The sequence below is a fragment of the Euprymna scolopes genome, chromosome 27 (assembly GCF_053919585.1).
Source record: "Euprymna scolopes isolate OS-2025 chromosome 27, ASM5391958v1, whole genome shotgun sequence".
Taxonomy (NCBI): Eukaryota; Metazoa; Mollusca; class Cephalopoda; order Sepiida; family Sepiolidae; genus Euprymna; species Euprymna scolopes.
The window spans coordinates 69,428,181-69,500,269 of NC_136508.1; the positions used below are offsets into that span (position 1 = coordinate 69,428,181).

Below are 72,089 nucleotides of genomic sequence, written 5' to 3' on the forward strand. Positions count from 1 at the left end.
CTGCATTCATTAAAATAATATAAATTAAAGTGTATTTTACGACCGGACAACACCGGGCGGCCTGCTAGTATTATCTATTTGACAAAGCTCCACGGCACTTCCTGAAGCCAGAGTCATGCTGACTGATTGGTGGTTTGCGATCGGTCTCATGCCTTACAGTTCTTTCGAATGCAGGCGAAACTATTACGGCAGATAAATACTGTTAACAAATGGATGAAATGCATCAGAAACTTCGACAACAGCACCCAGCACTAGTTAACAGAGAAAGCTCAATTATCCTCCATGAAAATGTCAGACATCACGTTGCTAAACCGATCCTGCAGATGTTGAACAAATTCAGCTACGGAACTCTGCCTTATCTGCCATACCCTCCAGACCTCTCACCTACCGACTATTACTTTTCCAAGCATCTCAACAACTTTCTACGTAGAAATGCTTTAAAGACATAGGCGATATCAAAAACGATTTCAGCGACTACATCGCCACCAGAGCGCAAGCTTTTTACGTTACTGGCATAAATAAACTTGTTTTGCGTTGGCAAAAGTGTCTTGATTCTGATACTGATTATTTCGATCAATATTTTTTTGTTTGAGCTGAGATGTGCTCATCTGAATTTAAAAGTTAAAGAATTTTCTTGTTAACCTGATAGATACCGAATTATATCTGCAGCTAGGTAATTTCTGGAGCGGTAGAGTGATCCAACCATTTTTATGAGGCCTTAGCAACAGGTTGGATATTCGTCATTCCTTGGTCGGTCTTTTAAGTGTTTCTGGCTCATTGGTTTACGACACGGACTGAAGTTTGAATACAGTTCGTTCCATAGAAACACTTTCACTCATGATGTTGGCAACTTTCATGTGGTTCCTCCCGTAAGTAACCAATGTCTTTCTAGAATGAATTCAAACTAAAAAGATATCAGGGAAACGAATGCCAACAATAGAATCATCTGATTCACAAGAAAAAAATGAATATAAGATTTGAAGTGAAAGGGTAGTCTTAATAGCTTATGAAACCAAAATTTTCTTCAAAAAGGAAGGACGTTGATTTCGACTGGGGCAAAACATAGATTATTCGTGGAAGTCACATATGAAGAGGCAATGAAAACTTGTAAACTCACATACTATAGAAATTTATCGTTACAAATTAATGAACGCGTACAAAATCTATAATGTATCATATTTCCAAACTTCGTAGACGATTCGCACGTAAACAATTTGCGTAAACATTATCTATAATAAACGTGTTCATGTATATACTTTTTTGCGGACTGTTATCCTCATCTTCATAGTTATTGTTGTCTCACTACGTTTCGGCTAACTAATCCTTTGGCCTTCTTCATGTAATTAACGGCGACGGAATAGGAATTTTGACTCTTGTAACTGTATCGCCAATAATTACCGCCTTCCATGGTTGTTATTCTCCCAACTAATCCCTGCCCTGCTTTGGGTTGAATTGAAATCGCTATCTTTAAACAATGCTTACCTGGAACCGTAGACACTCAACGCTTCTAGCCATTGCGCCACCAAGCAAAAACAACCATGAAGATGAGGATAATAGTCTGAAAAAAAATTGATACACAAATTGATTAATCTTTGACGCATCTTCAAACCATCATGTGTCAGCTTATCTATATTGGCGCAGTGGATAGAGGCGTTGAGTATATATGGTTCCAGGTGAGCATTGTCTGAAGACAGCAGTTTCAATTCTATCCAAAGCAGGCCGGATGATTAGTTAGTCAAAACGTGGTGAGATAATAACTATGGAAGGTAGTAATTACTGGGGATACAATCACAAAACTCAGCATTCCTATCCCGTCGCGGTTAATCAACTGAAAAAGGGCAGAGGATAATTTGGTCGAAACGTGGTGAAACAACAATAACTATAAAAATAAGGATAACAGTCCGCAAAAAAAAAAAAAAAAATGAATACACAAATTATAAAGCTTCATCTCAAATGATTCCAAAAAATACACATAATAAAATAATAAATAAAACATGTACATGTATGTGTGTCTCCCTATAGCTTGAAAAAACCGTCCATTTTTTAAATGAGAGATGATTGTTTGCATTACTTAGAATTACCGACTAACGGTCTCATCTTGACTGTTATTTGCCCGCTGTTTCGGTCGGTGTAACCTCCGACCTTTTTCAGGTGTATAAGTCGCCGCGTTTAGTAAAGGAAAACGACCAAAACATGGTAACTTATAAACCTGAAGAATGTCGAAAGTGTTGGAATTTTTTTTGTACCCATAATGGTGCATCCCCCCTGTTTACATTTATTATTGTTTATCTGGTTCTTATATATGATTTTTTGTGTTTTATATCCATTATGCTTTTTAGTTTCGTATATTTTCGGTTTGTACGAAACTCCCTTCAATTTGGAGAAAAGAGAAATGCTAGCTCTGTGATGACGTCACGAGCTCCGCGCGTATTTCGCCCTCTTTTGAAATTCTGCTGTCGAGGAGAGAGACCGTGTTCTTTGCCCGGCGCTGAAGATGGAATTTTGAAGAGCCCTCCTTGAAAGAAGTAAACCCGGCTGTGACGAGACAGGCTTCTGGAAATTAACTACGTGGCTGCGGTCCTGCACGTATTTATTTTATTATTTTACAAGGAGTGGAATTTAAAGAAAATACCTTTTACGTGACAAGGTATTATGGAATTTCCTATCCGGACAAGCGACGAGGTCTTGCTCCTGTAATACATGTGTGTCTACGGTTTTCACGCAGGAAAGGAAAATTCTAAAAGAACTTTAAACAAAAAAAAAGGGGAAAAAGGCCACTTGCCTGACAGGCTTTCAATTGTGAGTACGCTCCTGAAATTAACTTCATATGCGAGTGTGAATGGGAGATAGTACTATTTTGTATATTCTTGTTGTATTCGTAATGGATACGCACAACTTCTTTGTAAGAACCAGCAGTGTCGTTATTTTTTCTTTACATGTTACTTTTTCATTTTAAGTTACATTGGCGTTTTAAGTTTAATGCCCGCAAAGGGAAAAATTTGCAACTTATTGTAAATAAAGTTTCTTCTTCGTTTTAAAAGCAAGACATTTATATTTCATTCTTTACCCCCCCTCCTTTGTTTCATGCTTTTTTTTTCAGCTTAGTTACTTTAGCGTCGAATTTATCTGGAAGCAAGATAAATTCCGACAAAAGTTACACCGACCGAAACGTTGTGCAAATAACACTAAAGATCAGAACATTAATTTGATTAATCCAAATAATACAAGCAGTCACATATACAGTTAGTATTTGGCCTAACCTGGAAAAAGTATCTCAAATTTAGAAAAACAAACTAACAAAATTCATTTATTGGGAGGGGGATCATGTCGGCATTTATATAATTTAATATTATCAAGATGCAAACAAGATTATTTATGTTGTGCAGATGTTATGATAATTTTTCAGAGTTGTTTATTTGACGCTGACTCGAGATTTGTGTAAATGTTCAAGGAGAAGAATAGGTTGGACAAAGAAAAAATTGGAGAGAGGAGGGAAGAGTCAAAGAGCGGGGGGGGGGATAAATATTATGTTATACTTTTGTCCCGGGCAATGCCGAATAGCCCTGTTTGTTTATTATGAATACATGAACAAGTTGCATATGTGTGACATTTCTCAAAACGCTCTCAAATTCGTTTCGCGCATGCTCAATCATACATAATTGGTTGTACATGATATGGACGTGCCAAAAATATATAATAAATAAATAAATAACAAGCGAGCAAGCAAAAAAAAAAAAAAGTTGCATATGTGTGGCAACTGTGGCATTTCTCAAAACGCTCTCAAATTCGTTTCGCGCATGCTCAATCATACATAATTGGTTGTATATGATATGGACGTGCCAAAAATATATAATAAATAAATAACAAGCAAGCAAGCGAAAAAAAAAAAAAAAACTACCGGTGAGTACTATACTCGTTTCAAAGCCATCGGGCATTGAAAAAATGCCGGTCATTCTCAAGAATAATTACGTCATCGTCACGTTCGTGCGCGGCTCTTTCCGTTGGTCAATGCTCACCAACACTTCTTATATAAAACAATACTTTCTGCTGAACAGTCGCTGTTCATTTCTAGAATTGCCAAGTGACAGATGTGCATGATAAAAGACTGACGACGAGACGGAGACACGCACGCACGCAAAAACAAAGAATATTTTTCACGGGTATAGTCGCTTAAATTGAATCCAACTTGCATAACGGTTAATTATATCGTTATTTATGGTTGAATATTCGAAAAAGAAAAGATAATCGTTTCTAATTGATTCCGCCCACAAGTAAGTCTCTCTTCATGTTTTCCTGTTTTGTTCTTTCATAAGATGATTGGAAATTCATTCCCTATTTTGAAAATCTTTTAATTTATTCATGAATTATATTTTTTACACACACACACACACACACACACACACACACACACACACACACACACACACACACACACACACACACACACACAAAAAGCAAGTTATATATGGATAAAGAACAACATACACAATATGAGTTTTGATTTAAAATTTCATATGCTCACCATCATTCGACTTGATTTCTTCAAATCTATCGAGAATCGCATCAATTTATTTTCCTAAAATGGCAGTATTCATTCAGCCATTCGTGGGAGATGGTTAGGTTGACGTGGTTCACTTGAATGGCGACGTTGCCTGGGATCGAATGAAGAGCAACAAAACCATATTTTATTGTCATCCAAAACGGGTGAAATTGCCCATTTTTCAGTCAAATCGATTGATTGTCTGCTGTAGTCGCACCAGGAGGAAACTTGCATGCTTGCTCGCAGTGACTTAATAATACATTGTCGGTTACATTGCACTGTATAGAATCTACTTTTAATGGCTTGAATTAAAGTTTAAAGTGTAAAATTCAATTGGGTTCCAAACAGAAAAATTCATTTCGAACGCGCCCCTGACCTATCAAAGAACTTTCTTTTATATGACGGGCCTTTCCGCTTGTGTGGGGGATAAAACTTCTCAGATGTACTTGTGATGTTAGGCTTCATAATTTAATTCGTCCGCAATTTTTTTTCTGACATCAACTGCATCGGCTTCGAAAACATTTAATCGTTGTTTTACCATGTTTTGGCCAACTCATCCTCTAGCCTTCTTCAGGAAGATGAGAATAGCACTCCAAAAAAAAAAAGATAAATAAATAAATAAAAAAATACAACGAAATACACAAATTACTCATCTCAAAGGATTCCAATATATAAAAAATAATCTTCTCTTCTTCTTTTAAGCATTAACTTCCTTTAAATACGTGATTAAAATCACTGTTTTCTTTTACGGACGCTTGAAAATAAATCCCATCGAAAAAAATAATAGTTCGTTTGAGGATTAGGATTAGAAAACTGAAGAGAAAGTAAAGCAAGTTTTAAGAGTAGTAATCTATGCAATACTCACCAGAATAGCAAGCGTCCACGTATTTGTGCATTGTGTGGATGTTCGTGCGAGCGGTGGCGTGACGGAGGAGGGATGGACTTGCCGCAGGGAAGTGTTGGGTGAGAAAAGAGAAAAAAGATAGCTGGCGTTTTATAAACTGTGGTCTCGCGAGATCACAAGATCACGAGGAAACAGAGGGCATGCAAGCAAATGAGACAGGGTGAAAAACTCCATAAAAAGCAAGCTTGAGTGAGAGGAAGAGACAGTGTCGTTTACAGTCACGAGGTTATTGTGTTACTATTGTGAGTGTTGGTGACGATTGAAGGTGAATTCGATAGAAGCTATTTCCGGCTATTGCTGTGAAAAATGAACTGAAACTGATTCCAGAGTTTGATGGGTCCACATCTGTCGTTGACTGGGTTGAGAGGGTCGAGTTGACCTGCAATCTCTGTGAGGTAAAGAGAGTGCACACTGTGATTCCCCTGAGATTGGCTGGGGGCGCTCTGAGTGTGTATCAGCAACTTAGTGTCACCAGGAAGGCTGATGTGACCGCTATAAAAAATACGCTGTGCAAGGCATTTGCAATGATGCTTGCACAGCTTATGAAAGATTCACCTCCAGGAAGCTCATGCTGGGAGAAACCGTGGATGTGTGAAGAAACTTGCTGTGCTGTTTGGCAATGGAGTGTCGGAGAGGACATTGGCATATGCATTTGTGGCCAGCCTTCCCACCCGTGTTAAGCAATTGTTGAGAGCCTCTATCAGTGTGTCCGCAATGCCTATGGAGCACAATGGAATGCTCCTGGGCGATCATCAGAGATGAGGAGGACCTGGGGGAATCAGTTGTGATGGCGACAAAGGCAGCCCAGAACGAGGCCGGGGAGATTCCCAGTCTGAGCCCCGCGACAAATGGAAGATGTTACCGCTGTGGTTGGCGAGCTCATTTTGCGAGAAGCTGCACTGACAAAAGGTGGGGGCAACTGCGATGTTTCCAATGTGATGGCATTGGACACCTAGCTCAAAACTGTGTGAGAAACGTGTCAGGGGGCAGGATGGCAGCGCCGCCCTGCTCCCTAGACAAGATACGTGACGCACAATCTATGATAACTGTGTACGTGAACCGAGTGCCTTGCTCAGCTCTTCTCGACTCCGGCTGCTCACATACCATCATGAGTGCCAGATTGTGTCGGACCTGGACTAAAAGGAACATTAAAGTCACCACAATAGGCTGTGAGACACAAGCATGCTGTGAAGCTGGAACCGTGAAGGTCCACACGGACTCTGGTGTGGCCGTGGAAATTAATGTGTTGGTGACGCGAGGGGATTTGCTGGGGTTCGACGTACTGCTGGCCTACGATGCTATCAAGGCACTGGGGGGAGTGATCATCGAAAGAGATGGAGCATGCGCTTTTTAAAAAACCCGGTGTGTGCTGCAATCCACATCGATCGCCCTGACTTTAAGGTGGGTTATGACTATAACCAGCAGGCCTGGACTGCGTCATGGAAGTGGACTGAGGGAAGGGCACCAACCGAATTAAAGAATCGTGTCGCAGAATACCCTATATCTGACGAGGCTCATGATGAGTACGAGCAAGAGTTTGAGGTGTGGATCCGAGATGGATGGCTGATCCCTACCCTGAGAAGCTTGGTCCACCCAAGTGTCTGATACCTTAATGGCGGTTATCCAGCATAACAAGTCAAAAGTAAGACCAGTGCTGGATTCTCGTGAGCTCAACCAGTACATTGAGGCTTACACTGCCGCTGCTGATAAGTGCACCAGCAAACTGAGGGAATGGCATCAGAAGGGCTCCAATGTATCAATATTAGACCTGCGGAAGGCCTATTTGCAGGTGCGAGTAGATGAGACGCTGTGACTGTTCAAGACAGTGTGGTTTCGGGGTCAAACGTACTACCTAACACGACCCGGCTTTGGTCTGAATAGCACCGCAGATCATGAAAACCATTATGTATGCGGTGTTGTCCCCAAAAAAGACAATTGAGGACGCAACATCATCCTACATTGACGATGTGTACATCAATGAGGACATAAAATCTGCATCGTGTGTCAGGGAAAAATTGGCTCAGTTTGATCTGCAGTGCAAGAATCCTGAACGTCTGAGGGATGGAGTGCACATATTGGGATTAGACGTCTGTGAGGAAGATGACACCCTATGATGGAGGCGTGGCAGTGGGATACCAGGCATCCCTGACGTTGTTACGAGACGGACCGTTTTTTCCTGGTGTGGGAAACTTGTTGGACACTTACCAGCCTGTGGCTGGCTCCGTGTAGCTGTGGGTGTCATCAAAAGCAGAGCGAATTTGGTAACAGGTTGGGACGATGTACTTGACGATGCTCTTCTAACTCTGATGGTAACTGACACCCTGGAGAGAGTCAACAAGGAGGACCCTGCCCGTAAAAAATGGTGTGTTGATGCAGACCACATAAATATGTGGGTCGACGCTAGTTCATTGGCATTGAGAGTCGCATTAGAGCAAGGAGGGGATGTGTTTGAACACGCATGTTGGCTGCGATCCGTAAGTGATGCTCAGCACATCAACTTAGCAGAGCTGGACGCTGTTGTAAAAGGGAACAAATCTCGCACTGCAATGGCAACTGCACCTTTACACAGATTTTCTTTGCATCTACCACTGAGTGTCTGACACGCTTTCAGAACAGACAAGAATCCACACTAAGGCAGCCAGCGAGATGTTGCTCCGGCAAAGGCTAGACATGCTGAAGAGTTTGGTCTCTGAGTATGGACTATCAGTGGGGGTAACGCTGGTAACATCACATTGTAATCGTGCCGACCAACTAACCCGTGTACCTCACAGATAGTATGGAGCCGTGAAGATGGGTGTGGAGCACACTGCTCGATCTCACAATTCCATTTTGTGTCATTCACACACTCTTCTATACAAACCAGCCTTCTTCCACCGTTATTCCTTTTACCGTAGAGTCAGTCGGTATCATCCTTTGGGTATAGAGCATTTTACATGGTCACGTTTCTTGATCTTCTAGTGAAGATGCATTAATTCTTATTTGGTCCACCCTATAAACGCCCATGTGTTTATAACTGTGTACTATTTAGTTTTGTTTAAACGAGTTTTCTTTTGAGGTATTTCTTTCCGATTTTCTCTTCTATTTTCGTTGCTTTGATGAACTTGCAAATATTTGTACTCTCATCTTCGCTTTGTTTGGTAGTTCCATACCTTCAGTTTTCTCCTATTTTCTTCATCCCATAACTAGTCTGCTTCGTGGATACATCTTTTCATGTTTTGAATTAGTGTTTCCTGTAGCGTCGTAGATTTTTGAATCAGTATGTGTATATTCCGTTGTTACCTGACGTTGTGACTTTTTTTAAAAAAAGTTTGTTGATATCTGTTTTCAGTCTAAATTCCCCAGACTTTGTCGGTCTATTTTTTTAAAACAGTTGCAATTTTTCATAGGGTTGTTTTGATGGTTTCATTGTTGACTTTATTTGCAGTTGCAATTGGCGCGATTAGCCCATGTCAAATATAGAAGATTCATGCACAGAGCAGACAAGAGAACAGTATATTTTGCGAGGCGTGTGGATCCAGCAGTGAGAAAAGCAGATGTTAGGCAGATTGTCAGGCACTGTGAGGCGTGTCAGTCTATTGATCCTGCACCAGAGCAATGGCGAAAAGGACGATTGGACGTCAAGAAGGTGTGGCAGTGGGTGGCGATGGACATTACCCATTACAATGGTAAACCCTTTCTAACTCTTATCAATTGTGGACCCACATGTTTTGCGGTATGACAACACATGATTAGACAGGACTCGGCAAGTGTAAGTGTTGTTCACATCTTGTCATCCATCTTTTTTGAGCAGGGTGTGCCGGAAGAGATCTTGATGGATAACGATGCTGCTTTTTGCAGCCAACAAGTTCGGCAGCTGTTACGAAGACCAGGTATTGGTATAACATCACGCCAAAGGATGGGAAATTACCTACAACAGCGCCGGCCAATGCCATATACACATATTGTGTTAGAATAAAGGGAATTGATGCTGCACAGCCAGTCAACCAGAAAAGACATGCCAAATATGAGGTAGGGGATCCAGTTTGGGTGAGACCACCTGAAAACCGGTGCACCACCAAATTCAAGCGAGGACGAATCTCCTAGTGTGTGTTTATTATTTATTTATTTATTATTACTAATTAAACGTTTTATTCTAACGTTTACTTTTACGGGTCTGTGTGTTTATCAATGTTTTTACATATACGTGTGGGTGTGTGTGTTCTTACATATAAATGTGTGTCCCTATGTGCAGTTCACTGTTATATATATGTGTGTGTGTGTGGGTGGGTGTGTTTGCTATTCTTCTACAGTTTCCGAGATGTGTATGTGCAACCAATATAATTTGAACATACCTGATTTGCCTTGGCCAGCGGATGATGCCTTTTTGGTCGCTGGTCTTCCATCTTGCTGGGGAGTGGATGCTGCAGACAGATTCATCAATGAACAACAAGATGGAATTGAATCTTCAATCTTTTTTATTCAACGCAAGCCTAACATCTTGGACCCTGGTTGTCGGGAGAGACCCGGAATCTCCCATCTGCATTCCTCTGCTGCTAAGACCAACTCTACCCATATGGTCGTCAACCGGAAGGCCTACGACCACAATTCTCGTGTCACCCCTTAATTTCTGGTACATTCTATCTAGGTCATTCAAGGTGACCTGTGTTTGATGCCTGTCAAACCTAACCTTTCTGACCCTGCTAAATCGCTGATGGGAAATCAAAATATGCTTATATAATTTTCTATTTCTAAAGCTACCTATATAGCAATTAAACTGGGATTCCCAATACTACACTAGTTGACAGAACCCCGCACCATGTGCACAATCTTCGCCCGGCTTCTGAGGTACATCATACAACTACAGATGAGAGCAATAAATCCTCAAGGCATGCGCTACTGATGAACGAAATCAACAAACCAGAGAGTGATGATTATAGTTCATCTGACGCGGTGGAAACAGAATCAGAATCAGAACCAGACCCGAAACCAGAACCAGACCCGATACCAGAGCCAGAATCTTAATCAGAACCAGAATATGAATCAGAACCTGAACCTGAATCTGAATCAGAACCAGAACCAGAGCAAGAACAAGAACCAGAACCAGAACCAGAACCAGAACCTGTGAATGTGCCCCTTCGCAAAAGTAAGCAGACTAGGAGACCAATCCTGCAGTGCACTCTGTGTGATCATTAGATCAGGGAGGAGTGTAATACTCACCAGAGTAGCAAGTGTCCGCGTATTTGTGCATTGTGTGACTGTGCATGCAAGTGGTGGCGTGACGGAGGAGGGGTGAATTTGCTGCAGGGAAGTGTTGGGTGAGAAAAGAGAAAAAAAGATGGCGCCTGGTGTTTTATAAACTGTGGTCTCCCAAGATCGCAAAAGAAACAGAGGACACACATGCAAATGAGACAGGGTGAAAAACTGCATAAAAATGAATGAGAGGAAGAGACAGTGCCGTTTACAGTCATGAGGTTATTGTGTTACTGGAACAACAACGTAAAATGGTTACAACTGAAAAGAGCAGTAAACGTCACCAAGCAGGCGAGGGTCTCTCTGGTGTTTAATCCTGGGATCAAAAGGTCTATGGTTTATATAATGGATAGAACAGTCCATTTGGAGGGTGATTACCCCACAACACCGCCTCCCGAGCTGATTTCCGCGGTTGTGAAAATCAGTATTTCTTCCTTTTGGGGCAGACCACCAAGGGGTCTGTGCGCTTCTTCTTTCTGTCGGGGCGTCTTGGTTCTGACATCCCTTTTGTAGGGTCTATATCAAAACAGTCATACACAGTTTCAATCGCCTCGCTACCGTCCTGTGGTTGTTCTTCTTGATCCTTGCAGAAGCGTTTCCTGATTTGGTTCAGGTGCCTCTGATGTTGGAACTTTAGGCCCTGAATGATGTATATAACATGGCCAATTCTTCATAAGATCGTGCCCTGATCCCAAAAAGAAACATTATTTCTAAAATGCCTAAAATACACGTTATCTCCGCTGTTAAACCGTTTCATTGGCATTGTAGAGGTTCTGTTGTGTACTATGTGTTTGGGTAGCAGTTTATCAAATACGGATTTTATTTTCCGTCCAAAACATGATTTCTGCTGGGGATCCTGCATCTGGTTTGTTTGGATTTCCTGTGATTCTGTAAACCTGCAGAAATTGCTGAATGGCCATTTCTGTCGGTGTACCGGACGCCTTTTTTAATGCCCTTTTAAGCATATCAACGAAGCGTTTGGCCTGGCTGTTGCTTCTGGCATGGTACTGGGTTGTTGTAATATGCTTGACTTGATACATCTCGCAGAATTCTCTGAACTCTGTCGAGGTGAACTGTGTAGCGTTGTCACTAACCAGACAGTCTACAACCCCAAACCGAGCAAACAATTCCAATAAAAAATTTGTCGTTGTTGTCGTGGTCGGTTTTTTGCATCTTAGTACCTCTGACCATTTAAAGTAAAAGTCAACTACTATCAGGTAGTAAAAATCCTCCACAGGCCCCGCATAATCGATGTGGATCCATGACCATGGTTGTTCAGCCTTAGGCCAAGGTTTATATATTATCGGTGGTGCTTTAGCAGCCAAAGCACAGCCTTTGTATCTGTTCACTATGTCGGTAATATCTGGGTTCATAGCTGGCCAATAAACAAAACTTCTCATTAGGCTTTTCATTCTGTTTATTCTTGGATGCATGTGAAATCCCTGAGAATTCTTTTTTGAAACAAGTTATAAGTTTCTCGGTTTCTGCTGGGCGGGTATCTATTTTCTAGCAGAATGTGCATATAGGAAGATCTCAGAGACGAAACTCCTCCATGCTGTCAGAACCGAACAGGTTCTCTCTATCTTTTAGCACATACAATCTTAGTTTTTTTGTTTTCCCTCGTAAAGTGACGTTTGTAATTAATTCACCTTCAAAATGAATTTTTGTACAATTAACGGCCGTCGCTGTTCTGTTAGTTTTTAACATAGTCCGCTTTCATAATATTTTCCACGTTTTGAGATTTATTATTGAAAGATCCGATCCACTGTCTAATTGGAATTTAATAGCCTTGCCGAAAATGTTAACTGTTACATATTTGCGGAGATTTTCATCTACGACGTCCTTAGTTCTGGTTTGACGTACATGGCTCCTATTATGAGTTTTCCTACAATGCGAACTTTTATGACCGATCTTATTGCATAAATACCATCTTTTTGTTAAAAATGGGCAATCCTTTACCCAATGTATTCCACCACATCTGAAACAAGCGCTCGGTGCTTTTAGTTTTTCTGAGTTTCGGTGGTTAGTGTCTGTGTGCCATTTCGACGGGTTTTTCTTAGTTACTTTTTTATATTCGCGATGCCTGCTTCGATATTTCTTGCATCTTTTTTTTATAATTTCTACTTTTTGACAATCCTCAGTCAATTTTTGAAGTGTTAAGTTCGGTTCATTTTCTAATTTTGTAAGGACTCTGCGCCTGATTTCTGCATCTTTTCCCGAGGTTAACCCTTGTGCAAACACAAGACATTTAAAAAAGTCTACTATTCGTTCAGACAACTTAAAGTCATCACAATGTTTTTTCACTACAGCTGCGTAGGTGGCAAAATCATCATTATCGTCTTTTACCACATTCAAACATGTCCAACGCTTATGGAAAAGAGACGTTTTTGGCGAGAAAAGTTGTTAACAAATTTCCCGTCTCACTGAAAGATAAATCTGCTGTTTTCCAAGGCAAGATGTAATCCACGAATTTATCCTGCTCAGCCGTTTCCAATTTTCGTAGGAGAAGTCTGGTTTTCTTTTGATCAGACCAGTTGCTGCAGTCAATATTAAAAAAAAATTTCATAACGCCGAAAGTATGCTGCGGATGATTTTTCCTCTTCCTTGTATTTAAAATTGTCTATAGCAGTCCATATTGTATTCTGAGAAAATGCTGAATTGCTTTCCGCGTTCGTATTATTTTTAACAATTTCTGTAAGTAACTCCTCTGTTCGTAATTGACGTTCAGCTAACTGTTTTTGAACTGGGCTGGATGATGTTAGATATTGGTCGGATAATTTAAGATATTGGTCGAATTATGTTTGATCTTGGTCGGATGATGTTTGATATTGGTCGGATGATGTTAGATATCGGTCGGATAATGTTAGATATCGGTCGGATAATGTTAGATATTCAGCGGATAATGTAAGATTATTGTTGGATAATTTTAGATATTGATTGGATCATGTAAGATATTGGTCGGATAATGTAAGATATTTGTCGGATAATACTAGATATTGGTCGGATATTGTTAGATATTTGTCGGATAATGTTAGATATTAGTTGGATGATGTTAGGTATTGGTTGGATGATGTAAGATATTGGTTGGATGATGTAAGATATTGTTCGGATAATGTAAGACTTTGGTCGAATAATGTAAGATAATTGTTGGATAATGTTATATATTGATCGGATTACGTAAGATATTCGTCGGATAATACTAGATATTCGTCGGATATTGTTAGATATTTGTCGGATAATGTGAGATATTGGTTGGATGATGTTAGACATCGGTCGGATTATGTAAGATATTTGTCAGATAATGTAAGATATTGGTCGGATGATGTAAGATATTGGTCGGATAATACTAGATATTGATCGGATAATGTGAGATATTGGTTGGATGGTGTTAGACATCAGTCGGATTATGTAAGATATTTGTCAGATAATGTAAGATATTGGTCGGATGATGTTAGATATTGGTCGGATGATGTAAGATATTGATCGGATGATGTAAGATGTTGGTCGGTTTATGTAAGATATATGTCGGATAATATAAGATATTTGTCGAATGATGTTAGATCTTGGTCGGATTATGTAAGATATTGGTCGGATAATACTAGATATTGGTCGGATATTATTAGATATTCGTCGGATAATGTGAGATATTGGTCGGATAATGTAAGAAATTGGTCGGATGGTGGTTGATATTGGTCGGATAATGTAAGATATTGGTCGGATCATGTAAGATATTGGTCGGATGACGTAAGATATTTGTCAGATAATGTTAGATATTAGTCGGATAGTATAAGATATTGGTCGGATAATGTAATTATGATGATGTTAGATGTTGGTCGGATGATGTAACATATTTGTCAGATAATGTTACATATTGGTTGGATATTGTTAGATATTGGTTGGATAATGTTAGATATCGGTCGGATTATGTCATTTATCAGATGATGTTAGATATTGGTCGGTGATGTAAGATATTGGTTGGATGATGTTGCATATTAGACGGATTATGTGAGGTATTCATCGGATAATGTTAGGTATTGGTGGGATATTGTAAGATATTGGTTGGATAATGTTAGATATTAGTCGGATGATGTTAGATATTGGTCGGATGAGGTAAGATATTCGCCGGATTATCTTAGATATTAGTAAGATAATGTTAGATGTATCTTGGATGATGTTAGAAATTGGTCGGATACTGTTAGATATTGGTCGGATTATGTTAGATATTTGTCGGAGGATATAAGATATTTGTTGTATAATGTTGGATATTGGTCGGATAATTTTGCATATTGGTCGGATTATGTAAGATATTGGTTGGATAATTTTAGACATGTGTCAGATGATTTCAGTTATTGGTTGGATAATGTAAGATATTGGTCGGATTATTTAAGATATTTGTCGGATAATGTTAGATATTTGTAGCATAATGTAAGATATTGGTCGGATAATGTAAGTTATTGGTCGGATAATGTTAGATATTAGTCAGATGATGTTAGGCATTGGTTTGATGATGTAAGATATTGGTCAGATGATGTTAGATATTGGTCAGGTGATGTAAGATATTCTTCGAATAATGTTAGATATTTGTTGGATGATGTTAGATATTCGTTGGATAATGTTAGATATTGGTCGGATAATGTTTGATATTGGTTGGATGATGGTAGATATTGGTCGGATTGTTATGTAATGGTTGTATTTTTGGAAGGGTACCAACTATGTGCGTATGTTACGTGAGTTCTTATTTAGTGTTCTTGTTTGTTAGACGACTTACATATTTGTTGTTTTTCATGTTTGTAGATAGAGTCTTAAACATGTATATATAATGAGAGAGACAGTTCTGTATATATATAATAGACGGTGTACATCTTACTACACAATGAGAGGAGATTTGATACATATATAGATAGACTGAGAGTTTGTGCGTTTAGCATTTATACGTTTGACAGTTCTATATGGACAGGAGTATTTCTATAAATATTTATACATATATTTCTTACCTATTTTTGAGATGATGATTTTCACAAAGTTCTTATAATATAAATGGACAATACCTTTTCTGTTGAATCACAACACGAAGACGCAGATACACAAAAATGATGACGTCCTTTATTTCATGACCGGTCCATGATTTCGCTCAAGGAATTCAAAGTTTCTTTACATGGCTTTTTCTTCTCTAACCTTTTGCTTCCAAGGTTTGATGTCAGCAGCCGCCTCTAACCTCTCTCTCTCTCGGCTCCCTCTCCCTGACTCTTCTCCCCTTCTCCCAGACTGCATCTAAAACTCTACCTATATTGAGAACTCATCACGTCATCGCATGATTAAATGTGCTCATAAAGCACGTTGGATGATATGCATCACACTGACATGACCCAACAAGTTCAGTAACCTATTTTTCAAATAACCTCTTTTCAAATTATGTTTACAATTTCAATTGACGATTAAATTCCTTATTTTAATTTTCGTTTTTATAACAGAAACAAATTTCATCTTTACATTCCTTTTCCAACAAACAGGCATCCAACTATTTTGTGTGAGCTAAGCAATTGCGATTCCACATTTTTTGTTTTCAATAATATTCTGTATTTATTTTAACCTATGATTGGAATTTTCAATTCCAAATATAGCTTCGCAAGTTCGAATCCTTGACCATCCTATTTCATATATACTCACTTACAAGAACAGGCTCTGTTATTGTAACAGGATAATGTAAGATATTGGTCGGATAATGTTAGATATTTGTCGGATAATGTTAGATATTGGTCGGATAATGTTAGATATTGGTCGGATAATGTCAGATATTGGTCGGATGATGTCAGATATGTGTCGGATGATGTCAGATATGTGTCGGATGATGTTAGATATTGATCGGATGATTTTAGATATTGGTCGGATGATGTTGGATATTGATTGGATGATGTTAGATATTTGTCGGATGATGAAAGATACTGTTTGGATAATGCCGAAAGGGGTGCTAGTCGACGATTATTATGATTATTCAAGCTAAAATATTTATCAGCTAAAATATTTTTTCGAATAATCAAAATATTTAAAGAAAATATTTCTTTACATTAATTTAGAAATATAACTTAAAAATGTTATCATAACAATTTAGTTGACAACTTAGAAAACATGACATGTAAAAACATCAGGTGATTATCTTAGTGATGTATACGAATGACGTCATTTAGAAGGGGGAGATAGAATTTTTGAGATACGTGAAAATTTTTGGAGTCAGTTAGAGTCGAGAGATGGACAGAGACGGTCTTCAGATCGTGATGGCTCCAAGTAGAGTGAGTCAGAAATCGCGACAGTCAACATCAGCATTTCATCTTTCCAAAAGGGGGAAAACACTGTGGAATAAAAAGTTGCCGAAAATAAAACCCGAGGCTCTGTTATTTCTTGGGAAGAATTTTCATTCCACCTTTCGATCAAACAAGACCAAAGATGGATCAAATATATTCCCGATTGATTAAATATTGAAACCCCAAATAAGTGTTATTTGTCCTTTGTGTTCTAAAGTTATTGTACATACACACACAGCGAACTCTAGATTAGACGATCCAACGCTATATGGTCATAGACAAACACACGCATATATACACGTCATGTAGATGCCTATGACACGTATATACACTCATACAATCTAACCACTAGAAGACATACGTATGCATAATATATAACCCCGACAATATTACATAGCTATAACCACTGTGAATAATTTACATTCCTCTCTATCTGTATTTTAAATTAAACGAAAATTCCACGAGCAAAGTTTCTTTCCTAGAATCACCTGTTTATTGAACACAATACCGCAAGGCTGCTTCATACCTATATATAATTTGGTCGTTTTCAAATGTAACGCAAAGTTTTTATTGAGCAACCCACTTAAATAATCAAACCACATCAGCCACCTGACATCTATTAACCTTTAGTGGCTTTTTAGTAGTTTTCGGACGATAAATCGGAATCAGAATCAAAATTGGAAATCGGAAAAATCGACAAATTCGGGGTATCGAAATCGGTATCGGAAACGAAAAAAATGGTGCCTATTTTCCAATGCCAAACGGATTCTTTTAATTGTGTTTTTTTTATTTGATTTTGTTTAAAGCAAAATCTTTCATTGCTGGTAATAATTGCAGAATAATAAATATTTATTGATTTTAAACTACCAGTGAAGCTAAAATCTATAGATCATCCTCCAAAAATCTAATTTTACGTTTAGGAAAATATCTGCATATTTAACATGTGTTTATTATAGAAATCGGGAAAAATAAAAAGTCTATAGTAAAATATTTAGAGATTTATAAAGAATCGGAATCGGAATCGGTAATTGTATCGGAATCGGGAACTTAGTACGGAATCAGTAATCGTATCGGAATCGGGAAAAATATAGGAATCGTCCAATCACTACTTTTTGATAAGTGGTAACCCTCCTCTAAAAAATTACAATATATACTTTAGCAAACTCAATAATTAAACAGTATGAGCCCGTAGTAAATTATCTATTAATATAAAATAATTATTTACTTAATATACGGGTTAAATTATACAATTAAACATACATTATAATAAATACTTATTAGGCATAGCAGATATTACTTAAAACAATTAGAAGAATTCATTTCTAGAATGTATAGTCACTTGATTAATTTTCCTAATACAAGGGAAATAACTGATTTCTAAGGAAATGATAGTTATTTCCCTTTATTCTTAATAATTTCGAATAATGAAAGCAAGAAAATATGATAAACGGCTTTAATTATTGAAACGTTCTAATAAATAAAACTATAGATCAACACATGGTTTTTAAAAATTATTTAAACGATGTAATTTTCTGCTCATAGCAACGTGAAAATGGAGGGAGATGCTACTCTATCGCCCAATTCTATGTTTTCTGTTTAAATTTCATTCAGAAAAAAAGTTAATTTTCAGAGTAGAAATTTATTGTTGGAATAAAGAATACAGTTCAGATTTTTTTCCATAACTCATGGATTTTAGATGTAGGCTCATCTCCTCAGAGAAAAAGTCATTAGCATATATTAGCTCTAATTTGAAATAATATTGCTAGTAAGCATATACAATAAAAATATATTTTAAAAAATAATTTCATTTTTTAGGAGGCATAGATAAAGATAATAGGTGAAATAATTCATTGAAAGGATATGAATTTATGGTATCCGAATGTTGTGGTAATCCTTGTATAGAGTGGTACATACTCAACCAATCATCACGAAGGATCAAATATCTTATATTAAATTGGAATCTACCTACAATGTGCATTTATTCAACAAACTCTGACTCTGACCACAATATACCACTCTATACCAGGATTACGACGACACTCGGATACCATAAATTCATATCCTTTCAATGCATCTACTCTTATTTCACCTATTTTCTTTATCTATGCCCCCTAACATATCTATAGTACCATAATTATCTAATAACCTCATAGACAACCGTCTCTCTCCACTATCTAATATATTCAACCCATACAAAATCCCCAGATATACTTATTGCTAGACATCGCATCGTTATCTTGTCATCTAACAACTTCCTTTATCTTCGGGTGTAAACCGTTAGGCTTCGAAATGCCTGGCATATAGAGCGTCTGTAACTCCTACACACTGTATTGTATTCCTTTGTTTTAAATGGGATAATAAAACTATACCATTCAAACACTACCGTGTTTGAATATATGGTTAAGTGGCAGTTTCAGTCATTTAGAACAGATCAAAGCTCCCCGCTCACTTATTTTTCGACCAAATTTCAAACGATTATTGCACTTTATAGATCACCTTCTCAGCTATATTGTGAAAAAAGTTTTTCAATTTTCGTTCAGTAAAACAAAAGTTAAAATGAATTTACTGGTGTTCAAAATCGTAAAAAAATCGTAAGGAGATGAGCAACGTTTTTTTTTATGACTGGTGTGTACATTTCTCGACTAAATTACTCTGTCAATTTTCAGTTTAAAGACTCAAGATTTGACATAAGGAGTATTGAAATTTTGAAAAATCTTTTTAATCGGTTTTCGGCCAAAAATTTGGCTGTCAAAGGGTCAAAGTTCAACGATTTGGCCTTTGAAAACTCTACCGAACTCCTCCGCCAATTTTGGGTCTAAACACTTAAAATTTTAGATGTAAGTTCCTTGGACATGGATCAAACTTTTAATTTGATTTGACCCCAAAACAATAAATGTTAAAGGGTCAAAATTCGGGTCAAAGTTAAAAAAATTAACCTCTCATCCAATTTTTGGTCTAAACATTTGAAATTTTACATAAAGTGTGTTCAGACATGCAGCAAGCTTTTTAATAAGTTTTTGGCCGAAAATTTGGCTGCCAAGTATTCAAAGTTGAAAGAGTTGACCTCTGCAGACTCTACCAAACTTCTCCGCCAATTTTGAGTCTAAACACTTGAAATTTTGGATGTAGAGTTCCTGGACATGAATCAAACTTTTTAATATATATATATGCATATGCACATAAAGTTATGAACAACACATAGGGCCCGAGAAAAGCCGAGCAGTACTGCTAGTATATATATATATATATATATATATATATATATATATATATATATATATATATATATATATATATATATATAAAGTAGAATATTCCATTTCTCACGCTACTCGTGTTTCATCCAAAGCAAATATTTAACATCTCAAGTAGGCGTAATTAGACAAACACATTTCATAAACGGAGGTGTAAATTACTTTATAATTAGAATTTACACACGCACATACACACATACACGCATGCACACATAAACATATACACACATAAACACATACACACATACACGCATATACTGATGATAAAAATCTTGCTCTATAATTAAAAAAAAAATCTTGTTCTATAGTTTTTTAAAAAACTTTTGTTTATTATTTTTGATCCATGAGAAGAAATTCAACACACACCGTAAACAAAGTTAATATTTAACATCTCAAGTAGTCGTAATTAGACAAACACATCTCATAAACGAAGGTGTATATTACTTTATAATTATAATTTACGCACACACATACACACATAAACACATACACACACACGCATATCCTGATGATAAAAATCTTGCTCTATAATTAAAAAATTTTTTTTTATTATTTTTCCTCCATGAGAAAGAAATTAAACACAAATCGTAAACAAAACTAATTCTATTTAATAACTACTTACATTCTTGCTTTAATGGAATATTAAAATTAATTAAACTTATTTCTTGTAATTAATTAATCACTAACTCAATTAAAAATTGACCAATTTATTTTCAGCAATTGTTGATTTGCTTTCACAATATTTCGAATGATGAACTCTCTGGTCTTCTGTAGTCAAGTGTTATTGCTTAAAGTATTCTTAAGTTTCAGACGCATTTGATTGTTATATTTACAACGTTTCGACCGCTGTATCCTCCGTTTTCCGGTGTTTCAGTATCACCTCACACTCAGTAAGCTTTATCCTCAAGCGACCTTCGGGTTTTTATAAGTGATGATTTCCTTGTAAAAATGTTCATAACATCTTTATTAGAAAATATTCACAGCATTTCGACCGACGTACTTTTAAATCGAGCATGAAAAAAAGAAATGTATTAATATCTACTTAAAATAAAAAATCTAACTTTTTGACCATCCCAATATTTTTAAATATTATATTATTTTTATTATTTCAGAATAAGGAAACATGCTAAGATTAATTTTACCTCTGTTGTTCCTGGCGATACAATCCGCCCTGGTGATCAGTCGAGATGAGGGTAAGTTATGTTTTTTTTTTTATTAATTAAACTAATGTGCAATCAAGAAAAATATCTACACTCTGGCAATAGTCACAACATCAATGATGTCCTTCGTATCAACTTCAGCCGTCTATCGCAACACATGCTACATGAATTTCGATGAAACAGAAATAACCGCCTATATAAAACCAATAACTTCGAGTGTGCTTTAATAGGCTTACATGTATGGTAATATATGCATTGTATGCATTTGTGAAAACGATGGTGTGCATTCTTCTCTCTGTAGTAGTTTGAACCTATCGAAGTATGGGGACGACGAAAACAATAATCAAAAACAATAATTTTTATATTAAAATCTTCATCTGGTTAAAAAATGGATAACATGCGAGTAACCATACTGAAACCAGCAACTTCTTAAGTTTCATAAATATGATGTTTCTAAGAACTTACAAAACGTTGATGGATTTAATTGAAAATTTAACCATAATAAGTTAAAAATTATACCCCTTGGGTTTCCTGATAATTAATCTAATCGAAAAAAAAAACCTGAACTCTATTCTCAGCAACATTCTCCACTCTAACCAGGTTCCATCCGGTTCTCGAGAACTCAACGGCTCGACTCTCTCAAACATCTTAACTCCCGGCCTTATATTATCTCATTTATGCTGTTGATTCATCGCCTTCTCGTCTCCCATCGCTCGGGTTTCGAGTTCGCACATGCAGCCCACCTCCGTAACGGGAGTCATATTCAATTTTCACTACAATTATCTTTATAATTCATCTAAACTTCTTCCAACGAGATGCAAAAATTCCAAACCTGCTAAAACATGGCGATTTTCACATCTGCCGAAGGTCGGGGGTTGCATTGATTGAAACGTTGTGCAGATAAAACTCGAGATGTGGTTAATTGTCAGATTAATCTAAATAATATAAAATTCATACCTCATCTAAAAAAAAGTTCACAACTGTTAAAATATTTACTTTATTGATTGGGGTATCTAATTCATTAAATACGAGTTTATTTTGGAGGGATAGTTTGGTATGAGCGCCTCTATCTAGAAGAACCGTAAGTGTATCTCTGTTAACACTGATACTTTAACTGACTCTATCTTAAAATCTATCACTTATCTGATGATAAAGTAATGAAAAATTTATACCCTTACGAAGATTTAAATCAAGATTTTATATTATAAATATAGAACAACAAACATTGCATCAGTATTTTAAAGTATACAAACCAACGTTGAATCAGTATTTTAAAATATTCACACCTAAGACTATATAGGTTATTACATATTAAAAAAAAAAACCTAAGCCGGGAATGGGGCAACGGACTTATACTAAGTAGACATTAATAAGTCCTTCTGACCTTTTTTTATTTTATTTTATTTTATTTATTTACTTATTTATTTATTTTTTTTCCCAATGGAGTGTAGATAATGCATGTGGATGTGTTATCAGCAACTCCAGTAACTCTCGCTTCTCCTTTTTTGTCCTTCAGTCCTCATTTCCAATGAATGATTTTTCTGACAAAGGGTGAAGAAAAAGCTGCTTTCCAGGTCAGTAGTACTTTGTAAAGAGTAGCCTGAGATGTCGGAAAATTTCTGTTTCTATGTCTATCCTTGTGGTCATGTCACTAGTAAGGGTGCTGGAGGTAAACGTTTCATCTGGGTAGACGTTACCCGCCTGATAGTCAGGGACTCGAACCTTGGTTTAATCACTAAGGAGGCTGTCCTATCAGCAGGTGCAAAGTACCGGGGCTGCTGTATTGCCATTTGGTGAATGGATTCTAGACCATACAGTAGTTTCTGGTAGGGCCTCTCGATGCCATATTAGTGGGTAATTGTTACGGCTTTACCTTATCATGTGCCACAAAAAAAAAAAAAAAAAATTTCTTGTCTTTTTCTCTCTTATTTTCCCTCTCTGTCCTGCTCCAACCAAAACCTCCCCAATCATAACAAATCTCCAAAAAAGAAACATGAATAAACCTAGAACCCCATCCTCTAACGTAGACCCCTACTACCAGGTCTCCTTCTCCAACATCAGGGGTCTACGTTCCAACCTTCCAGAGGTTGAAACATAATAAATACACCCGGTCAATATGCAAGCCTTCTAGACCTTTTCCTCACAACTTCCCCTGAGCTGTGTTCATGTTCCGTTCTATCTCCTCTGGGATCCTCTGACCACTCCATTGTATCAGTTAAGATAAAAATGAAATGTAATAAGTCTTCAGACGTACCTCTCCATTGTACTGTATATCGATACTCTATGGCTGACTGGGATAACTTCCATACATTCATATCTGACCTACCTCTGCATTCCATGTTTAAAAAGGATGTGTCCTCTATAGTATCAGACCTGACCGAATGGTTAATTGTAGGCATAGACTGATTCATACCATCCAAAAAATTCCAACAAAAACCTAACAGCAAGCCATGGTTCTCCCCTGAATGTGATGCTGCCATCGCACACAGAAATCACTTTTTCCATAGCTACCAACGTAATAGATGTACTGAGACTAAAGCTACTTTCAGGACCGCCAACGACCACTGTAAAAGAGTAATAAAGCATGCAAGAGAGCTATATGCTCAGTCTGTTAAATCCAAAGTAGCTGAGCAGCGGCTTGGTTCCCACCAGTTCTGGCAAATAGCAAACAAGATCTTGAACAGAAGCGTGCGTTCTATCCCAACTATCATCAATGGACCTGAGGTCATCTCGTCAGCATCAGACAAGGCCAGACTATTTGCCAAGAATTTTGCAGCTAATTCTACCCCATGCAACAATGAACATCAACTCCCTGTATTTCCTCCTATAACAGACAACACACTATGCAACATACAAATATCTGTATGTGAGGTCGTCAAGCTAATCAAGAACCTTGATTCCAGTAAAGCAACTGGCCCTAACGGCATTCCAGTTATAGTGCTGAAAAAGCTCCAACCAGAACTTGCCCCCATACTTACAAAACTGTTTAAGCGTTGCCTTAAGGAGAAGTGCTTTCCAACACCCTGGAAAACCTCATCAGTATGCCCTGTATTTAAGAATTCAGGTGAAAAGTCATCTCCCTCTCAGTACAGACCAATAAGTCTCCTGTGTGCCATGAGTAAGTTGTTGGAATCCATATTAAATAAAGAAGTAGTCAACCACCTCAACAGAAACAACCTTCTTAGTGACATGCAATATGGTTTCCTATCTGCAAGATCTACAGCAGATGTGCTAATGGTTATATCACATAGGATTAGTGAATCTCTTGACAAAGGTTTCCTTTCCAGGGCAATTGCTCTTGACATATCGAAGGCCTTCAATAAGGTATGGCATAAGGGCCTACTTCACAAGATTTCCAGCTACGCTATTATTGGAAATGTTTTCTCAATCATAAATCATTTCTCTCTGATAGGCTCATAAGAGTAGTGGTTGATGGGCAGAAATCAGAGGCCCTCAGTATTAATGCTGGAGTTCCCCAGGGGTCCATCCTGGGCCGAACTCTTTTCCTGATCTACATCAATGATCTCCCAAAACACATACTTAAATCATTCGTTGACATCTATGCTGATGACACGGCCATCTATGGCAACACATCAAAGGCCGTGAATGACAAAGTTCTCTCTAATTCTCTCTCCTCTGATCTTGAGTACGTGGTACAATGGGGGAAGAGGTGGCTGGTCACTTTTAATGCATCCAAAACCAAGCTTCTATCTTTACATTATAAACGCTCTGATCCCCATCTGGCATCAATTGAAATGGATGGCTCTCGTCTTGGGGAGGCTCCATGTTTTGACAAGCTTCTTGGCTTGACCTTTACTCCTGATCTGAAATGAAACACGTACATCAAATCTGTTGCCAGGGACGCTGGGAAAATGGTGGAATCCTTCTACCGCTCCAGAAGATATCTCACTACTGATGCAATTCTCTATCTGTATAAAAGCCAAGTACGTCTAAGGATGGAGTACTGCTGCCACATCTGGGCAGGAGCTGCTAAAAACAGCCTATCCTGCCTTGACAGAGTACAAGATAGACTTCGTGGTTTAGTGGGGGATGCCCTTTTCTCTTCCCTGCAGCCTCTCTCCCACAGAAGAGACGTTGCGAGCCTGTCTTTGTTTTATCGTTATTTCCATGGCAGTGTTGTATTAGGAGTCCCAGCTTAAATGCTATCTAGGTAGTTTTTAGAAATAAAGAAAATAAGAATGTTTATTTTCTCATTAGCTTAGAAATAAAGAAAATAAGAATGTTTATTTCCTCATTAAATAGTTTAGCAGGGTTAGTTTTGACAGCTGTCAAACTCAGTCACCTTGAGTGGCCCAGATGGAGTGCACCGGAAATTGGAAGGTGACACTGAATTCTGGGTAACTTCCGGTGATGACGAGACGGTTGAGAGAGGGTCTAGGCGGCAGATTAAGTGGACGGGAATTTGGGTGCCTCCCGAAAACAACCAGGATCCGAGATGTAGAATTTGCCTTGAATAAAGATTGAAATTTCAAGTCCATCTTGTTTGTTCATCAATGAATCTGTCTGCAGTGACCCGACTCCCAGCAAGATGGAGAACCAGCGAAGGAGAGAATATCATCGCTGGCCAAGGCAAATTCAGGTATGGTCGCATTGCATTTGTTGGCGCATACACGTCATCGGAAACATCCCTAGGCAAGGCAAAAATACATTAGAAGAATCACCCACACACCCACATAAAAAGAACATTGATAAGAACACACCCTCACATGTATATATATATATATATATATATATATAAGGACCTTTAGGCATAATACGCAAAGACACACACTAATGAATGTACTTCTAACAGATCCCTTCTAATATAACCAATATGCAACAGCAGGTGCTCGTCTGAACTCCAATCTCTGGTCCCCCCTCGCCAATCTTTCACGAAAAACACCCGTCTGGCTGAAACTACTGTCAATAATTTTCCCCACTCTCTATCTGTGCCTAAATCCAAAGTAGATTCCATGAGCAAAGCTTCTTTCTTAGAACTGCACGCCAGTGGAACTCTGTTCCAGTTACCTGTTTCCCACCTGACTACAACTTGGACGTCTTCAAGTCCAACATAAACAAACTCCTGACAAACTGCCCCCTTAAATAAGACACTCTATCAAAACCCCCAATACTAATGATTACTACAATACTATCTCATTGATTACTGTACATGCAATAACCCTTATCCCTGAGTGGCCTTCGGGCCTTGATAAGTGGTGATCCCCATGTAAAAAAAAAAAATATAGAATTATACACATGAATTACTAATGGAACTTATAAAAATGTATTAATATAACTAATTATTTAGTTGATTTTCGCCAGCTGAAAGTTGTTGAATGTAACAACTAGCAAAATACTGACCCAGAATCTGAGGTAACTACAAAACCTTAGTTAAAGAATGCGCATTCCAATTTTGATCAACATCTATTGCATAATATTAATTGTAGAATTTTTCTTTTTAAATTTAAAGCTTAACATTAAGTGGACTTCAGAAGAAATTAAATTTAAATAGAATCTTGTTTAATTGGCATCTAATGACTGTGGATCAAATTTATTGCAAGTATTGAATGGTTGTATCTTAAACTAAAAATAAAAATGGTGTCTATGTTATGCCATAATATCCGCTTAAATAATCATAAGAAACTAAGATGTAGTGAATATTTATTAATTTATGTCTAGTATGTATTGCTGAAATTTTATAACAATTGGAAGCACTAGGCCTAGGGACAAACAAATCCCTTGAGGCTTGCATTCACTAACATCCGTGGGCTTAGAACTAATTTAGCTGATGTTGAAGCATTTCTCCTAACAAATACCCCGGATATCTTATCACTAAGCGAGACTAACCTACACTCCTCCATCCCCTCTAACTACTTTAACATGCCTGGCTATCTCCCACTCTGCCATAAGGATTCTGACAGACATATGCACGGACCTGGAGTCTACATTCGTAACACCCTCCCCCTCACCAGAGAAACAAACCTAGAAACGGACGATCAAGCCTTTATGTGTTTTAGACTAAACATACAACACAACATTAGATACTTTTATTTTCTCTACCGCTCTCCCTCGACCCAGGATTTCACCATAATAAACAAAGTCTCTGAGAGCATAGACACATCACTCTCCCTCGACACTAGTGCACAAGTACATGTATTTGGTGACTTTAATGTTCACCACAAAAACTGGCTTGGATTCTCTACTCACACAGATGCAGCGGGCAGCTCAACACATAGCTTCTCTATATCTCACTCCTTATCACAAATGGTTACGTTGCCAACCCGTTTCCCTGACCAGCAAGAACAACATGCATCACTTCTAGATCTGTTTCTGACATCAGTTCCCGAGTATAACAAATGCTGACAGCCCACTCGGGAATGCTGATCATGCAGTGATAATGGTCGAAATCTCCCTAAACTCTAGACCCAAAACTGAAGAGCCAGTTCTCAAAACAACGAGATATTATAAAAAGGCTGACTGGGAAGCCATCAGAGATCTTATCAGAGATGCCCCATGTTGAAATATTTTTTCTCTTCCTACTGAACAGTGCACAAATGAGACCACTGAATGGTTCAAAACAGCAATTGAAGCACATGTTCCCTAACTAATAGCACCAATATACGCCTGTTTCCGAGAATTTATAGCAAGCCCCACTCTCCCCAATGGTTTACTTCTACTTGCGCAACTGCCATTGCTCAAAGGCAGCATACATACCGCAGATTTAACCGACATAAGTCCAGTTCAAACAGACAGAAGTATATAGAAGCTAGAAGTAACGTTAAGAAAGAAATAGCGACAGCTAAGAGAGAATTTACTGAAACCACTAAAAAATGCATCGAAGCACAAAAATTAGGAACTCATGACTTCTGGAAAATCTACAACAGTGTAGTAAATAATGGGCAATCAACAATTCCCCCACTAACCAACAATCACGAGGTTGTTTGCTCAGCAACCGACAAGGCTAACATGCTTGTTAGCCGGTTTGCCTCAAACTCCACACTGGACCCTTCCAACCACCCCCTACCTGACTTTCCTTTGCAGACAGACGCCATGCTAGCCGATCTAAAAATCACTTCTGCTCAGGTGCATGCTATCATAAAAAACCTTGACACTTCAAAAGCGTGTGGACCCGATCTCATCCCAGCTGTGCTATTAAAAAAGTGCTCAACCGAAGTAGCTCCAGTTCTCTCCAAACTTTACAACAAATGCCTTAATGAATCATGCTTTCCGGGCTGTTGGAAAACTGCTTCTGTGGTACCAGTATTCAAGAATTCTGGCGAAAGAACTGACCCATCAAATTATCGCCCCATTAGCCTCCTCCCACTTTTCGCCAAAATATTTGAGACCATAATTAACCATGCTCTAGTCCGTCACCTTACAGATGCTAAACTTCTGACTGACAAACAATATGGATTTAGACAAGCCCGTTCCACAGCAAACATCCTCACTGTAATCTCTGAACGTATAAACCATTCACTGGACAAAGCGGGGGAGGGCAGAGCGGTAGCTCTAGATATATCTAAGGCTTTTGACAGGGTATGGCATGAGGGTCTCCTCAGGAAAATTAGATCATACGGTATCACTGGTAGAATACTTAACATAATTAAATCCTTCTTAGATAAGAGAAAAATCCAGGTTGTCCTCGACGGTCGTACATCTAAAAAATATGATATAAATGCGGGAGTGCCTCAGGGGTCTATCCTTGGACCGCTATTGTTCCTAATATTTATTAATGACCTCCCCGACAAAACTGCCTCTGAGATGGGTATATATGCTGGACACCACACTCTATAACAGGCATGACAGGAAAACAAATGAATACATAACTAAAGAAATGGCAAAAGCACTAGAGGATGACCTCCAATCTGTAGTGGAATGGGGATAAAAATGGATGGTCACATTCAATGCTGCCAAGACTAAACTGGTTTCCTTTAATAATTACAAGAAACTTTCTCTGCCACCAATAGCAATGGCCAGTGACTCCCTATCTGAGAGTACATCTTTCAAACTGCTTGGCCTAACGTTCACAGGAAACATGAGTTGGAATAGATACATTGAGAGCATTGCCAGGGCCGCTGCAAAGAAGGTAGGCTCACTCTACCGTGCTAGAAAACTACTGACACCTGAAAGTATCCTGTACCTCTATAAGGCCACTATTCGCCCATGTATGGAGTATTGCTGTCACATTTGGGCTGGTGTATTTGCTGCTAGTCTCTCGCTCCTTGGCAAGATTCAAAAGAGAGTCGCCAATCTGATAGGCCCTGAACTGGCATCTAAGCTTCAGCCTCTGTCCCATCGACGAAACGTTGCATCCCTCTGCCTGTTCTACAAGTATTTTAAAGGTGAATGCTCTTATGAACTGCAGACACTTGTGCCCCCACGATATAGACACCCTCGACAAACCCGACAGGCAGCTACATCCCACCCCCACGCAGTAGAGATCCCGAGATGTAAAAGATATTTCTACTCCAGTAGTTTCTTCTCCAGAACCGCTAGACTCTGGAATTCCATTCCAGGTTCCTACTTCCCCAACTGTAGTGACATGCAGAAGTTCAAGTGTAATGTGAACCGATATCTTGCTGCCCAAATCCCAACATAGTGCCTCAGTAGTTGCTGCCCCTGATAGTAGCCCCCTACATCAAAGTGGCAATGTGCCTTGTTTGGGGTGAAAATGTAATTAAAAAAAAAAAAAAAAAAATATATATATATATATATATATATATATATATATATATATATATATATATATATAAGCAGTTCAGCCAGCTTTGCTTGGGCCCTATGTATTGTTCATAACTTGCCCTAAGGGTGAATGCACTTTATGTAAGATTTCAAATGTTTAGACCAAAATTTGTCTGAGTAATTTCGTAGAGACTGCAGAGGTATTTCTTTTTCAACTTTGACTATAATTTTGACTCCTTAACATTTATTATTTTGGTCTCAAATCAAAACCCATGTCCAAGTTACCTACATCTAAATTTTCAAGTTTTTAGTCCCAAAGTTGGCAGTGGAATTTAGTAGAATCTGCAAAGGTCAACTCTTTCAAGTTTGACCTTTTGGCAGAAAACTTTTCGCCCCAAAACTGATTAAAATGGTTGCCGCATGTCTGAATGCCTGTTATGTATAAATTTCAAATGTTTAAACCCAAAATTGGCTGAGTGGTTTGCTAGACACCGCACAGGTAAAATCTTTTGAACGTTGACCCCTTCGCAACTCAAATTTTAGACCAAAACCGATTAAAAAGCTTGCCCTAACTCTGAATACCCTTTGTGTAAAATTTCAAATGTTTACACCAGAAATTGGCTGAGTAATTTAGTGGAAGTCAAAATTTTTAAAATTTTGACTTCAATTTTGACCCCTTAGCATTTATTGTTTTGAGCTCAAATCAAAATAAAAGTTTGATCCATGTCCAAGCAATCTACATTTAAAATTTCAAGTTTTTAGACCCCAAATTGGCGGAGGAGTTTGGTAGTAGAATTTTCAAGGGTAAAATCGTTGAACGTTGACCTCTTGACAGACAAATTTCTGGCCGAAAACCTTTAAAAAATTTTTTTTCAAATCTCAATACCTCTTATGTCAAATCTCGAGTTTCTTGACCGAAAATTGACAGAGTTATTTGGTAGGGAAATGTACAGACACGCACACACACGGATACGTAGTACATATATATATATATATATATATATATATATATATATATATATATATATATATATATATATATACTAGCATGGGGGTGTTTTTGCTCGGTCGTAAAATATGATATTTTAATTTGTCCATATTTCGTATATATTATTATAGAGTCGTAGTATCAAAAGTAAAAAGGCGTATATTGGTGCTATTAGTTAGAATCGAAATCGAAACTGTAGCATTCAAAGATGGTGACGTTACCACTATACTAACGTGATACTCATGCGAACTGATTAAAAATTTAAAATAAACTAAGATGAATGTACAAAATGTATTACGGTTTTTTCAATTTTGACCAATTTTTGACCACTTAAAACTATTTTAACCTGCTAAAGACCTATAAAAGGACGGTCCGTAAAACATCCAATCATTTGAGGTTCCTAGCACCGCTGTGCGACTTTTAGTTTCGGAGGAGATAAAGTTTGAATATATGGAAATAGACAAACAGACAGACGTAGTTTTTATATCATATATATATATATATATATATATATATATCATAACTGTTAAAAAAATACTGTTTTTTTTGTATCTCTGGTAAAAAGAAAGACGGAGGGAAAACTTTTAATAGAGGTTGAAAAAAAAAATAATAATAAATAAGGATGTAGAGTCAGTCGACCGGGTTTCGCCCTCACTTTTCAAAGCTGAATAGAGTTTTTTTTTCTATAGCAAAACGAATTTAAACGGGCGAACGACTAAAATAAAATCCAACTATCGGAAAGAAAAAAAAGAAAGAAAAGAAAAAACATATGGCAAACGACTAAAATAAATTTATCGTTATGATAATTATACAATGGAGACGAATTACTATATATATATATATATATATATATATATATATATATATATATATATATATGTATGTATGTATGTATGTATGTATGTATGTGTGTGTGTGTGTGTGTGTGTGTTTATGTGTGTGTGTGAGTGTTAAGTAATTATACAACACGTAATATCTCTGTTTAATTATTCTTTTCTTTTAGTTTTTTCTGCTTTTCTCATAACCGTTCTTGTGTTTTTGTTAAACATATTCTTATGTGTCGGTTTGTTCCATTTTTTTCGAGTACTTTCGACTGAATTATCCCAGTCGTTAACGAGCGTTATTTTTTTTTTTTTTAAATGTCTGTTGAGTTAAACTGAGTGGCTATGTAGTCATCTGTGTTTATTTTTAATTATCAAATTTATTTTCCCCAAGTAAACATTTCTGTGAACTATTTTAAGTTAAATATTTTCTTAACTTAAAATACCCTTTTCGCTTCGATTACATATTTCTGTTATCGAAATTTCTAGTAACATACATATCGATAATCGGCCATGAATTGGTTCCTCGGGATTTTCTGCAAGCTAATAACATAACATATATAAAGATAAAGATTAAAGCCGACCCATATCCTAATCTTTATATAGAAAGGTATTAAAAATATCTTTTTCTTTTCTTTTAACAGACATTTGCAGCCAAGAAATTGCCACGGGACGTTGCATGGCTTATATCGAAAGGTAGGTTTGTTATCTCTTATACACCTCCAGTAAGTGAAGAATATGCACGGAGTCAGTTTAAAGTGGGAACACAGAAATCCTCGAGGACAAAGCCTGGCTGCTAAAATAACACACATCGGTTACAATGATCTTCGTAAAACTGGTCTTCACCTGTTTGCTAACAGTTATCTTACTTTCCATTTTCTTTAAAATCTGGAAAGCACAGTGACAAGTAATAAGTAATTTATTGTGTTGACATTAATGTTTAAACTAATGTTCGTTTAGATTTTACTCAAGATCTTAGAATCCTCTGCAAAATCTAATCTAATCTAAGAATCCTCTATAAAAATCTAATCTAAGCTTAGAATCCTCTCTAAAATCTAATCTAATCTAAATTCTTGTTTTAATGAGTTTTTCAACCACTCTGAAGAGCTGTGATACATCGAAACAGTCTGTGAGTGAATCGCTATAAATACTCCCTATCATGGGTTGAGCATATTGGTGAGTGAAATAACAAACTGCCGCTTTCGTATAAAGCAATGCTCTTTGTGGAAACAAATACAGCTTATGCGTTTAGACAATGTTTAAACATTGTAATTTCGCATACATCTCTTAGCATCGTTTTGAAGGTCGACCCTTCAGACGACAAATACCGAAACATTTACTAAAAACATTAATTTCTTCACCTTTAACTGGACACTTTTCTACAGAGAGGGGTCGCTTTTTTCACGAATATTTTCGAAAATCATCCCCTCTTTTTGATTGTCTCGCCTTAATTTAAACCTACGTCACTTTCGGTTTGGCGGTGGTCGTAACAGCAAAGGTGTCACTTTTTCCCGTTCTTTTTCTTCTTCGCGATACGGGTTCGAGCCTGCCTACCTACTACTACTTTTATATTTTGCTCAACACACATCTCCAAACACCCGAGCAACGCCGGGCACCCATGCTAGTATCTCTCTCTCTCTCTCTCTCTCTCTCTCTCTCTCTCTCTATATATATATATATATATATATATATATATATATATATATATATATATATATATAAAAAATCAAACAAAAATATTATACAGTAGTACTATCTCTGTTTAATTATTCTTTTCTTTTAGTTTTTTTTCTGCTCTTCTTATGATCGGTCTTGTGTTTTTGTTAAACGGATGTATACAGTATCCCTATGTGCGTTTTTGTTCAATTTTTTTTTGCGAGTACATTTGACTGCATTCTCCCAGTCGGCATCGAGTTATTTTTTAAATGTCTGCTGAGTTTAAACTAAGTGGAATTTATAGTTTAATTTCAGTCGAAAGTACTTGCAAAACATGGAGCAATGTTTTTCGGCCCTCATAGTATAATATGCAAGAGGGATGCTGGATGATTGATGCTGATGGTTTGTTTCAAATAAAGCGGGTTTGCACAGAGGCAGCCTCACTATCGTCCCAAACAACCTGATCCAGCGGCAGGACAAGATCGAGACAGCTGGAGGCCAGGTGGGATGCAGGAGCCGCCAAAAGTACCAATGTCCTCCTACATACAGCGCCTAGTATTCCCAGGTTCTACATCGCTTAAACTCGGTGATCCAACGAGAATCGATGTATCAACGCGAGTATCCCAAAAACTCCTCAACTCATTCATCGATTAATAATGTTTTGGATTCACAATGTTGTGATGATCTTTCGTATTGTTAACATTGTCAGATATGAGTTACGGATGCCTAATAATTAGTTTAAAGCAAATTCGAAAAAAAAATATTTCAATTTTTATCTTAAAATTGGCCCAAATTATTCTATGTTACATATGATCTGCATATAAATGTTATTAAAACCAAAGCTGTGTTCATTCAGCTTATTCCAAAGGAAGAAGTTTCACCAGAATATCAAAGCGGTCCTCAGTTAGCATGTATATCCCGGTCAGATGAGATGACCAGATTAATTTCTTGCAGGCAGATGCCGACGTCCCCCTACATACAGTGCTTGGTATTCCCCAAATGGTCACCTATCTGGCGCTGGTTAGGTCGAGCCATGCTATCATACTTCAGTTTATACCCGCCAAGAGACGACATTAATTTTTATCAGTTCTTACAAGCAGGTGTCGACATCCTCGTACATAAAGCGCCTAGTATTCTCAAATTATCACCCATCTGGTATTAACATGACTCAATGTTGCTTAACTTCAATACCAAATAATACTTCAGTATATATCCGTCAGGACGGTTGACGACATTAAGTTTTTCAGTTCTTCCAGGTAGGTGTCGATATCCTCCTACATAAAGCGCTCCTCCTCCTCCTCCTCCTCCTCCTCCTCCTCCTCATCATCATCATCATCATCATCAGTTTCTTGCCCGGACTAATGTGACTCTTCCTCTCCAGAATTTCCTGCCTTCCATCAGCTGCCTCAGATCTTCAGGTTCATAGTTGGCGTCGTGTACTATCTTCTGGATGTATGTGGATCTAGGTCGTCCTTTGCTTGTGCGTTTTTGAGGGTTAAATAAATTTAAACATGCCGTCGAGATGTAAAGTTTCAAAATGCCGAGGTAACTATGAAAATGGACCAAAAGTTACCGTGTTTTCATTTCCCCCCCAAAAGGAAATAATTTACCAGTGGATTAATGCAATAAAAAGATAGAATTTTACTCCATCTAAATATAGCAGAGTAAGTGTTAAAATGTTTGAGATATTAAAAAAGCAACAAAAAAAAAACCAAAAAAACGCGCCCTTTTCATTTTTATTTATTTATTTTTTATAACATATTTTAAAATAAAAATGAAAGTATGTATATAAAAATTAATTTTAAATGTAATTTAAGTTATGTGCTTAAATAATAAATTATTATTTAGAAACTTATTTAAAATGGGAAGTATGGTGAAAATATGTACTTTCACCTAACAATTTAATAAAAGCGATATCGTAAATCATTTATCTTTTTAGTTCAACTTTTTTACTGTGCAATATTTATATCAGCGTGAAATAGATTAAACTTTTTAAAAAAGTTTATGGCCGTTTTTGTTATCCCAAAAGCTTATTAATAATTATTTGTGGTAAATGTCGTGACCATGTAGGTGTCAGAACTTTGGAGAATATACTTCCAAAATAAACTACTAAAATTGTTAAAAAAATAATAGAAATATTACTTTTATTTAAAAAAAGTGTTTACAAAATGCCGGCAATTAAAAAAAAATAATATTTCTATTATTTTTTAAACAATTTTGATAGTTTATTTTGGAAGTATATTCCATAAAGAAAATAAACAACCCACTTTAAACGGAGAAATTACGAGTTTTGTATGTTATTTGCAGTTTTGTGTTAGGGTTGTCAAGAATTCCCCCAAAATTCTGATACTGCTAGTGGCTTTGTAAACGAAAATAACGTTTAAAATTACGGCAAACGAGTAGTTTCCAAGATATGAAGAAATGTTTGTTTTAAAAAATGGGGGATCACTTTTCTATAAAAATTTAACATAAAATGAACACCCACTTTATGGCCATCGTTTTTTTAGGGCGCTTTCTTTTTTACAAATAAAAGCGAAGAAAAATGAGTATGGCCACCTTTATGTTGGCGGTTGGGAGTCAACGTACAATGAACACAGTTTAACGTAAAATGAGCACCCCCTTTCAAAAAGCGTAAACAGAATTTTTGTCGGGGAGAAGGGGTCAACTGTAGGTGCTCATTTTACGTTTAGTTGTGTTCATTCCTACATCAAAGAGGCACTTCGCCTTGTTTGAGGGGAAAATGTAATTTAAAAAAAAATTGCTCGTTGCTCATGTAAAAAAAAAAAAATTGGCCAGAAAGTGGGTGGTCGTTTTAGGTTAAATTATCCCCCCTTTTTTAAACTAATATCTCTTTATATATTGGAAACTACTAGATTGCCGTAATTTTAAACGTTATTTTCGTTTTCAGCACCCCCGAAAACCTTTAAAAGGATTTTTCGAGGGTGGACTAATTCTGCACATTTACCTTATTGTTTTATTTTATCGTTTTTTGTCATGTAATTTTTTTTTTTATAAAGCCAAACATGGTACGATTTTCTTTTCAATTATTTCTTTAGGTATGTGAACTTCATTTTCGACCTTTCATGAAAGTACTGGAAAGACAATTAGTGTTAAATTAAAAAAATCCCTATCTGAAGGATTGTGCTATTCCTCGAATATTACCAAACTGTCCCGCCTATTTATCGTCATCAACCACTTTTAGAGAGTCTCCTACCACAAAGAAAATGCGTTTAGAAAATTCTGCTCTTAAGCGTGCATTATGTGAAAGTGTTGCTGACGAGTTAGAGTTACGGAAACGTAAAACTTTCCATAATATTGATAATTTAGAAAAAAAATTAACGTTTATAGATAAAAATTATTGGACTTCTATTAAGCAAGACAATACCATATAAAGAGATGGCTATGTCCAAAAATAAAAAAATGTCTATGGTGATTGAACCGGACTTGGCCGTTAGAGTATTCTGTAGTGATGTGGAAATGAGTGCTATAGGGGAGTATAGAATTCCTAAACATGTAACAAAGGAAAATACTCTGCAGATTTTGATGAAAACATGAAAAAAATGGACATCGAAGAACAGGAAATGAAAACTTCTAATATAAGTTCTTTATTAAAATTAATCCTATCATTTTTGCTATTAGTGCAAGATAAATCATTTAAATATTTTAATGCCATTAAGTTCATATATAAACAAATTAATATAATGACAATGAATAAGGTTAGTTATGCGAGTGAAATGATGGTTTTTTCTTCCTTATTATATAACTGCTACCCATAGAGGGTACAGACTGTTAAGAGACATTAAAAATGTAATTTTACCATGCTATTCAACCATTCGAAGATTAACCTTATCAACTTCTATGAAACCTTTCATTGAGAAACACGATAACAATTTACTCATGTATATTAAAAGTAAGTTCAAGTTACTAATGCAGAATGACACCACAGTATCTTTACTTGTTAATGAAATACATCTCAAATCTTATCTTTATTATAAAGGTGGTAATATTGTTGGTTTAGCTAACAACAGCAATGAACCTGCCACAAGTGCATTTGCTTTTATGCTTAGCAGTGTATTCTCACAACATAAGGATGTTGTGCATGTTATGCCAACTAAATGTCTTCTAGCTGAGAACTTATTTGACATAATTAAACGTATAATAATAGGCTAAGAAGATATAGGGTTTAAGTTATTATCCGTTATAACAGATAATAATGCAATAAATAAAAACCTGTCTTTCTTTTGTAGCCCATCAAAGCTTTCAATTGTATATCCCCATCCAGTTAGAACGTCTAGCCCTCTTTTCTTCTTATTTGACTCAGTGCATATATTAAAATGTATCAGAAACAATTGGCTTGGCCAAAAAGATGAACTTAAATGCATGATGTTCCCAAAGTTTTGTTATAATGGAAATCATGAATTAGATAACATCCAAAGTGCTCCATTTTCTAGTTTACATAAACTTTATGTCCAAGAATCTCAATCACTTGTGAAATATTGCTATAAGTTGACTTCAAAAGCTCTTTCTCCGACTACTTTTGAAAGGCAAAATGTTAATTTGGTTTTGCAAATTTTCAACGAATATACTATTCAAGGTTTGCTAACCTTAGGAAAACAGGAATGCTTACCAAATTATGCAGAAATCGCAGAATACATTCAAATATTTTATATTTAGTGGACAATACTGAATGTGAAAACACCATATAAAGGTTGTCGACTTCGTAATAAATATGCTAATCCACTTATATTAAATAGTGATAATTATAGTTTCCTAAATGTGTTCTGTGACTGGTTAGAAACTTGGAATAGCATTCCTGGAAGAACTGGTACGTTAACAAAGGAAACATATACTGCTTTGCACCATACAACTTCCCCAATTTTATAATTGACTAAATATTGTATAAACGTACTGAACATGGTGTATATATTACCAGGAAAGTTTCAGACAGATAACCTTGAAGCAAGGTTTGGCCAGCATCGACAAGTTAGTGGAGATCAGTATAATATATCGATACGTGAGGTGTATGGATGTAAAAATAAACCTCAGAATGTTGTCAGTTTTAAAATTGAGCTTACCAATTAATAATAGAACTATCGAATTGAAAAATTTAAAAGAAACTAACTGGAATGAAATGACAAGGGAGCAAGAGTTACATGTTTATAAATTTAACATAGATGTAACAGAAGATGATGTTAATCAATGCAAGGAAGTACTTCCTGTTATATTATACTTAGCAGGTTATTGCTGTCATGCAGTTTAAAAAAAAACTGAAATGCAATACCTGCAGAAATTTAATATCCGGGAGAGAGGCTGTTGAAGAAATAGCTGAATTAAACAGCTACTTTCAGGGTATTAACAGAGGTTCTCTGCTATACCCAAATGATATAACTAATAATTTTGTCTTATACAATTATATAGTTATAAACAAACTTACAAAATGCGATTCTTTTTTACATTCATCAGAGAAAATTAGCCATGTACATAACTTTAAATATTTTGGCTGATCAAAATCGATCATTTCATGTTGACTCTTGTGATGAGGGTCACACTTTTCTGCAAATTGAAAAAATGCTGATATGGAGCTCATCGAATTCCCTTATAAACAATTTTTGTCGCAATATTAGTAAAAAAAATATCAGAAAAAGAAAAATTCAAACTTTTAATTAAATTCTACAACAGATTTTTGAAAAGTTTTAATATTCAATGTTTGAAATATTTCTGCCTTAGTAACTTTGTTTATACTAACATTTGTTTGAATTTAATTTTTAACTTATTGTTTGTTATTCAGTTAAACTGATTGTTCGTTTTTCAGTTAAACTGATTTTATGTTCGTTATTCAGTTAAACTAATTTTATGTTCGTTATTCAGTTAAACCCATTTATTGTTCGTTTTTCAGTTAAACTAATTTATTGTTCGTATTTCAGTTAAACTAATTTATCATTTGTTTTTCAGTTTTGATTTTTAAAATATTGTTTTTTGATTTAAAAAATATTTATTGTTCATTTTTATTTATTTCTATTGAATAAACTTCAGTTTCAAACAAATTAAATCGCATTCCTTTTCTTTTTAAACTTTTTAACAACGTTTCTCCATTTCAATTCGTTTTTTATTATTAATATTTTTATTATTAATATTGGATGAGTTTCGGTACAAAGTATCATGTTTATCTTTTTTAATTCAATTTTGAAGTTTTCTAACGCTTTCTGTAAAAAAAATGTCTGCTCATTATCGACAGTCTGTGTTCCACATCTTGCTTACTAGGACCTATGGCGATGACGTCATTTTTCAGCTGACAGGCCATCTATGACGATGGTCACGGTCGTGGACCCCATAGCAATACATCACTCACCAATTCATGCTTGATCCTCAAAGAGTGACCGGCAAGTTGTAGGCGTCTGTCCCTGATAGCATTAGATATGGCAGGTAGGTTGCTATAAAGTTGCTGCTTCGTGGAATGCCCTTCACACACATTGGTTCTGTAAACAAATATCACGAAAAAAACAAAACAAAAACAAACTCCCAAAAAACAAATAACAAAGAAACATCTTTTTAACCAAACTTTGTATTGTTATATATTTTTTAAATAATAATAAAAACGAGTTCATATATATATATATATATATATATATATATATATATATATATATATATATATTATTTTATTACATTTTCACCCCAAACAAGGCACATTGCCACTTTGATGTAGGGGGCTACTATTAGGAACACAGGCTACAGGGGTACTAGGTGGGGAGTTGGGCAGCAAGATGTCGGTTCACGTTACACTTGTACTTCTGCATGTCAGTACAGTTGGGGAAGCAGGAACCCGGCAGGGAGTTCCAAAGTCTAGCGGTTCTGGGGAAAAAAATACTGGAGTAGAAGGCTCTCTTACATCTAGGGATCTCTACTGTGAAGGAGTGGAATTGTACTGCTTGTCGGGTTTGCCGGGAGTATTTACTTAGAGGGGGTACAAGTGTTTGTAGCTCGTCAGAACATTTACCGTTAAAGTACTTGTAGAACAGGCGGAAGGATGCTACATTGCGTCGATGAGACAGAGGCTGAAGCTTGAATGATAGTTCAGGACCTATTAGATTGGCGACTCTCTTTTGAACCTTGTCTAGGAGTGGGAGACTAGTAGCAGATGCACCGGCCCAAATATGACAACAATACTCCATACATGGGGGAATGGTGGCCTTATAGAGGTACAGGATACTTTTAGGCGTCAGTAGCTTTCTAGCACGGTAAAGAGAACCTACCTTTCTTGCAGCGGTCCTGCCAATGCTCTCAATGTATCTGTTCCAACTCATGTTTCCTGTGAGCGTTAGGCCGAGGAGTTTAAAAGATGTATTTTCAGATAAAGAGTCTTTTGGTTATTGCTATTGGTGGTATAGAAGGTTTCTTGTAGTTAATGAAGGAAACAAGTTTAGTCTTGGCAGCATTGAATGTAACCATCCATTTTTGTCCCCATTTCACTACAGATTGGAGGTCATTCTCTAGTGTTTCTGCCATTTCTTTAGATATGTGTTCATTTGTTTTCCCCTCGTGTCTGTTATAGAGCGGGGTGTCATCAGCATATATACCCATCTCACAGACAATTTTGTCAGTGAGGTCATTTATGAATATTAGGAATAATAGAAGTCCAAGGATAGACCCCTGAGGCACTCCCGCATTTATATCATATTGTTTAGATGGTCGGCCATCGAGGATAACCTGGATTTTTCTCTTATCTAAGAAGGATTTAATTATGTTAAGTATTTTTCCTGAGAAGACCTTCGTGCCATACCCTGTCAAAAGATTTAGATATATCTAGAGCTACCACTCTACCCTCTCCCCCTTTGTTAAGTGAATAGTATATATGCTCGGAGATTACAGTTAGAATGTCTGCTGTGGAACGGGCTTGTCTAAATCCATATTGTTGGTCGGTAAGAAGTTTAGCATCAGTAAGGTAATGGACTAGAGCTAGGTTAACTATGGACTTGAATATTTTGGCAAAAAGTGGGAAGAGGCTAATGGGGTGGTAATTTGCTGAGTCAGTTCTTTCGCCAGAATTCTGGAAAACTTGTACCACAGAAGCAGGTTTCCAGCAGGCAGGAAAGCAAGATTCATTAAGGCATTTGTTATAAAGTTTGGAGAGGATTGGAGCTACTTCGGCGGAGCATTTTTTTAATAGCACAGCCGGAATGAGATCAGGTTCACATGCTTTTGCAGTGTCAAGATTTTTTATAATAACATGCACCTGAGAAGGAGTGATTTTCAGATCGTCTAGCATGGCGTCTGTCCGCAAAGGAAAGTCTGGGAGAGGGTGGTTAGCAGGGTCCAGTGTGGAGTTGAAGGCAAACCGACTGGCAATCATGTTAGCCTTTTCGGTTGCTGCGCAAACAACTTCATGATTGTTGGATAGTGGAGGAATTGTTGATTGCCCATTATTTACTGCACCGTTGTAGATTTTTCAGAAGTTACGGGTTCCTAATTTCTGAGCTTCGAAGCGTTTTTTAGTGGTTTCCGTAAATTCTCTCTTAGCTATCACTGTTTCTTTCTTACAGTTACTTCTGGCTTCTATATACTCTGTCTGTTTGAACTGGACTTATGTCGGTTAAATCTGTAGTACGCGTTCTGTCTTTGCGCGATGGCAGCTGCACATGTTGAAGTAAACCATTGGAGAGAGTGGAGCTTGCTATAAAATTTCCGTGTGGGGACATGTGCTTCAATTGCTGTTTTGAACCATTCAGTGGTCTCATTTGCGCACTGTTCAACAGGGAGTGAGAAGACATTTCTCCATGGGGCGTCTCTAATGAGATCCTTGATGGCTTCCCAGTCAGCCTTTTTATAATATCTTGTTGTTTTGAGCAATGACTCTTTCATTTTTGCTCTAGAGTTTAGGATGATTTCAACTTTTATCACTACATGATCAGCATTCCAAAGTGGGCCGTGAGTGTTCGTAACACAATCATCAGGAACTGTGGCCAGAAACACATCTAAAAGTGATGTGTGTTGTTCTTGCTGGTCAGGGAAACGGGTTGAAAACGTAACCGTCTGTGATAGGGAATGAGATATAGAGAAGCTATGTGTTGTGGTACCAGCTGCGTGTGTGTAATTAGAGAATCCAAGCCAGTTACTGTGGTGGACATTGAAGTCACCAAATACATGAACTTGTGCACTAGTGTCGAGGGAAAGTGCTGTATCTATGCTGTCAGAGACTTTGTTTATTAGGGTACAGTCCTGGGTCGACGAAGAGCAGTAGAGAAAATAAAAGTAACTAATGTTGTGTTGCATGTTACATGAAGGCTTGATCGTCAGATCCTAGGTTTGTTTCTCTAGTCAGAGGGAGAGTGTTTCGAATATATACTCCAAGCCCGTGCATATGTCTGTCAGTTCTTACGGCAGAGTTGGAGATATCCGGGCAGTTAAAGTAGTTAGAGGAGATGGAAGAGTGTAGGTTAGTCTCACTTAGTGCTAAGATATCCTAGGTGTTTGTCAGGAGAAATGCTTCAACATCATTTAAATTAGTTCTAAGCCCACGGATGTAAGTAAATATAAGCCTCACGGGAGGAGGCAATTTGATTTTCTTTGAGTTTTGTCCTGGTTTAAGCGTAATTTTAGATTGTACTGTCATTTTTTTAAAGTTTCAGTTTAGGTAAGGGATGCTAAACAAGTGGTTATGCAGAACACCAGACATGCAACACAAGTAGACCATCAGCTGACCTTCCATCTACTAGGACTGTGGCCTCAGGAGAACCCACCGGGGATAAGTAAGTGCAGGGTCCTTTTCCATGCGTGACATGGCACTACAAACATCTCGATATTATTCAACTGTTGATGGAGCAGCCGCTCTAAGCACTACCAAAGAGTTAAGGTTCCTGTACTACCAGTGGGGAACAGCAACGAGGAACTGTCAATCCGGTACCCTCAACCCATTAGACGATGGTCAACCCAAACTACTTGTACTGGCATTATGATGTTCAAGCACTCCCAACTGCTCAGTTTAAAGGGGGATGGGATGTGTCGGGAGAGGGGAAATCGGCGTTTATTGCCCTAGTCAGGAAACAAGATCAACCACTGAGTGTTTCTGTCGAATCCCTGTGCTTCGACCTCTATGCCTGGCTAATAGGCAAAGAAGGGGTATAGAAGCCGGGCGATAGACAGTGCCTATCTACTCCTTAAGCAGTTTAGGTTTGCAGACCGGTAATTTGTTTGAGTCACCAGCTCTAGGAAGGATGTTTAGCTTCAGAGTGTTCCTTCTCCTAGACGGATGACCTGGGAAGATCTACGAGTCCATCAGCGCCGAGAGAGTTTACCCCGCGCCTGGGTCCTAATCCAGGTATTTCTGTGACCTCGCGTGGGTAGTTAATGTTACTGGGTTAGTATGTAAATGTTATGTCTACTGAGAAATTACACTCCTCAAAGTGATTAAGGAACATTGCTATTTCATAGTTACTGGAGGAGGGGACGAGTAAAAGTTCATGCAGTGGAAGCAACTATATTTGCAGCAGATTAGTTGGAAAGAGTTAAGATATGGTTTAATATTTTTCCTTTAAATTTAGAAATTAAAATTTTTTTAAAAAATTTATTTATATGTTGGCTTAGGAATAGGATAACGCGTTACAGAATGACTTTATTAAGCGTGTGTATTGTATGAGTGTTAGTAGTAGCCTGGGGATTAGAGTAGAATACAGTAGAATTAATTTTTAGAATTTATAGTCAAGTAAAATTTAGTTATAGAGAAAAAAAATTCATTTTTTTTCTTTTTTATTTATTTAACATGTAAATCAGACAATGGCAATCGTCTTGGAGGAAATGAATATATTGGGTATACGTAGCACCCAAGAGAGGGGTGTTTCTACCGTAATAAGACTATGTGGTGCATCGGAATTCGTAGTTAACGACAGTCAATTAGGTCAGGCACAAAGCATTGTGTATCTATCCATAAAGTCATAGTGACGTATCTAAGATCACTGTATATTTCAGGTACATATATAATTGAAAGTAAGGCAGACTATATTCCGTCGTTTGTTATAGATAGCAAGGAAGCCACATATTCAATACAAGCGAGTTTATAGTGATTGTAGATATTAAGTATATTACTTTAAAGTCGTATCTTCTAGTCTGGAAAAAAAAAAAAGTCCAGGTTTCTGAAATTTCTGGGATTTGATTTACAAAGGCTTTTTTTTTTCGCTAGTTTACTTGGAATATAAGAGTGAAACAGTATTTTGCCTATAAGGAGGGGGTAACGAATTCGAGCTTTAGTCAAGATAAGGTTAGCAAAAAAAAAAAAAAAAAAAGAAAAAAAAAGACAAACAAAGACGATAAAAAAACACAAATAAAACAAAACCAAAGAAAAACAAATAAACGAGCATATATACAGTTCTTAGAAGCAGGATTAATTTTAAAAATAATATATATATATATATATATATATATATATATATATATATATATATATATATATATATATTCCCTACTTAGTCCATATAAAATAAGGTTATTTATTATTAATCTATGATATAAATCTCACCTGTCTGTTTTAATATATGTATGTTTTATGTCTGTCTAATACTTTCGACTTTTCCTGATATCGGAATCGTTTTGAAGCTCGACCCTTCATACGACAAAATTGGCTAAAAACCCTCAACTGGCCACTTTTCTACAAGAATGGGTCACTTTTTTCGCCGATATTTTAGAAAGTCATCCCCTCTTTTTGATTGAATAGCCTTAATTTAAACCTTCGCCACTTTGAATCAATAAGACAAGAAACCTACTTACTGATCTGCATTATATTTGTTCCTGTCTATATTAAGTAGGCAAATAAAAAAAATATTCAAAAATATGAAATAATGTAAAATTGAACGCCATTTTGAATTTATGCGCTATGTAGAATAACAAGCCAAGTCGGCACAAATCTGGAAATGCTTGGTTGTTAACAAGTAGTCGATGTAGTTAATCATTATCGCTGGGTTTTGAGTGGAGTGCTATTCTGGTAATGAAAAAAAAAAAAAAAAACGATACAAAAATGGATAGCAAAGAAAAAACTTCTACCATAGGGAAAAGAATATTATCCAATTGCGAATATTAAATGTCTTTGATACAAACGAAATTCAGCAGTATCAATCTAGTTAGAAAAAACTTTGAATTGTAAAGAATTTCAGGTAAAGAATGGTAGTATTAAACCGATCAGTGTCAGTAGTTGTCCTCTTATCGCGTCAAGACGAGACGAGCTATGTTACAAAAATTCAAAGAAACAAAGTATATTTTATATAGTGATTCAGTCACTTGATTGACTCGTTCTTATCACACCTGGCTATAAATATAATCATCTAAATCGTTGTGATCATACCCAATTATGCCAAAAATATGGCAAAACCGGTTATGCAAATGAGTCTAGTCATTAATTCTCATGTTCCTCATGGCGGTTATTTCAGTTAGTCCTATTATTCGCCCCTCCATCTTGCAAAGTGTTTTTTTTATCCTGATAAGGGCTCTTCTTCTTCTTCTTCTTCTTCTTCTTCTTCTTCTTCTTCTTCTTCTTATTATTATTATTATTATTATTCTCTCTCTTTCTTGTATATAAATGGTTTTTAAACTTTAATATATTTTATTGTGAATATCCAAAAGTAAAAGCCATTGAATTTAATTTTAGTTTTAAACCTGGAATATATATATATATATATATATATATATATATATATATATATATATATATATATATATATATATGTGTGTGTGTGTGTGTGTGTGTGTGTGTGTATGCATAATGAATATCTATTGCCTCTCAACATCGAAGCATAAAAATTAACATGAAAAATATATGCTTATATTTTAAAATTAACATGAAAAATATATGCTTATATTTTAAAATAATTTTTATTTTAAGTAAATATACTTATTGTTTATAAACCTTTGTATTTCGTTCTGTTTCTCTAGATATGCTTTTAACAACATGAGTCGACGATGTGAAAAGTTTATTTTTGGCGGCTGTGGAGGAAACAAAAACAACTTCCTGTCTTTAGAGAAGTGTCAGAAGGTGTGCTATAAGGAATGCACGTTGCCAAAGGACTCGGGTATATGCTTGGCCAGTATGCCACGATACTACTACAACAAGAAGACTAGGAAGTGTGAAAAATTCATCTATGGAGGATGCGGTGGCAATGAAAATAATTTTGAATCAGAGAAAGATTGTGAAGCTCGCTGCGTCATCACGAATAAGGTAGATCTGATCTAATTTCAATTTGCCATTTATTGGAATAAAATTTCACCATGCAACATAATCAAGAAATACAACGATTAATCATTGTATATATATGATATCTCTTGTTAACAGTATACTTTTTAGAATAAAGATCGTATTGTATTAATTTCCTTTGTTGTGTCTTTTATTAAAAAAAAAATAACTTCTAGACATGTATGTCTCATCCAAAGCGCCTTTTATTTTCCGTTTTAATTACTTAAAGGAGCCCCAGCCCCTCTCTTGCTCTCCCTAGGAGTTCCCCCCTCTCTCTCTAGGAGCCACTTTCGCCAACAAACTCGTCAAGGGTTAAACGTTGGTATAAGGCAGAAATACAAAATGAATTATATATATATATATATATATACTAGCTGTACCCTGCCACGCGTTGCGGTAGCTCAAATTGGTGCAATGGAAAAAGTTCCAAAATGAGAAAAAGCATGTTTCTTATAGGTTTAAATTTCCATTTTGCATGGGTACACAGTTTTTGTTGTTCCATTTTCTTAGCTGATATAGAGATTTTCCGGTTTGGTGACTCTTGAATATGTAACATAAATTGTCCATGTGAAAAACAGTCAGTGTGTAACTGTAAGGCCCACAATTGTAAAGATTGTTCCCTGTGCTTTGTTGATGGTTATTGTAAATGACAATAAAATTGGAAAGTGCAATTTGCTAAAGTGTAATGATGCATCCGGTGGAATCATAGGAATGCATGGAATGAAGATATATTCATCTGTGAAAGGTCCTGTTAAGATTGCTGTTTCTATGATATTGTTTGTTATTTTTTTTTTACTGCAAGCTATGTGCCATTGCAAAGCTTGGATTGGTTTATATTTCACAACATGATAATTAGTACACTAAATTTCAGTTACAATACATGTGGTGGCATCCCTGGCAAATATAACTGTTGGATAATTAACCACTTTATCTGCTTTCACAACAGTGTCGATGGATTTGTATTTGACTACCTCACTTGGAATTTTACATTTAATTATAGCGTTAAGTTCATGGGCATCTTTGTATTGACCTGCAAGAATAGCTCATTCACTCAGTCAAATGGAATTCTTATATTTTGAATATCTGCAAAAACCTTTTAAACTAACTATTCTTTTGATGAAATAAAATTACAGAAATTACAGAAGTTAAAAGTCAAAGAATTTTGCCCTTAACTCTGATCAGCTGGCACTTTTTCATACCCAATTTCCCACAAGTGATGCAAAAGTTTTTGTGCGGATCGAACAGTCTGCAACTGTACATGCATATTTTGAGTTAAGTTTAATGTCTTCACATGGAACAAAAAAGTAGAGTATTTGAGGCAAGTATTTATTTCATCTGCTGGTGTTGATTGAAGAATAACAGGTAACATTTGTCTGAAATCTCCTGCAAACAATATTACTGCATTCCCAAATGGTCTGACATTGCCACGCAAATCTTGCAAGGATCGACCAAGAGCCTCAAGTGATTTTTTGCGTACCATTGTGCATTCATCCTAAACAATAAGTTTGCATTTCTGCAATATTTTTCCCCATATTGGATGTTTTGGAGATGTCGAAGATGAGATTTTTGAAAAATTGAATGTTTTAAAGTAGAATAAATAATTCTTCTACTTGGCAGCAAGGTCGCAGGTATTCCTCATGCAGCAAGGGCTAAGGATATGTCATTTTGTTACCAAATGGCTGCCAAAATCAATTTAATTAGAAAGGTTTTACCAGTTACTTCTGGTGCTGTTCAAGGTAGCAGTAATTTCCAAATAACTTCTATTCTCACAATCAGTAAATTAGGTGACTAAAATAGGATTTATCCATGTTTTGACAATGCCTTATTCACTGTAATTAATTTAGGAGACTAAAATAGGATGAGGGATTAGAGATGGACAGATAGAGAGGAAGATATATAGATAGAAAAGAGACAGTGAGAGGAAAATAGAGAAAGAGAAGGAGATAGAGAGATAAAGGGATTGATAGATAAACAGAGAGAGAGGTGGAGTGTTAGAAACAGAGAGGGATGAGACAGAGGAAAGGAGAGAGATAGAGGGAGTTAGAGAGAGAAAGGGGCTCAAAGAGAGATGGAGAGGGTGATATAGAGAGAAAGATAGACTGAAAGAGAGAAAGGGAGAGATGGATAGAGAGAGATATTGAGAGAGGGGGAGAGAAACAGAAGGTGAACTACACTTCACCGTTTTTTTCCTCGTTCAGTAGAGAAGAAATCTTTCGAGACTGAGGCAATGTTAATGTTTTGTTATTATCCAGAGTACCCCTTTTTTTTGGGGGGGGGGCTAGATTTTCCTCGCATTAGAAACCGACCGGGTTATCTGTACTTTCACTTAACAAATTAATGAAAGAAAAACATATTGCAAAATTTGAATTTAACAGGAAAATACTATTTTAAAAAATAGCACGGTAACATAAGTGCATAAGTGTCACTTTAGGTACTCCTTGGGCGTTGAGTTCCATGGCGACCAGCATAATTATTTAATGATCGCTCCTTTAGCCCCCCCTCCCAGCATGCGCATGTAACATTTTTTTTATTTACTGACGTTGGCTTAGTAACTAAACGATTTATTGATAATTTCGTAACCCTTAAACGCATGCCGGAAGATTTAAATTGGTTCATTATTGTTGTAATGAAAAAAAAAAAAAGTTTCATTCAACACAAAACCAAAAACACATATTAATGATAAATGATTTATTATTCTATTCATTGAAATTTACTAATTTTTAAATAAAAAAAAAAAGTTAATAAAAAAATAGTTGCTTATGTGCGCATAAACAACTTGTTTTTTTTTTTAGATTAGGTCCACCTTATAATCACCCCCCTCCCCAACCTCCTCATATTAAGAACAGCTTCCGGAATAAACACCACTTTTGGAGGGGGGGGGCTATTTGCAAAATTTAACTGATATTTGTTGTCAGCATACCCACCCGAAAATACTATTAAAAAAAAAAAAGGAGGGGTTCAGTGCCCGTGGCAGAGAAGTAGATTTATTTATCAATAAAAGTTGCGGAGAAGTAAATTTATTTATCAATAAAAGTCGTCATTTAAAAAATAAAATTGTGGAGGTGGACCTAAATGTTTTGTTTTCGCACTATTCAACAATTTGTTCATCTGCGCATGTAAATTAAAAAATATTTGTAAAAGTGAGAAGTTATTAGTAAATGATTTAGTTTTTTTTTAGATGTATTTATTTATTTTTTTTACATTAGATCCACCTCCACAAATGTTAAGAACGGCTTTCAGAATAAACACCCCCAACCTCTCTATGTTAACAAAGGATTTCGGAATAAACACCATTGGGGGGGGATATTTAAAAAAAAAGTCGATAAAAGTTGTCATTTAAAAAGAAATTTAAAATCAAATGTTTGTAAAAAGTGAGAAATTATTAATAAATGTTTAGTAACATTTTTCGGCGCTAATGCAGAGAGTGATCTACGCTATTTTTTAAATCGTGTTTTTTTTTAATCAATTGCAAGGTTAAAGTACAAAATAGGTACAAAACACCCCCCCATGTTAAGAATGGCTTTTTAAATAATAACGTTATTATTTCAGCATGGATCACTCTCTGCATGAGTACCCATTTTTCTTTTAATATTCATAAAAAGTAAAACTTTTTTCAAAATAAATAAATAAATAAATAAATGTTTGTAAATGTGACAGATAATCGTTTAGTTACGGCAACGTCAGTAAATAAAATATGTTACGCGCGGGGTGAGGTGGGAGACTAAGGGAGCGACTATTATTTTTTTCTACTGGTCGCCATGGAACTCAACGCCCAAGGAATACCAAAATTTAATTTTTTTGTCAAATAAATAAATTTCAAGCAATTTTTGCAATAAATAATAGATAGCAACTTCGTTAATTTTACGACTCGCCCCAGCATATTATAAACACCCTAACTTCCCCATGTTAAGAACGGCTTTCGAGGTTTATGGAAGGGCGTTTTATTTTGTTTTTTTTTTAACATGGGGGGGGGGGTTAGGGTGTTTATAATACGTTGAGGCATGTCGTAAAAATGAAACAGTTTAGAAAAAGTTAAAACAAACTTTTTTATGTAAACAATGCCGTGAAAATAAACTAAACAATTAAAACGTAATGTTTCATGAGTGAAGCCAAATAAAATTTAAAAAACATAAGTACATAAATGAATTTAAAGTTTTAAAATATGGGATTATTATTTTGTGTGTGTGTGTGTGTGTGTGTGTGTGTGTGTGTGTGTGCTAATGCAGAGAGTGATCCGCGCTATTTTTTTAAAATCGTTTTCCACGTTTAAAGTTTTATGATATGTTGTTATTCAATTGTAAGGTTAAAGTACAGAATAGGTACAAAACACCCTCCCTTCCCCATGTTAAGAATGGCTTTTTAAATAATAACATTATTATTTCAGCACGGATCACTCTCTGCATGAGTAAGTTTTTTTTTTTTTTTTTTTTTACTTATCGAGTTAACAGAAAATGAAATCTTGCGTCAATTCGTGGCTGTGAAATGAATCGAACCGGAAGTTCAGTTTTATCAACAGAACAGATTCGCAGTAAAAAAAAATATATTTATTTTATTTAATATTTTAATTTTAATAAATCGCGAGGTAAATTTATTTCAATAACATAAAAACATACCTCGACTCTAATGATGGGTTTTCTGAAAATTTCAAATAAATTGGTAACTTAGAAATAGGGTTTTATTTTTTTAGAACGAACCAACTTTACATTTATATATATATATATATATATATATATATATATATATATATATATATATATATATATATATATATATATACAATCCAACAGCCTCGTCAGACCTTACAGAAGTGGTTGTTAGTATTAGGAAGAAGTGTTTTAGAAGAAATATGAAAGAAAAGAAAACAAAAAAGGTGGTTGAAGTAGGAGATAATAAGGGGGGAGGGAGACGGGTATTGACAATATTTCAGTTTAGAAGGTTAAGATATATTAGATTGTATTGTGTGGGTGGGGGTAGCAGATTCAGGTAGGCGTGGGTGGAGATATATGAATATAGGGAGGGAAGACAGAGAGAGGATAGTAAAGAAAAGAAAAAAGGAAGGGGGGGGGGAAGGATAGGAGAGGGGGACTTTCAATTTTTAGGTTTAAAATTTTAACTGTCTTTTGCTTGTTCAGCAAGGTATATTAAGTAGATGAGAGAGAAGGAGAGCGAGAGGCGAAGAGAGAGAGAGAGAGAGAGAGAGAGAGAGGGAAAGGGTTACTGTAGATGTCATTTTTTTTGACAAATACAGGGTTCATTTAAATTTTTCGTAGTCGCTATGCGTCGACTTGTTCAGTTCAATTTACAATGGGTTGTTTTTTTTTAAATACATACGTTAACGCACGCGCAAATACGCATACATACACATACATACATATGTACATTTCTACAGATCCATATACAAACACATACGCACACACATACATATATAAAAATGTATATGCAGGCATACATGGATCCATATGCAGAAATACACAGACATACACACAACTCTTATACACATATATACACTCACAAATATATATAGACACATATACATATATATAAATATATACACAGCCTACCTATATACATATATGTGGAGATATAGATCTCCAGTAAGAAGTAGGTGTACATATACATACATACATATATACACATACACACATCTACCCTTATACATGTATATACAATTACATAAATATAGATATTAATAAAAATATAAACATACAGACATATATAGACATATATATATACACACATAGACACACAGACACACACATATACATATATACATATATACAGACATGTACATATTTATACTAAGTAAGCAAGGTAAAGTTAGGATAAATAAATAATAATAAATAAATAAATAAGTAAATACATGGGTGTAGTTAATAATGCAAGGTTAGGTAGACGTCTCGTTAATTCACATATATACGGGGTGGGCCCCTAACATAGTGTTTTGGGCATATATATATATATATATATATATATATATATGCACACACAGGCATGTATATATTATTATAAGTGTCTGTATATATATATATATATATATATATATATATATATATATATATATATGCCCGAAGCACCATGTAAGGGGCCAACCCCGTATATAATTGAAAGTAACGGGACGTCTACCTAACCTCGCATTATTAACTACACCCATGTATTTATTTATTTATTATTATTTATATATCCTAACTTTAGCTTGCTTACTTAGTATAAATATGTACATGTCTGTATATATATATATATATATATATATATATATATATATATATATATATATATATAAGTAATGTGATTGATAATTTAAAATTTAAAAATCAAATTATAATTAAATTAAAAATCCGTTTCATAAGAAGGAACAATAACAAAATCAATTATCTGTACGATCGTTTCGGAAAACAATGCTTTTTATTGTGGTATACATCAAGTTATGTACAATAATTACATATAGTTTTTAAAAAGCAAGGTCTCCTCGTCAGCAAATTTTGAAGGGTTTTTATTGAATTTAAAAAACACCATAAATAAACCTAGCATTAAAAATAAGGCAGATGAATCTGAAAAAAATTGAAATAAAAGGTCTGGATTTAAAATTTATAAGAAAATTAATATGGGTTAGAGATAGAAATAAGTAGAGAAAAATATAGATATGAATTTACATAATAAATTTGCTTTAAAAATATATAGAGATATTTACCTTTTAATTTTTCGCTTTTTGAATTCAGGAACTATGGTTAAAATATTCATTTAGATGTTTGCTATAGCTTTTTATCTTATTGAATGATGAATTTTAAAAGGGGGGGGGCGCTCGTGCAGTAAATTATTTCCGTTAGCGTATTTTTGATTTAAAGACGCTACGGTTTATATATAGAGAATGTTGCTTGTGCAATTACATATTTTAAGGGGAGATAATGGTCATATTTTCTTTACTTAATTTATTTGAAGGGTGTAAGGGAGATAATTAGTCTAACTTAATTTATTGTAAAAAAAATAATTGTAATCTATTTTTACTAATAAGTAATTTTTAATGATTTAAGGTGGTTTATATTTATTAAATTTAAACCAACGTTTATGATTACATGTAAATATAAGCTCCTGTCTTGAATTTAATAGTTTGGTTGTATTTTTTATATCTTCATATTTTAAAATTTTTAGGGTCTCTTTTGTACATAGTGCACAAAATTTATCTCCTGGTTTATATGATTTGCAAGTCTCAATTATTTGCCATTTTAAGGTGAAAGGAATATTGCTGTTTTTTAGTTGCCAAATATAGTTGGATAGAGTAGTTTGGTTTGATAGAGAGTTATTTTTAAATATATATATATATATATATATATATATATATATATGTGTGTGTGTGTGTGTGTGTGTGTGTGCGTGCGTGTGTGTGTATGTCTATATATGTCTGTATGTTTATATTTTTATTAATATCTATATTTATGTAATTGTATATACGTGTATAGTTCTTATATATAGTGTCTACTTCTTACTGGAAATCTATATCTCCACATATATGTATATAGGTAAGTGTGTGTATATGTTTATATATATATGTATATGTGTCTATATATATTTGTGAGTGTATCATTCAACCACGGTAGTGGTTGAATATATGCTTAAGTCCGAAATTGAATGAATCGAGACACATTCAAACCCCCACCACTAATTCCGTTCGCAACCAAATTTCAAACAGGTTATATAGTTGGATAGAACCCCTCATTAGCTACATTTTGAAAAAAAATTTTCGAAAATTGGTTCAGTAGAAAAAAAGTTACAACAAAATATGTGGGATCACAAACAGGAGAGTAAGTACATAAGTGACTAGCGCTTTTTTTTATTTTGCATAACTTTTTTTGTATATAAATATTTTTTTACTGCGATTTTGCCAATATGACATGTTAGCGTAACAGTTAGAGTACCGGGGGTTGATGGAAAGATTTTAGGTTCAATCCCGTGTATCGTTTTTTTTTATAATTAAAAAAACCGAACTTTTTTTTAATAACTAATTTTTTTTAACTCTCCTTATGATTTTATAGCAAAAAAATGGTGAATTTATCGATTAAAAATATTAGTGAATTCTATGATATACATATTGTTTGAATGAACTCAAATTTTTCGTTATCACATTTGATGAAAAATGTAGTCCCGTTTTGGCAATGCGTCTGACCAATGATGCTTTTGAACCCACGACCAGCACTGCGATGTCATCAGCATCAGCCTGGGCATAAATATTTCTATTTTTAAACTTATTTAAAAGAGGATTCAGCATACAGTTCCATAGTAAAGGTGATAAAATCCCACTTTGGGGGTTTCATTTAACTACTTCCCTTTTAACAGTTGCCCTCAGTAGTTCTACTTGAACTGTTCTGTGCCTCACCATATACTCAATCCATCGGATGAGTACTGGTGGCACATTGAGTTCTCGTAGCGACTTGAACATACTACTGAAGGGTATGTTGTCAAAAGCTCCAACGATATCTAAAAAGACACCGAGTGCCATCTTCTTTTTTGTTAGTTTACGCTCTATACAGATCACGAATTCATGAACCGCAGTCTCGGTAGAGACCCTGGCTCGGAACTACTGTGATTGAATGATAAATATTGCATAAATGTGTGTTTGAGAGCTAATTTTTTTTGACAATCATTAATAAATATTATAAATTTATATATTAATACAATAGCAATGCCTGGAAAAATCATGGATTATATGGAAAAAATGCGCGCATGAAAAGTAATATTCTTAAGATTTTATTAAACCTGGAAAAGTAAAGGACAAGAAATTCAACCTGGAAAAGTAAAGAACAAGATATTCTAGTAAAGTAAAAAATAAGAATTTTTTAGACTTAAAATATTGCAGCTAAAAATAAAATTTGAATATTGATAAATATTTTATTTATTATTTGCATATGTTGTTGTTTATTGTTGAGTTAGAAAGAATTAAATGATCCTTATTATGATATAATAAAATTATTAATTTTTATGTAAATTATAAAATTATTAATTCCATCTACTGACTAACTAACTAATGAATTAATTTTATTCAAACAATTTTCACTACATAAATATATGCAAATAATAGGGGGGAAATAAGTTCAATCCAGCGACTGACACCCTTTCTAACTCAACAATAAACAACAACATATGCAAATAATAAATAAAATATTTATCAATATTCAAATTTTATTTTTAGCTGCAATATTTTAAGTCTAAAAAATTCTTATTTTTTACTTTACTAGAATATCTTGTTCTTTACTTTTCCAGGTTGAATTTCTTGTCCTTTACTTTTCCAGGTTTAATAAAATCTTACGAATATTACTTTTCATGCGCGCATTTTTCCATATAATATATATATATATATGTATAAGAGTTGTGTGTATGTCTGTGTATATGGATCCATGTATGTAACAAGGAATAAAGTGTATGTTTGTGCATATGGATCCTTGTATGTAACAAAGAATAAAGAAGATGAAGTTAATTATAAAAATAGATTTTCTTTAATGTAATATGCAAATGAGGTTACTCATTGAGTGCGGATTTCGTTTTAAAAATACTATATATAGAAATGAGGCATACAATTTAATGTGTGATTTCCTTTGATAGAAATAGCCTAAAACTGACATATATTTCTTTTATCATGGGAGTTGTACACAAGGACAGACACACACAAACGCTACTACTTTATATATATCAATTAGACTTTTATGCCAAACCCTATCAAACCCCAGTTATGTTAAACAGTCCATACAGGAAAACCGTTTTAAGGACGCCAGGTCTTTTAGATGTTTATGACGATCGTGATCATGAACACATTATTAAATTAATACATAAATAAAAACAATACATATCCATCAGAAACGATACGTGTAATGGGCAGACCGATCTTCTGTTAAAAAGTTTGTATAGGGAAACCGTTTTTAGCTAACATAACGTTGTCCTACTACATTTCAGAACATGACTTCATCTAGTCTGGTGGAGTATTCAGCTTAGTACTGTTACTATAGGAAACACAACTTGAAAAAGGTACACCATTCCTCATATAAGCCACTGGGGGTAATCATACAGACGCGATCTTACTTTGGCAGCGAATACTCTGTTATTTAGAATATTTAGTCATGCTTTACTTGTAGAGGGAAGAATCTTCATGCCAAGTCGTCTTGACAAACTCCTGTACAAAGAAACCTTAAACATTCCAGGAATCCAAGTTCTCTCCAGTAGGCATTCAAAATCTCGTGATCCAGAATTTATTTTTTCTACATACTCATCATCAATCTCAACGCACTTTTGCCAGCGATGGGGTAATGTCTTTGAATGGGCGTCCAGACCGCACTTTGTCACACACATCTCCGTTGTCACTCTGAAATCGACGAACGCATTCCTTAACCTAACATCAACTCCATCGGTTTCATAAACGTTTAACAATCGCTGGTAAACGTTGATTGGTTCAATTTTGTTCGCCTGGATGAATTCAATTACGTATCTCTGCACCTGAAGCACGTCGATGACAGGAGTTGCATGCTTAGTATCTCACACCGTCAAATATGAAACTTTAAAGTTATGAATGTAAAAGCTCACTCATCATAGAAATTGCAATTTGCAATCCCGTCTAATCCATTAGAGCGCAATAAAAATCAAGAGGCATTACTTTTGGAACACCTCTCGTATATTCTATTTCGGGCAATGCCGGGAAACAGGTCGTACTAGTATAAAACAATATTTTCGCCGTTAGTAAACGAAAATGTCCTTTCAAACTTAACGATGGAAGACCGATGAACGGACAGGATCTCTTATAAAGATGATTACCGATGGAAATGCTATTTTAAATTAAAGTTAATAAAATAGTACAAGTTTGAAAAAGAAAAGTATTTAAGGAACGAAATCAATGAGAAACTCTGGAAGAGTGTTTGAATAGAATCTGCGCTTAGTTTAGTGTCCTGGAACGAAAAACTTCACATGATGTCTAGAATTACCTTTGACCTTCAGGCTAAGAAAAAAACGATTCGGCTTTTTTGTTAAAAAAATCGATTTGATTTGGGAACAGTTAGTAGGACAGCTCCTGGAGTGATTGTCGTAAGTGAGAACTTCAACTAGGGACACACTTTAGTAAAGGATACCCCTTTGACAAGTAAAAAGGTACAGTGATAGGATGACTAGATTCCCATTCCCATTTTTTGAATTGACCTTGTGCCTAATTGTTTAGTTTCGTATTTTCTGAAAATATATGATAAAAACCTCAAAGTGTAGTATCTGTTCTAATGCAACACTTAACCTTTTCTGCTCTCAGACAGTGGAGGAGAAATCCTTCATGATTGAGACAATTTTTGTTCCTATCCAAAGTGCCCCTTCTTGATGAGCTGGATTTTTCCCACATTTAAAACCGACCTTGTGTCTAACTCTGCCCTCGTTGGGAGGCAAGTAAATAGGAACATATTAGACATTGGTCTTTTGGTACAATGGTTTGTCAGGACAATTTGGTACGAGGACATTTCGCTCTGCAAGTAAACCCTGCTTAGATATTTCAAATAATATAGTTGTCGAAGATACCGTTCGACACAGTTATACACTGGCTTATAGTGCACTTACTCCTAGTGATGTTATCTCAAGTAAAAGCATCCAGCGTGATCCTCCACCAGACTAGATCAATTCTTGCTCAATAATCCTCGTTAAGACCAAACGAATAGAAGAATTAACAATTTGGGTGTGAAAAGTATAAGGTTTCTCACTTTCGGACATCTATATATCTCATATAGAATTCGAATGTTAGCCCCAGGAACGAGAACCGTTGATTTCTTTATCGTTACGTTGAAATCAAATGAAAAAAAAGGAGGGGGAGTGAGTGATTTGAGTTCGAACGGACTGTCGAGCGGGTGATTATTTTTTGACACGTTCTCTTTTTTAACCTTAGATTTCACCAGAAATAGTGGTGTAGCATCAGTTCTTGCCACCCGGGGCGGTCGGACAATTCCCCCTCTGCTGGCATATAATTACCTGTTTTTCCCTCCCCCACCCGCTGGCATATAATTACCTGCCCATCCCCCTTGGCATATAATTACATGTGGTGCACCTCACCCCCCGTTGGTATATGATTACCTGTTTTGCCTCTCCCGCCTACTGCTGGCATATGATAACCTATTAAAATCATCAAAATTCCAAAAAGCTCTCAAAATATTTATTTTCATTGAACTGATGTTTACACAATTCCCTTCAGATTAATGTTTACACAATTCCCCTTTTTTAAATTTTTTTTATTTAATTTAACAATTTCTTTTCAATAATTTGAATAATAATAAGTATGTAAAAATTATTCTGAAAGGAATTATGTAAACGTTAATACGAAACAAAAGAAACCAAATATTTTTCTCAAAATAAAATCGTATAATTCAAATTATAAAAAAATGTTAAATTAAATTAATTGGCTACACAAACAAATATAATAATAAATTTAAATGAGAACATTTGGACACCTGAAACTTTATGAAAAGATAAAATCATTTTTATTTACTTTTTTGCTGTTGTTAAAGTCTGAATATTCGCAAAAAAAAACATGGCTGTATCAAAGAGAGGATAGTCCGATGTAGTTTTCTTTTCTTTTTCTTCATAATGTTAGTATTACGAGGTTGAGCCTCTCGAAGAGAAAAAAAAAGTCTTGTATCGGCGCTTTTTGAAATCCTTGTGTGTAATCGCTTGGTTTAAGTACAAAATTTAAGAAATGGAAAGTCACACATGTTAGAAAACATTTTTTTATAGATTAAAATGAAAATATTTGAAATTTGAATCTATAAATTTAAATGAGGACATTTTAAAATATGAAAAGGTTAAGAATTTATAAAATGTTTATTTATTTTTTATTGTTGTTATTTCCGAATTTTCACAAAAACATGACTTTATTAGTGAGAGGATACTCCGATCGAGTTTTCGTTTCTTTATCTTCATAAGAAGAGAAAAAAACGTCTTGTACCCGTGCTTTGTGAAATCCGTGTGTATAATCGCTCGGTTTAAGCGAGAAATTTAAGAAATTTTTTGTTGTTAATAATGTTTCAATCCTTTATAAAAAATAGTTAATTTTTTTTAATGAATGTATTTATGAATTGAAAATAAGGCTATAAATTTATTTTTTGTGAGAGAACTATCACAAGGCACCAAGTCGGTTGAAATTTTACAAACATACTTTTCGCGCTTTTTTTCGGCAATGTTATCAATAACTCTATCAAAATTCACTCTATCGACAAGTTCTCTCTCTATGGAGAGGATTGCCAAGTCTGTAAACCTTGTATGGCTCATTTTTGATCGAAAGTAGTTTTTTGTGAGTTTCGGTTTCGAGAAAGAGCTCTCACTGCTGGCAACGCTAATAGCTCGGGTAAGGAAAATGCGCAGCAAGATCATAATATTAGGCGGTATCTCTGTATAAAGTTCAAAAGTTCAAGAGGTCCATTGATTTTGTCTTTTCCTGAAGCTTTCACAAAATACTGTATTCTCTTCCTTTCGGCAAAGAATTTTTTTTTTACATAGACGTCACCACTTATCAAGGCCGATAGGCCACTCAAGGATAAGGGTTAAAGAGTGTAGAGTAGTCAAAAGGACAATATAGTAATCGATAGTAATGGAAGTTCGGTAAATTTGTTAACTTAAGTGGAACGGCTCATCAGAAACTTGTTCACGTTGGACTTGAAGACAACCATATTATAGAAAGCTGGAAAGCAGGAAAACGGAAGACAATTCCACAGGCGTGCAGTTCTAAGGAAGAAGCTTTGATCATGGAATCTATGTTTAGGTTTAGGTACAGATAAAGAGTGGGGAAAATTATTGATAATGTTTTCAGCTAGTCTAGTGTTTCTTGTGAAAGTTTGGCGAGGGGGGACCATAGATTGAAGCTCAGTCGAACACTTTCCATGAAAATAACGATAAAGCAGAGACAAACTCGCAACATCTCTTCTGTGAGACAGAGGTTGCAGCGAAGAGAAAAGGACATCTCCCACCAGGCCCCGAAGTCTATTTTGAACTATATCAAGGCAGGACAAGTCTTTTCTAGCAGCTCCTGCCCATATGTGGCAACAGTACTTCATCCTTGGACGTATCTGGCTCTTATATAGATAGAGAATTGCATCAGCAGTGAGATATCTACTGGATCGTTAGAAGGATCCGACCATTTTTCCAGCGGCCTTGGCAACAGATTTGATGTACGTATTCCATTTAAGATCAGGAGTAAAGGTCAAGCCCAGAAGCCTGTCAAAACCTGAGGCCTCCCCAAGACGAGAGCCATTCATTTCAATTGATGCCAGATGTGGATCAGAACGTTGATGATGTAAAGATAGAAGCTTGGTTTTAGATGCATTAAAAGTAACCAGCCACTTCTTTCCCCATTGTACAACGTGATCAAGATCAGAGGAGAGAGAATCGGAGAGAACTTGGTCTTTATCTTTTTCTATATCTTCGCCAACTTCACCAAGCTGACAATCATAATTACCATCATCAAGCAGATTTGACGGTGCAAGAAAAGCGTATTTATTTGCAAGATTGTGAACATGTTGAAATCTGCAAGATATTTCTTCAGTTAACTTGTCTATGAGAGACAGCATTTCCCGTCTCAACTCAGTATGAAACTTCAGTGCTGCATCAGTCAATCGTTCACCACCCATTCGTTTCTTTTTGCGTATACGATGCTCCATGCTTATCCTCATTTCAGAGCAGAGTTTTTTTTTGACTCGTCTAGTGCAGTGTCCATCATGTTTTCTCTATTCTGAAGAAGCAATCTCTCAACGCCGTCAACCTGACAGAATTTATTGCAAATCCAGACCCGTTTCTTGGAGATACTTCTGGGCATCATTGATTTCTGGGAGAATAGATTTCCAAAAGCTCAGAAATAAAAGAAACGGAAAAGACAATACCGAGTTGAGAATTAAAGATGCATCTGATCTTGTGGTTGCATTTTCTCCTTCTGTGAGCTGTTTCAGGGAAATGACGACTTCCAATAATTTTTTACCTGATCATTTACAGCATCTGTTCGACTATTCAATCTAAGTTGCATAGTCCGCTTGATACTTAGACCGGTCAACTGAATCAAGACGTCCCAGCGATGTGTAGATGCAGAAAAGAACGAGAATAATCGGTCCAGAATGCCAAAAAAATAACAAAGTGAACCGCTACAGAAGCGGCATGTACACAAGCCAGATTTAATCAATTGTTAGTGCATGGCACAAATAGAGCTTTTGGGTTGATTTCGGAGATTCGTTTTTGCAAACCCGATCGGTGGCCTGCCATAATAGCAGCATGTCAAATGCCTGACCAATACAGTCACCAATCGGAATCCCATCGTTCTTCAGTTATCTCAAAATCAGTTTAAAAATATCCTCCGCGCTTTTGCCTTTTGTCTCGATGGAGCGGAGAAACGACTCCTCTACTGCCACTTTAATTTCGTCAATTTTTATGTAGCGCAACACCTCACTCATGTGGTAATTAGTAATAAGTATTTCTATTATAATTATCTGTATCTGTTTTTTGTTTCGTTTTTTTTTGTATTAAAACAAATCAATCTACTTCACATCTATGACATTGTCAGTAGTAATAACAGGGCAAATGTTGATGATCAGGGTAAACACATGGACATATAGAATAGTTAAGAATACATTCACATCCGTTCTTAAGTTAAGACTTGTTTTCTATATAGTTACTATGTTATTTAGAAATCATGTTTAAAATGGAGAGTGGACTTTGTTAACTATTCTGTTCGTATATCGTTTTATTTTGCATAACAATCGTTAATTATTTTCAATTGTTTATGAAATATTCAAATAACATTTTGCCAAATAATGACAAATGCAAATCGGCTTTGTTTTAAAAGAAAAATGCATCTTTAGCTGTTTCATTTTTTTCAATCAATTAAAAGGAAAACATCCGAGAAAAATATTTAGACTCTCTCCCGTATATTTTCTATATGACCCCCCCACACATACTAAGTGCATGTTTTGTTTGCGAAAAGATATTCAGACACGAGAAAGTTTTAGAGTAATTCGAAAAAAAAAAAAGACAAAAACAAATCACTAATTAAATATTAAGAAATTTAAGAAGAATCGGAATTGGGAATCGTATTGGATCAGGAATTTAAGACAGAATCAGTAATTGAATCGGAATCGGGAAAAAATCATCCCATCACTAGTATATACACATACATACATGTATACACATATGTATATATATATATATATATATATATATATATATATATATATACTCCTATAAATTCGTTTTTCTTTTGCGTGTATTGATATTCATATTAAAAAACCCTCTTTTCTATTTATTTAAACAGAAAATACAATTTTCTTATGTACAGGCCGTGGAATTATATTCACTAACAAAAGATCTAGCTAATTTTCATATTCTTTAAAACACTCATTTTAATTAATTCCATATTAGTTGCTTCGGTTTTCTAATTGTATACTCATCTTTAATTAATTATTACGTGTAATTATATTCATGCAGATATTCTACATAATTTATACTTGCATAATATTTGCGTAAAAAGTTTGTAGTAAACACAAAATTGTTTCCATATATATTTATGTATACGTATTTATTTTTGTTTAACAAATTTTGCCTACCAAACTCCTCCTAGAGTTTTTGGCCTACAGACATGAAACTTCATATATAAGGTATTTGAATATATGCAAAACTTTATATTTGGGGTTTAGCCCGGAAAAATCGGTGCAAAAGTGTGAAAATTAACAAAAAAAAAAAAAAATGAAATTTGCCAGGTGAAGGTCGAACGCCGGCATTACGAATGCATAACGTAGTATCTATTGGTTCAAGTTTTAATTTTTAGCCTTGCAATATATGTTTTCATAGCCCAGTCATACATGGCAGAGGCAAAAATAAATCGTGAACTGAACGTTTGGGTTTCGATTCTCCGTGGTGACGCACAGATCTTTCTTTTATACTTTTTAAATCATTACTATATATTGCATCCAATCTATCTATCTATCTATCTATCTATCCATAAAAGTGAAAATGTCTGTCTGTCTTTTCTCTATGGTAATAAAGGAAGACTATTATACAGAAAGACATTACTATACATATTCACACTTTTTAATATATACATATGCACATAACCTTATGAACATTACATAGGGAATGAGCAAAGCCAGGCGAAAATGCTAGTATATATATAAAAGTGAACGTGTCTGTGTACATTTCCCTACGCAATAACTCTCTCAATTTTTAGTCTACAGACTAGAAATTTGATATACAGTGTACTGAAATATTGCGAAAATCTATGTAATCGGTTTTTGGCCAAAAATTTTGTCTGTTAAGGGGTCAAAGTCCAACGATTTGACCTTTGAGAACTCTACCAAACTCCTCCGCCAATTTTGGATTTAAACACTTGAAATTTTAGATATAGGTTCTTTGGACATTGACCTAACTTAATAACTTGATTTGAGCCTAAAACGATAAATGTTAAGGGGTCATAATAGGGGTCAAAGGTAAAAAAATTAACCTCTGCGGCCTCTACCAAATTACTCAGACATCTCTGGTGTAAACATTTGATTTTTTACATAAAGGGCATTCAGAGATAGGGCAAGCTTCTTAATCGGTTTTGGTCGAAAATTTGATATAAATGTATGTATGTATGTTTGTATGTCTGCCTAAAACTTTCGACAGAGGCGACGTATTTTCACGAGATCAGTATCGTTTTGAAATTCGCCCCTTCAGACAACAAATACTGAAAAATTGGCTAAAAATTGGCTGATATTTTCGAAAGTCATCCCCTCTTTTCGATTGTCTAGCTTTAATTTAAACTTACGTCACTTCCGGTTTGGCAATGGTCGTAACAACAAAGACGCCACGTTTTTTCCCGTTCTTTTCCTCCTTCACAGTACGGGTTCGAGCCTGCTTTCATACTACCATTTCTTTTCTGAACACACACCTCCAAACACCCGGGCAACACCGGACACCCATGCTAGTAAATATATACATCTAGGGGATCGGCGAAAAGGACTTCGGACAAAACCTACCAGCTAATTAAAGCAAAAACAGATAAAATCCCAAATGAATCAAAAACATTAAAATCACTTTTTATATTTTATTTTAATTTAATTAAATTTAGGAAAATTTTGCCAAGGTATGAAAATTAACCATATACGGAATAAATGTCAATTGAAGATAGAGTTTAAGACCATTCTTAAAGACGATATAGTTTTAAATAGGATTCAAGAGCCTCTCACAGAAATATACATGTTTTTCAATATTTACTTTAGTTTGAAAGCAAATAAGTCGATTTTTCTAAGTTAGGTACGCGTTCTAAGGAGATTTTTCTTATATGATCTTTTACAATTATCATATTAATAAAAATGTAAAAAATTAAAATCCTATTACCATAATTAATTCATCATAATAAATTTTGGTTTAATCATAAATACGTTAGTGACTATAAAATTTTGTTAATAGTTTGAAAAAAAAATCAATTACTCTATGATTTTCGAAAGTTGACAGAAATTCGGCCACTTAAATAGTATTTGAGGTGTAGCGCCTAGTTCCCATTAAAAATTATATTCCCTGATATGACGATCATGAAATCTGTTTACAATCGGCTTTATTCCGTACTTGCTTAATGTTTCTACAATTCCAAAATTACGTAATTTTCTGTTGCTTATTTTCCGTTGTATCATTTAATTATCAGTGATGTTTGGAAACATTTTTCTTGACAAAAATGTTTTGTTTAATTTTTCAATATTTTTTGGAACATGGAAATCAACTGCTTTCTTTGAAAGGTTACTTAGAGAATTTATGCAACTTTTTAAAAACTTTGTTATACAAATAAATTTACATCGTATTTTGATGTTATTATCATTTTAGTTTTAGTGATAATTTAAAAATAATAAATATTTATCATTACTACCAATAATGAAAAATTTAATTAAAAATTTAAAACATTCGGTTTTGGAATCGTAAATTAGGGACACATTTTTCTGATTTCGATACCTCCAAAATGTCCGATTGTTTTACAACCTTTTCAACGATTTCAAATTTTTTGCTAGCTTTTATTTATTTTTATTCATCTTTTATTTTCTATCTTTATACTCACAAAATGCCGCCCCCCTGGTATGTGCCGTTCGTGAAATAAGGACAGATGTTTCCGATTCCAATACCTCCAAAAGTTCCGATTTTTAAAAAAAACTTTTCGGTATAAAATTTAAGATTATTTTGTTAGCTTTTATTTATTTTTATATATTTTTTCTATTTTATATTTTTACCCTTTCAAAATATCGCCCATGACATGGGCTCCTCGTAAAATAGGGACACATTTGTCTGATTCCGATACCGCCAAAAGTTCTGATTTTTTACAACCTTTTCGGTAAAATTTTTTTTTGTCAGCTTTTATTTATTTTTTTCTATTTTCTATTTTTAACCCCTTAAAATGCCGCCCCAGACGTTTGCTACTCATAAAATAGGGACACATTTTTCTTATTCCGATATCTCTAAAAGTCCCGAAGTTTTACAACCTTTTCGGCATAAAATTTCAGGTTTTTTGTAAGCTTTCATTTATTTTTATTTTTCAAAACGCCGCCTCCTGGAACGTGCCGCTCGGGGCGGACCGTCCCCCCCCCCGCCCTTGCTACGCTACTGACCGGAAATAAAAGAAATTGCAACTTAGATGACAGAGGCTACTGTGATTAAGAGCCAGATTTATTAAAGAAAAAATCTTTTTTATTTTTTTTTTACCAATGACTAGCTGCGTCTAAAAACGGAAGTAAGTTTTCATTTAATCTATAAGTTATTTCCCTTTAAGCTATGAGATTTTATTTCTTTTTTGGAATTTCATAGATGAAGATGGCTATGTTTTAAGTCCCTCAAAATTCAAAACATGGTCAACTCCCCTGTCCTGACTTTCACAAAAACCACTATCAATAATTCCCCCCACTCTTTATCTGTGACTTTCCGGTCACTTTCCGCTGTAATAGTTAAATAGTTAAACAAATCCTTTTCTGGGACTATCTTACAAGAAAGAAATCAGATATTGGTGCTCAGTCGAGCAACTTCAACAGAAATAACCACAGAGTAGAAAGAAACTAGCAAGGTTTCTTCTATGAGAAATAGGGATTATAGGGAATAGAAGAGATCACCAACTAGATTTCGAAGTTGTTTTGCTTTTATCAGGTCAAGAAAAGAATTACCTGTGAGCCATCTCATCAGAAAAGGCATTCGTATACTATCTTAGAGACTATATTTATGAATATCAGGAGCAGTAAAAGTCCAAAGATTGACACCTGAGGCATACTTACATTAATATCGTGTTGTTTTGACGAACTAGCATCAAGGATAACTTGGATTTTTCTCTTGACTGGAGGTCGTTTTCTAAGTTTTCTGCCATTTTAGTACACTCCGACCTCGGACTTTCCATCCTCCCTGACCCGTCATAACTAGTTGGTGTGGCGCCAGTCGAGGTCATCTACTGTGTGTTTTAGCACTTCACGGGGAACATGAACCTTGCGTAAACGGGTTTTAACTTTTTTTGTAATAGAGCTGTATTTATTTTATTTTTCGATTTTTTTTATTTCTTTAATTCAATTTGATTCATACTTTTATTTCGTATTCGTTTTTAGTTTATTTTCATTTCATTTTAATTTATTTTTATTATTATATTTCCCACATTAAATATTTTTTTAATTTTTTGTTATATTTATTTTTTCATTTCATTTTAATTTATTTTTATTATTATATTTCCCACATTAAATATTTTTTATTTTTTGTTACATTTATTTTTTCATACATATTCAAATAATGCCTTTGGCCCTTTTTTTTGCCTCAAATTGTACCTTCTAAAAAGTTTCGGGAGCAACCATTAAATTAAAACCCGTTTACGCAGGGTCAACGTTCCCCATGAAGTACATTTTTATTATTGTTATAATAATAATAATAATAATAATAATAATAATAATAATAATAATAATAATAATAATAATAATAATAATAATAATAGTGCTTGTGCAGTGTATGCACCGTGCTATATTTTAGATAGGATTTTCAAGTTAAATTTTATGATATCTATTTTTTTTATTAAATTGTTAGGTGAAAGTGCAGAATAGTTAGGAAGTCTATCCCTATTCAGAATGGCTTTCTAAATAACGTAATTATTTCATCACGGTAAGTACACGGCACTAATACCAAACAATATTTATTTATAAGATAAACACAAGAAAATATGTTAACTATAATTTAATGTACTCTTTATTTTTAATTCATATCAAAACTTTAATTAAAACTGATTAGTTAATGAATTTTTAAGATGAATTTGTGTTCGTATGAATAAAGTGTTCGAGAGAATAAAGAATTTAAAGAATAAAGTGAATGCGTTCGAGAGAATAAAAAATTTCCTGTTTCATTTCCCATTTCAGTCATGTAAATTATTTACAGATAAAATGTTATAAAACAAACAAACAAACCAAAATTTTGAAGTTTTAAATATATTTCAAAGAAATAAATTACGCCCGGTGCTAAAATATTGAATTTATCAATTATTTTAGCTTAAAATAAAACTGTTGTGAAAAATGCTTCTAACTTAAAAATATTTGGAAATACTCAATGAAACGTTTTATTGATTATTAAAAGAACGGATAGAAAGATATTCTCATATAAAAATTGTGTTTTGCAGCTAAAAAAAAAAAAATGAAATATTCGACTTCCTTCGATAGATACAAAAATTCAAAAACAACCAAATTACTGTTATGTTTTGTTAGATTTAAATTATCCCAATGTGCAATTATTATAATAATTGCAGTTATATAATTATCCAAATGGAAAATTGTTTTTTCTCTTTAGAAGATTAAAACACATGCACAATCTAAGACAACGAAAATATTTTTTATGATCACCTGGATGAACACCGGAAACTTTCTATACCTACATCTTGATCAGGAAATGACGTCACAGTGTCATGTTGACTGGCCTACTTTTTCGGTAGCCGTGGTAAAATGCGATTCAATTTGATATTTTAATTTGTCCAGATTTCGTATATATTATTATAGAGTCGTGATTTCAAAAGTAAAAAAAAGTATTTATGTGCCATCAGTTAGAATCAAAACCTAAGCTGTAACATTAAAATCAAGTGACGTTACCACTGTACCGACTTTATACGCATATAGACATATCAAAAATCAAACATTAAAAATAAACTAAGATGAATGTACAAAATGTTTAACGAATTTTTCCATTTGACCCATTTTTAACTCCTTAAAAACAATTTAAATCGGCTAAAGACCTATAAAAAACGACCTGTAAAAATCCAATCATTCGAGGCCCCTAACACTGCTCTGCGAGTTTTAGTTTCGAGGGAGACAGAGTTTGAATATATGGAGAGAGACTGACAGACAGACCGACAGACAGTCGGACTGATAGACATAAAGCCGTTTTAGATATTAGATTAAATGGCTTTAAGTTATCACTTCAAATGATACATGAATTTATTTTCAACAAGCAGACCATAACTTAGCTTAATGATTGTGTTCGCCTTTTTTCTAGTCTTTCACAACGTAAAAATAAAAATTTTCTTTATTCATCTTTTTTTTGCGACTGTTATTCTTATATTCATAGTTGTTATTTCACCACGTTTCGGTGAACTCTTCTTCAGGAGGTTAACTGCAAGAGATAGGAATGCTATATCTTGAAATTGTATTTCCAGTAATTACTGCCTTCTATGGTCGTTTTTGTCTCACTACATTTTGATCAACTAATCCTCAGACCTTCTTGGGTAGGATTAAAACCACTATTTTAAGAAAATACACATTTGGAGCCGTAGAGACTCGACGCATCTACCTACTGCGCTACGGTTCTCAAAGGGCGAGCAAGGTTGGATTTTTGTCTTATAAATATACAAATATTAGCCAGGGTGCCCGGCGTTGCCCGGGTGTTTGGAGGGGTGTGTTGAGCAAAAAAAAAAAAGGTCTTAGTAGGCAGGCATGATCGAACCCGTGATGCGAAGGCGCAAAAATAAAGTGAAAGAAAATCTGACATCTTACCGCTACTCCATGACGCGACTGGAAGTTCGGAACGCTCAAATTAGGCAAAGTCAATCCAACCGATACGATGATTTGCAATAATGTCTCGCAAAAATCGAAAACTCCTTGTAGAAAACTTCCCAGTTGAGGGAAATTTATGTTTTTAGCCATTGCCAATATTTCAATATTTGTCGCCCGAAGGGTCGAGCTTCAAAACGATACCCATCTCGTGAAAATCCGTCGCCTCTGACGAAAGTTTTATACATACATACATACATACATACATATATACATACATACACACGTTTAAACAGACAAGTGAGATTATATTATAGACTAGCAAGGCCACTCGGCGTTGCTCGGGACCGTATAAGACAATGAGAACAAATTTCAACATACCTGTTATTCTTAGAATAGAGGAAGTTGATATGTTTATGTATCATTTGCCATCGTGTGCAAAAGAATATTTTACCTACGCTAGGACAGGTATTACACAACATATGTATGGAATAATTGTACCTTTATTGAACAGGAAATTTACAGAACATATGTGGAAAAAATCCTTACGTAGGGCGGGTAATGTACAACACATATTTAAAATTATTTAAATAAGTTTCTGTTGTGCTAAATTTTCGGTATGTCACAGGTAAGAGTGTGTTTGTTTTTACATCAGAGTGCTATAGTGGAGAAGCACCGGATTTTTTTATATGAATGTTATACTACTCGAATATATTACATGATTTTCGATTTTGATAACTTATGTACGTCACAGATAAGAATTTCTTTGTTTTTCGTATGGGTACTTCACTTTAGAAGCACCTTATTTTCTGGGTAGGATACTGTAGAAGTACCATTTTTTTTTTCAAATTTAAAAATGTAAAAACTCGATACTTTTATGTAATTTTTTGCTGTGCTAAATTTTCTGTGCGTCTAGAGTAAGAATTTGTTTGTTTTTCATCTATTGCTATAGTGACGAAGCACCTTATTTCTCATTTACAAGTCATACTATTCGAATATATAACGTGGTTTTTGGTTTTAATGACTTTTAAGCACGTCACAGGTAGGATTTTATTTGTTCTTCATATGAGTACTATACTACACAAGCACCTTATTTCTTGAGTAAAATAATGTGCAAGTACCTTATTTATAATATATAGATGAAACTGCTCGATGACTTTACATAATTTTCTGTTGTGCGAACTTTTCCGTATGTGATAGGTGAGAGTTTGTTTTTATAATAGAGTGCTATAATAAAGAAGCACCTTATTTCTTATATAAATGTCATGCTACTCGAATATATTACATAATTTTTGGTTTGGGTTACTTTTATGTACGCCACAGGTAAGATTTCCTTTGTTTTTCATATGGGTACTATACTGTACAAGTACCTTATTGCTCGGTTAGGATACTGTACAAGTACTTTTTTCTAATGTAAAAATGAAAAAACTCGATACGTTTATGTAATTTTCTGTTGTGTTACATTTTCTGTACGTCAGGGGTAAGAGTTTGTTTATTTTGTTAAATGGGTTCTATAGTGAAGAAGCACCTTATTTCTCATATGTAAGTCATACTACTAAAATATTAAACGGCTTTTCGATTTTAATAACTTTCATGTATGTCACATGTAAGATTTTCTTTGCTTTTTCATGAGTACTATACTACACAAGTACCTTATTACTTTGATAGAATTTCTTGTACACATAAATACATTAAAAAGTGATCATTGCATGTGATTTTTGGAATATGTCTATACAGATATACAAACATATATAATACATTAAATTCATAATGATCAGTTTATTAGTATAGAAGTGAATCCAATACCTACAAATATATAAGTATATACGTATACTAATCATTCATAATGATCGCTTAATTAGTTTAGGAGTGAATCCATAGAAATATATAAGCATAATTATAATGCACAATGATCGGTTAATTAGTTCAGGAGTGAATCGAATACATACAAATATATATAACATATACATATAATTAAAATTAATAATGATCGGTTAATTAGTTTAGGAGTGCGTCCAATACATACAAATATATAAACATATACACATAATTAAAATTAATAACAATCGGTTAATTAGTTTACGAGTGATTCACATACATAAAAATATATAAGCATATACGCATAATTAAAATTCATAATTCTCGATTAATTAGTTTAGGAGTGAATCGAATACATACAAATATATAAACATATACACATAATTAAAACCCATAATGATCGGTTTATTAGTTTAGGAGTGGATCCAATACAAACAAATATATAAACATATACACATAATTAAAATTAATAACGATTGGTTAATTAGGTTAGGGGTGATTCCAATACATAAAAAACATCTAAATGTATACACA

At 35.0% G+C, this 72,089-nt stretch overlaps 1 protein-coding gene across 1 annotated transcript; it reads left to right on the forward strand.

Moving 5' to 3' along the window:
- The first annotated feature begins 3,915 nt into the window (after positions 1 to 3,915).
- LOC145248903 (BPTI/Kunitz domain-containing protein-like) lies at positions 3,916 to 46,880 on the forward strand. Its single transcript, XM_080110684.1, has 4 exons — positions 3,916 to 4,271; positions 21,339 to 21,419; positions 32,522 to 32,573; positions 46,449 to 46,880. The coding sequence occupies exons 2-4, from the start codon at positions 21,350 to 21,352 to the stop codon at positions 46,744 to 46,746; spliced, it is 420 nt and encodes a 139-aa protein (XP_079966810.1). The 5' UTR covers positions 3,916 to 4,271; positions 21,339 to 21,349; the 3' UTR covers positions 46,747 to 46,880.
- The last annotated feature ends 25,209 nt before the right edge of the window (positions 46,881 to 72,089 follow it).

Coding starts and splice junctions, on each gene's coding strand:
- LOC145248903 (XM_080110684.1), top strand. CDS start 21,350: ATGCTAAGATTAATTTTACCTCTGTTGTTCCTGGCGATACAATCCGCC. Junction 21,420..32,521: donor GGTGATCAGTCGAGATGAGG/GTAAGTTATGTT, acceptor TTCTTTTAACAG/ACATTTGCAGCCAAGAAATT. Junction 32,574..46,448: donor TGCATGGCTTATATCGAAAG/GTAGGTTTGTTA, acceptor CTGTTTCTCTAG/ATATGCTTTTAACAACATGA.